Source organism: Symsagittifera roscoffensis, chromosome 4, assembly GCF_963678635.1.
Source record: "Symsagittifera roscoffensis chromosome 4, txSymRosc1.1, whole genome shotgun sequence".
NCBI classification, from domain to species: Eukaryota; Metazoa; Xenacoelomorpha; order Acoela; family Convolutidae; genus Symsagittifera; species Symsagittifera roscoffensis.
In genome coordinates, this window is record NC_087065.1 from 41,593,722 (window position 1) to 41,665,810 (window position 72,089).

General features: G+C 34.5%; 3 protein-coding genes and 1 long non-coding RNA gene across 4 annotated transcripts in view; all 4 read right to left on the reverse strand.

Moving 5' to 3' along the window:
• Window positions 1-2,217: 2,217 nt before the first annotated feature.
• On the reverse strand, window positions 2,218-15,473 carry LOC134844563 (phosphatidylserine synthase 1-like). Its single transcript, XM_063861299.1, has 3 exons — window positions 14,599-15,473; window positions 5,220-5,476; window positions 2,218-2,694 (listed from the first exon to the last, which is right to left on the reverse strand). Exons 1-3 carry the CDS (start codon window positions 15,356-15,358, stop codon window positions 2,278-2,280), a joined length of 1,434 nt encoding a protein of 477 aa, XP_063717369.1. The 5' UTR covers window positions 15,359-15,473; the 3' UTR covers window positions 2,218-2,277.
• An 823-nt stretch (window positions 15,474-16,296) lies between these two features.
• Window positions 16,297-25,396, reverse strand: LOC134845057 (uncharacterized). Its single transcript, XR_010162707.1, has 2 exons — window positions 25,280-25,396; window positions 16,297-17,995 (listed from the first exon to the last, which is right to left on the reverse strand). It is a non-coding gene; the product is annotated as an uncharacterized LOC134845057 (long non-coding RNA).
• A 993-nt stretch (window positions 25,397-26,389) lies between these two features.
• LOC134844653 (serine--tRNA ligase-like) lies at window positions 26,390-40,238 on the reverse strand. Its single transcript, XM_063861451.1, has 6 exons — window positions 39,708-40,238; window positions 39,071-39,166; window positions 38,408-38,629; window positions 36,029-36,186; window positions 35,387-35,522; window positions 26,390-26,816 (listed from the first exon to the last, which is right to left on the reverse strand). Exons 1-6 carry the CDS (start codon window positions 40,234-40,236, stop codon window positions 26,437-26,439), a joined length of 1,521 nt encoding a protein of 506 aa, XP_063717521.1. The 5' UTR covers window positions 40,237-40,238; the 3' UTR covers window positions 26,390-26,436.
• Window positions 40,239-50,578: 10,340 nt separating this feature from the next.
• Window positions 50,579-72,089, reverse strand: part of LOC134843909 (vesicle-associated membrane protein 7-like) — a 29,517-nt gene continuing 8,006 nt past the window's right edge. The window contains exons 2-5 of the mRNA XM_063860249.1: window positions 64,463-64,559; window positions 60,608-60,709; window positions 56,706-56,855; window positions 50,579-50,820 (exon numbers count right to left, since the gene is read on the reverse strand). Coding sequence (XP_063716319.1) covers window positions 50,665-50,820; window positions 56,706-56,855; window positions 60,608-60,709; window positions 64,463-64,559 — 505 coding nt within the window. The 3' untranslated portion in view covers window positions 50,579-50,664. The remainder of the gene's footprint in view (window positions 50,821-56,705; window positions 56,856-60,607; window positions 60,710-64,462; window positions 64,560-72,089) is intronic.

Below are 72,089 nucleotides of genomic sequence, written 5' to 3' on the forward strand. Positions count from 1 at the left end.
AAGTAAACTAATTTTAGCCGAGTAAAACTAACTTTTTACGTTTTAAATTAAGCTATTAAAAGCTTTTAAGCCATAGTAAAACTGCTCGCTCGCTTTATTCGCTCGAAATAAGACGAAAAATCAAAAACTTCAAACCGGTTTTTCTCGACACAGGGAAAACTTAATCAAAAATTTTAAAAGTTGTTCGAGTCACAATGTAAGGGCTTTAATATGATATAAAACTCAACCCAGTCCGATTATTATTTGTGGTACCTGATTTTGCGTGCAAAACAGAACGAAAAATAAAAAAACTAAAACACACCTGAATACAAAGTTCCTCTCCATTTTTCAATGGTCGGAACAAAAAGATACTCGAATTTTGAACAGTGTTGCACACCCTGGGAGCCAATATTGCATGGAAACTTATTTCACATCCAATTCAGAAAATTCAAACAAGCTTCAAGGAAGTAAAATCGGTTTCGATATATAATCACAAAACAGCAGGCAAAACACCTGTATAAATTAGCAATTGGAAATTAAATGCGATGCACCGAGCTTTTTTCAAATCTTAGCTTTGATATAGGTAGAGGGCTCTGAAACTTATAATAAGTAATGCCAGCATTACTTATAATAAGTTATGCTGAAATCAATAAAAATTCTGAAAAAAAAACAACTATATTATTAATGATTAATTCATACTTTCAAGGGGAAGATAAGGTCTTTTAAGTCGGTGAGTTTTCAAATTTTGTTCACTATTTTCAGAGATCGAACTAATAGATTTTCTCTGCTGTGCCAGGGTGCATTATATTTTGCATTAATTATATTTTGCATTAAAATCTGCGCAGCAGCAAATTGAAGAAAAATAGCTTCAGTAAAAAAAATGCCATAGTTTGCGCTATTTTCATATTGTTGCTCATATCTTGAACTCTTTTTTGAAAAGATATCGGTAGTCCACATGTTCTGAGTTACTTGCGAAGCAACCGGCAATGCCTACGCGAAAATCATAAATTCTTTTTGAACAAAAGGTCTATTGTGTAATATTATCAACTGAAATATTGACGTTATTATCAACTGAAGTATTGAAGTAAAGTAACTGAAGTATTGACGTTACTTTACGTAACTTAGATTTGTAAAATTGTACCTGCCTCTGCAAGAATTCTGAAGACAGAGGAACTACTCCACAAACAAAACCGAAGTATCAAATAAATTTAAAGCAATCATTATGGAAACACCGGTACTCGAATAATGCCTTCCGCTTAGCTACAAGTTTTAGCGTCTATGCCAATTTGCTTTTCATATGTTCAGAACTAGCTGCATTAACAATCGCGCATCGTTGGCTTAGCTTTTTTGAAAAGTCGCTTCGTATTATAACATGCTCCGCTAGTGTGATCACTGTTAGAAGCTCTATTTACTTTTTTATTTTACCAACTTCTTTTCAAAAAGGCAAGAGAATGAAGCCTACGGTTGGTTTCTTTTTACTTTTTTTACTCAATTTCAGGAATCATAAAAAAAAACTAGCACATTGGTTAGTCTGTATTCATTCTAAAGCCTTCCGACATCATATCAAACCAGTCTTTCATTATTTTCGTTATTCATATCTATTTACGACGTGAACGGGGGAATCTAGTTTTTCAAATGATTAACCTTATTCAGGCAGTTTCTGCCTATATTTGAACCATAATTTCAATCCGTCTTAGATTCAGAAAATAACAAAAAAAGAAAATTCAAAGCGATAACACTGAACTTCTGATGCAACTAAATCGCAAGTAAAATATCATTTTAAAACTTACAAGTATTAGATAATAAAGACGGCTTGGGCATGTCTTGCCGCCTCCTTTCCGTGCTCACCAGAAACTCCGAGTGCCTAAGTGCTACACATTTATGTTAGTCTTAATCCCGATGTCAAGTCAATAGGGGATGCTTCTTTTTTACATAAGCTCCTCGAAATTACAAATGAGACTCAAACTAACATTTACATGTAATCATGGCTGCGAAAATGAACTCTAAATTAACAGCGCATAAAGACTTCGTAAAAAAGCAAATATAATTTAAATGGTGTAAACAATAGAAAAAAAAGGATTCATTCCGATCACATTGACAAGGAATTGATGGGATAAGATTCGAGGTTAATTTTTATCTGCCAAAAAACCATTAGTCTAAGACGAATAAATAGCCAATCTACTATGATTGACATTCTTTTCACTGAAGATGTCACAGTAGTCCTAGACAAAAAAAAAGTTCATTGCAAAAATCAATTAATTTCCCATTTCAGCTGACAGCATTCCATGCGAAGTGATGTTAGAGTTTTTTAAGTTTATTGTCTTTAACCTTCGCTGAAGTAGTAAGAAGCGAGTCAATGCATGATGCCAGGCAAGAGTAGATGACAGACCCTATACACAGCATAGAGATCCACACAAACATGCTCGGCAAAATCGCAACGCTGAAAATGTCCCCATGTTTTACAGCAGTGGCAAACTCTACAAGCACAACAGCCAGATACGCCCAGAATTGCATTGGTAGGAGTTTTGCCGACGCTAAAGTTCCTCTGAGATACATTCTGTAGTTAGTGATGACTCCGTATGACATGAAGGCGTGAATGAGTAGTCTGATCACGTTCAGAGGGTGGTTTTTGTGCACGCCGAATACTCTTTTCAGCGTGAAAGAGTTGAGCTCTGCAGAGTTGCAGAAGAACAAGAGAACGAACACCCAGAGACCCTATGAAGCAAAGGGGCTTAGGAAATTAGACGAAAAGCAAATTATACGTGGCAAAAAAATAAGACGTCGATGTTAAACTACAAATATGGGAAAATAGACGTAATTGTTTTGTTAACGTGCGTGAAAGTTTGGGGGGCTATTCTCATGCGCGAAGGACCGAATGCGCGAAAAAACTTGCGTGCGAAAAACCGAAAACAAAATTGGCCGGAAGTCAATTTTTAAAAAGAAGCAGTTGCCTTTCAATTAAAAAGAAGTAAACGATGAAACAGTTTGCTTCTTTCATAACGAAACCCTTGAAATGTAAAACTTGTCCCAATTTTGCAGCGGTCAATGACAATATTAAAGTTTTGCATATTTCTGCCGTTCTTATATTCGGCCAATCTCAATACCCCAGTCCCTGGAAATGTTTACTTTCTTTCCAAGTTTTAGATTACTGAAATCTGATTGGCTGATTCATATTTTCGCGCACTCTGACCTTCGCGCATGAGGGATTCCACCGAAATTTTAATTACTAACTGTAATTAACTTCCGCTGACAACTACACTTAACTTTATTTCGAGCTTTCTAAAATGCAAATAATTTGGGGTTTAGGAGCTTAGACGATCAGAAAATAATGGAATTTAGACAATAACTTGCCTGCAAATTGCGTGAATTTTGTTTACAGACTTAACTTTTGACTGAGTAAATACTAGTTATCCGTAAATTCTGTTTCTTAACGGTCGTGTTATTCGCTTGTCGTCTAATTTCCTAGGCCCCGTATAATTCATTTATTTCGAAAATGTTTTATAATATTCGGATCAACATTTTATAAACCATTTATAATATTTTGACATGCATTGGGATTATATACTCTTTTTCTCAATGTGAACAGCAATACTTTTAGTTAGTTAGCCCTTTGCTTTTTGTGCAAAATGGTAGTTTTGCAAAAAAATCTTCTTAATTCCGTTCTTATCAAAGACGTCTAATTTGCTTTCCGTCTACCAGGAAGCAACATTGGAGTCACTTTTTAAACCATTTGTTAATAGAAAATAATCAGAAACCAATTATTACCTCGAGTAAATTGCTGTAAACTAGCACAGAAAATCTAGATAACAGTTACCAGGGGCGGACCTAGGGAGAGGGATATATTTTCAAAGATCCTCAGAGAATTTATTCAACTTTTTCAAATATAAACCGTATATTAAGTCAACTGTATTGATTTTCCTAGCTTTCCAGGCACATTATTGAACTTTTGTCATAAACTTGAAAATTAGCAAAAAATAATCTGCCACTTATAATTACATATTATCACATTTAAGTACAAGGCTGATTTAAATAATCCGAATAAGACGAACAAAATTTGAAACTTCAAACGTGTTGTTCTCGAATTGGGTTAAAATTAGACAAAAAGTGAAGAGAAAAAAGTTGCTCAGACATCTAACAGAACTAATTTGGCGTTTTTGTTTTACGAAACTCGGAACCAAAATTTTACCCCAAAAATGGGCCATTTTAGCTTTTTAGTTAATCAAAAATTACGCTGAAACTCCCAAGTTATTTTATTCAAAAACTATATCAAAAAAAGTCTCTTACATAGCCCAACTATGTTCTAGAAAGGCAAGATTTCCATAAAATTGCGTAAAAGGTTAACAATTTGATTTTTAAAATAGATTTTCACTTTTATGAAAAAAAAATGACAATTTTTGGCAATCAGTGAAAAATATATTCTTTTATACAGATTTTTGGAGAGTAAATCCTTTTAAAAAAAAGTGTTGGGTTGCGCAAGTGGATTCTTCTGATATAATTTTTTCAAAAAAATTCATTTGGCAGTTTCAGCATTATTTTTTATTAATTAAAAAAGCCAAAATGACCCCCATTTTGGGGCAAAATTTTGGTTCCGAATTTTAGCAAAATAAAAAGCACCAACTTAGAAATTGTAAGTTTTGTTCGTTTTGTCCGAATGATTTATATCAGCACAGTATGAATGTACTCTTTTGTCATTAGAGCACTTTAAGACTTCCTTAAAAAAATCATTACGATCTATAAAAGAGTCTGAACTCCTTTTATCAGAAGAAAGATTACAAACTATTCATTACTGCTACTCTGATTAGAAACTACTGATTTTTCCGCTTTTTTGGTTCGAACATTATCAAAGACTGTTAGGGAATTATGTCCAAGGGTGGTTTCATATTCAAACCTCGTGGCATACATTCAAATCGGTGTTACAAAAATTGTACATATAAATCAAGAAGTTGGTTTAATGTTTACGAATTTAGAATTTATTTATTTATAAGCACTTAATTAATGTGTGCGAATTTAATATTTAGTTTCAATAAGCGCTTTAATTCGGACTCCAAAAATATGTTTCTCTAAGTTCTCTCAATATCGAGAAACTTTGCCAACAGCCAGTTGGAAAAGTATCAATGAACACTCCAGATGTTTCCAGGTTAACAATGAACTCCAGATAAATTAATTAAATGAATGGATAAAAATCTGTATGTCTATCAAAATCAAACCAAATCTATCAATTTTTAGGACGAACACTTTACCTGAGAGATAGCTTTCCTCCATTGAAATTCGACTAGCTTTGGCTTCTGTTGCTGATGGTGATTATTACCTCGTGGTAACTCCACTGTCCTTTCCTCTCCTTGCCAGTACTGGTACCACTGGAGTGTGGGTATTTTGAATGAGGCAAGTATACCCATTCCCAGAAAGATTCCCGAAGCATTGCAAGCGAGAACGTCGAAAATGAGAATGTCCCACCAGCACTCCACGAAATTAGGCAGCACTCCGCAGTACAACAACTCTATTCACAAAAACAAGGAACAAAATTAGTAAAAGACGTTATTATCAATTAACATTTATTCAGAGGAAAAGGAACAAAATAAGTGCTGATCAGCTGAACTGTTTTTTTAGCTGGGCTCAGAATTGTTGCCTGACCCACAGGCAACAAACAAGGATCATAATGCCCCGAAATATAGCTCCATACAATATAGCCTATTCCCTTCTATGTTGCATTTTGTACTCATAAGACCTTATCCTATCATGTATCACTCATCATTGGATTTCAAATAAACTCTGCGGTTTCCCCTATGTTAAATAAACTAGCTTTTTCTTGGCTATAGGAAGTTTGATGTATCAGTAATAAAAAGTCAAAAAACAAACCGCCAACACTTAAGCGTAAAAAAACAACAACTCAAAATAATTCTTAACTCATTTCGTTCATTAAGATTTAACTAAGTATATAATTACATCAAGAACTGAAGTGGATAACAACAATCAGCATAAACTCGTCTCATATCATTAGCAGCCCATTCTTTAAGCCGGGTATTTTAAAATTTATAAAGCTCACAATAAAAAAAAACAATGATCTACCTTTAGACCAAAAGAGTTTCTTCAGCTCCAATAATTTAACTAGGACTTTTGAGTTCCTGAAAATTTCATTCGAGACAGAACCATTAAAATATACAGGAAGGTATTTGAGATTTGCTTTCGTTTGAATTAGCAACCTAATTGACCGCAATCATGGACTATTTTGATTTTTAATTTGCAAAAGGCAGCCCATGAGCACCGCAGAAAATAGAAGGATCCTAAATAAGATGGAAAAGGATGAATGAATGGCATTTTTTAGATAAAACTAGCCCAGTTTGAGAAAACTGGATCAATAGACAAATTTTGTATTCAGCAAAAACATATCATCACAGCCAACAGAAATGTATTTTTGAGCATTTTTCATCTTTCGGAGAAAAAACATTGAAGCCGCATCCCTTTGATTCCATAATGAAGGGGGGAATAGGGCTTCCCGATTCGGGACGAGACTTTTTATGTAGTTAGATCCAAAATAAAGGCAAAGCTCGTCAACTTTCGCTATTTTTTCCGACTCTTTTATGGTGCGATCGCAAACTATTTGAATTTCCTCCACTATTTTCAGGTCTACTATCAGGGACTAGTATTTTTAGGGCTTCTAAGAAACGGTGGTAAATTTTTTCTGTTTTATTTGGCAGGAACGCATATATGCAAGCAGGGGCTATTCCTGAAAGACTAACGTGTATGGAGTAAAGTTGATAAAACATTTTCGGGGTGACTTTAAAAGTTCCATCAGCCAACCAAAAGTTGGATGTTTCAAGCACACGTAGCATTTCAGGGTCACCGAATAAAATAATCCTCTCGTGATCATTTTGCCCACTGTCAAATCTTATAAAATTTTTGAAAAGTTCGGGTATTTCGAAACTTCTGTTTGCTGGGGAGACTGGTAAGACTTCTTCTCGTTGCTTGCGCGCTCGTTGTGCGGTGCGAACTAAATTTTCTTTGGATGGTAGGGCTAGTTGAGTGGCAATGTTGTCTGTAATTGGCTGAATGGCGGTTGCGACGGTTGGGGTGTTACTATCGCTTAGCTCCTTGATGTTTTTCAAAACTAGTCGAGCATCAGGTTTGCCCGTGGAAATATCGTGATTATGTTGACCCCTCGTTTCAATAAAATTTTCTCCTTCCGTAATTGCTGTTGCGCGGCATTTATGGGTTTGGTACTTTGAGCAGTTCCAATTTGTTGTTGTTTTGTTTTTTCGTTTAAGGTAATACTCGTGGCCTGATACCACTAGCATTTGTTTATCTTTCGAAGATAAAGTAAAATGGAATGACGCTTCAAACATTATATCTGATCTGATAGAGTGGTATAACAATGGTTAAAGAAATAGGCAGTATGATTTTTTATAAAACTCACAAACGTCTTTTGTTGCCTTCAATTAGCACCATGTAGGTTATCTCTGTTTTAAACGCGTGAGTGAGGGATTATTTCTCTAACTAATCGAAATGCAATTACTTTTGAGATGCTAGAGGCATCAAGTGAATTAAGACTAGCTTTTCAGGCCTCAATTAGTAAGCTTAATTGGACTACTCCTGTACTTATAAAAAGGACTTAATTTGGAACAAATTATCGTCATTAAAAGGGGGTTAAATTGTTGTGGGGTTATCATGTTACGGGGTTATGATATAGGGGGTGTAAACAGAGGGGGTTAAATATCGTAGGGTTAAAGAGTGGGACACCGTAATTTTTACAAGCCGCTGGTAACTCAACACACTTCAAAACTAAAAACTCGCGTTTTTTGCTATATTTGCTCTTTCGTTATTGGAGAGCGCAGTTTACCTAGTTTTCGGCAAACGAATTTTAAAATAATATCAAAATTCAAACCACATTAAATGTCAAACCTCAAAAGCTATGCGACTCAGCTAACATTTGTCTTCTTTACGCCACAGCGCTTAGTTTAAGTTTTCATCGCTCATTAACAAAGCCCGGGACCAATATTTCAATCATTATTTTTTCAAACCAATATGAGCTTCATTTTGCGGGGAAAGTGCTCATTTTCATTATTTGCGGTTTGTATGGTAGACTAGTGAAGAGAGGAATCATGAAAACTTTCAAGGCTCATTAATTTGGGCGAAATCATTCGCCACCTGATATAAGAGATTTGGACCCAGGTTCAATTTGCGTTTCTGAGTAGCATTAACTTTGCTCAGTATGGATTTAAAATTTCAGCTAAAAATTCGGAAAAAGACTTGCACTTCAAGATGAAAATCTTGCTCAAAATTGATACACTAGGGGGAAATGGCCTTGGGATAGAAGACACTACAATTTCAGTTCAAGTTAATTGAACGGCAAAAAAATGCAGCAATTCTTTTTTCATGCTGTCCGTTGCATGATTGCCCTTCACTATATGCGAAACAAATTTAATTACCGGAACTGATAGCGACACTACTAGTTTAGTAATGCATCATTCAGTGTTTTCAATCGGCAAACACAAAAAGAATCCGAGCTGAAAAAAATCATCACATGGAAATGTAAGCATAGGGGTAAAGCAGACCTCCGCGCCATTTGCGATACCGCATAAATATATTATCGCAAGGCAGCGGACAAAAAATGAAATGAAAGCCATTAAATCGAAAAAACTTTTTTTTATATGTAAGTGCTTTGAAAAATTCTAAAAGACAAAAGAAACTTCACATCTGGCAAACTAAAAGAAATTGAGCAGTCTTATTTGGACGCAAGATTTGCAACTCCTGAGAGTACTAGGACAGCTTCCAATTAGAGAGTTAGGAAATCAAATTTCAAAAAATAAAATTAAACTTTCACATACGGATAACTGCAAAGATTGGAGCATCCATATTTGGAGGAAAAATTCGCAACCGCTGCGAATACTCGGACAGCCCCCAATGACAGAGTTTGGAATTTCAAATTTTTGAAAAAAAAATCAAACTTGAAATTTTTTGAAAAAATCACTTAAAACTTCGTATCTTGAAAATTACTAGGATTTAAGCAAACATATTTGGAGGTGAAATATAAAACCCCTGAAAGTACCCTGACAGAGCCTCACTATGGAGATAGAAACCTCAAAACTTGTGAAATTTTTTTTATCTAAGTTCTTCGTACAATTTAAAAAAAAGTCGTAACAAACGTCACGTCTCGGAAACTAAGCGAATTTGAGCAGCCGCAAAATTTGCAACTTGAAACTCCTGAGAGTACCTCACAGTACACAACTACAAGGTCGGGAGTTTCAAATCTAAATTTTTTAAATCTAGTTTTTCTGAAAAATTAGAAATAAATCATAAATTAAAAGGATTTGGGCATTCATAATAGGAACTCCTGAAGAAATCCTGACAGCATCCCACTATTGGGTTCCGTTTTTCAAACTTGGTAAAAGAAACAACTGAATTCAAACTGGAAAATCGACAAAAGCTTCTTAACCATGCAAAATACGATATAGCTTAAACGTGAAAAAGTTCTCTCGAAAACCTGCAATAATAATAGGTTGAAAATGCTTAAATACGGCGAGATAGCTTCATTAAACGCGATAACCTTCAAAGATTCAACAAGAATAATATACGTGAAAACAGTTTATTTAGAAAACAAATGGAAAAAAAAACAACGAAAAGAATGCAACAGTAAAAATAGACAGGCGCATCCAACGCTTTTCATTTCAAAAATTGAACAATAAAAATTGTATTGTTTCTTATTTAAAATTAGGAAAATCACTATAAATACTCAGTTTCAGATCTTGGTAATTTGAACTCAGAAAAAAACTCTAATATGATTGAGAGCATACAACTAAACTTTCCATATTTAAATTTCTTTGGTAAAACAACAGACTTTTTTCTTAGTTTAACTGTTAGCTTAATGAAAAAATATCAATATCATTAGAAAAGTCAATTTCAAAAATTTGAACAAAATGAGCAATGAAATTGGGGTGTAGGTTAGATCTGCAACTGCTGGTAGTAACCTGAATTCACACCATCAATGCGTCGACAAATTCAAATTTTGGAATAAAAATTAAGTTTAAAAGTGAAAAAAATTAAGTTTTTTTTTTGAAAAATCATGAAAAATGAAACATAAGTCATATCTAGAAAAATGAAATGGATTGAGCAGTCAAATTCAAAATCCATATATCAACTTTCTGAGAGTACCGCGACAGCACCTCATCATACCGTTAAGAAGATCAAACTTTCTTAAGTCTTCTTCAGATCAAAATATTTTAAAAATTTTTTGAGCATTATTGAAAAAACATCATGTCTCGGAAAATAAATTTCAGTAGGACTTTTGAAAGGGAAAATTGCAACCCCTGAGACTACCCAGGCAGTCCCCAGCTATCGTCTTCTGAATTCCATTTTTTGCAAAATTTTTTTATCTGTTTTGAAAACTTTTGAGCAAGTCATAAAAAAACATCATATTTCGGAAACTAGAAGCAATAGAGTAGTCACATCTAAACGCAAGATCTAAAATCCCTAAGAATACCCTACCGGTATCCAAAAATAGGGTTGGAAAAACAAAAAATTTTGAAAACTTTTTCATAAATCCAATTTTCCTGAAAATAAAAACAAAATCATCAAAATGTCGTCTCGAAAACTAAAAGGATTCGAGCAGTCTTAGTTGAAGGCAAGATTCGCAATCCCTGAGAAAACCCTGATTGTGCCTCACTATAGAGGTAGAAAATTAAAATTTCAAGTTTATACTTAAGTTCTTTAAAAAAAATTTGAAAACATTATTGAAAAACATCACATCTCGGAAATTAAAAGCCCGATTGACAACGCCCGATATTAGCCTGTCAGCACCCAAAATCAGTTTTGAGAATTTCAAATTTCGTGAATTTATTAATATCTAAGCTCTTGGAAAAATTTTAAAATTACAAGAAAAATTGACATCTCAGAAACTAAAAGCCATTGAGCAGTTGCAAGTGGACGCAAAATTTGCAGCTCTTGAGAGTTATCTCACAGTAACTAATAACAGCGTTGGAAATTTCGTTATACCTTATACTTCTAAAACTAAAAGGATTTCAGCAGTCAAATTCGGAGGCAAAATTCGCATCCCCTGGAAGTACCCTGACAGAGCCTCACTGTACAGACGAGAACTTCAAATTTGGTGAAACTATTTCTGTCTAAGTTCTTTGAACATTTTTTAAAAATGACCTAACAAGCGTCACATCCCGGAAACTAAGAGCATCTGAGAAGTCGCATCTGGACGCAAAATTGCAACTTAGAAGTCCTGCGAGTACCCTGACAGAAACCACCTAGAAAGTTGAGAATTTCAAATCTTTTCAATTTTTAAAAAAAAACAAGTTTTCTGAAAAGTTAAAAAAGAAATCATAAAATACGTCAAATCTCAAAAAACTACAACAAATTGAGCAGTCAAACTTGAAAGCAAAAATCGTAATACTCAGCAATGACAGCACCTAACTACAGGGTTGGGAATTACAAATTTTGTGAATTAATTTTAAATTTGATTTTTCTGAAAAAATTCTGAAAAATCACAAAAAGCGTTGCATCTCGTTAACTAAAACGACTTGGGCGTTCATAATTGACAGCATCCCACTATTTAGTTGCTTATTTAAAACTTGAAGAGCCAAACACTCAATTCAAAATGGAAAATCAATTAAAAATCTTCACCATTGCAATATACAATATAGCTCAAACGTGCAAGAATTCTTTAGTTGAACATGCAAAAAATAGTTTGATAAAACTTGAACAAGGCGAAATAGTGATGCCCGCATTTAAATTTATAATAGATATTAGATAGATGGATATATACCGAGCTATCAAATGATTCATGTAATTTTGTTAACTACTTGTTAACCAGGAAAAAGTCGTGTTCCGATCTGATAACGCATGCTTATCGCAAGCGTAAGCACGGAGGCGAAGCTGCAAGTTGCAAACATAAGCGAGCAAACGGCAAAAAGCTCTAAAACAGCATAAACAGTGAATTAAAGGGAAAGGAAAAAAAGAAAATAAGCCTTGAAAAATTATCCTCTTGCAATGTGTCGAAATTAAACCTCAGACATGGGAATTAGGAGTCTCTGCATCTGCACCACGGCCCAGCTTAAGCTGGAGATACCTGATCGCTATTTTTAATGATATGAAGATAAAGCGTAATGAGTGATCATGAGAGAGCGACGAAATATGATGAAAGTATTACGGATAGCTTGTAACAAGACCTCATAACTCCCCAGAAACAAAAAAGATGGCCAAAAGGAAAAGATAGCGAAACTCGAAGGCAAAACCCGAAACATTAACTTGGGAGCACATACGACCTGTCCTTAAGCTATGAAAGCTACCAAATATGGCGAAAGGTACAGTTTTACGTGAAGTAAATTTTAAAATGACGTTAACTTCTATGAGTAGCAAATTTACCACAGAAAAGAAGCAGAGCTTCGCTCCATTTGCGATACAACAATAGCGTAGCTATGCAAACTACCAATTAGACTGAGATTGCAAAAAATACAGTTCGAAAAAAATGCAAAATCAACTTTTGAAAATACGAAAAGTCCAATCTCAGAAAAGCAAATGAGAAACACAACCACTAGGTTTAAAAAAGGCTTTATTTTGTTCCGAGCGTTCAATAAGCCAAAAACACGTGATTAGACGCCAACTGATCCGAATACAAAAATGCCAAAAATCGTTGTCATAAAAAATCAACAATTTTTTGGAAATAGAAAAAATCGATCATCGAAAAAAAAACCGACGAGAAACACAACCATTATCATTTAAAACTTTTTAAGTATTTTTTCGAGCGTTCAGTAAGCCAACAACACGTGGTTAGGCGCCAATTGATCAGAAAAAAAGTGCCAAAGGAAATTCTTGTCTACAAAATTCAACAAATTTGTTGCAAATACGAAAATTTCAATCTCAAAATATCATGCATGAAACACATCCACTGGCACTAAACAAGCTTTTATTAAGCATATAACACATAGTCAGGCAAAAACTACTCCAAAAACACAAAACGCCAAAGGAAATTATCATGAAAATATTTAAGTGATTAATTTGTTTGAATTTGGAACTTTCATAGCAAAACCGTCTGAAATTGTTCAAAACAAGAGTTTTTGATTTTTATCGTCAAAGCGAAGCAAAGTAAGATCAACAAACCGACAAAACATACCAAAATTTCTTAGGTCAAATCAATTTTCTAAGCGAAAAACAAATATGAAAAAATGGCAAATATACCAGTCAGAGATAGTAAAATCAATAAACTAAAAGAGTTCATCAACGACACTTGAGACTGCAATAGAAACTCCGGACTGCACAACTGAGCTGAATGCGTTGTGTGGCAACTAAGCCGACAAACTATAGTCCGACTCTTTCAATGTTTTCCTGGAAAAAGTCAATTTCAGACGCTGAAAAAAACAAGCTCCGACAGGGACACGGAACCCAGACCATGGTATGCAAAGGCAACCGCATTACTTCCAGGCCAAGAGAGAAGGGACAAGGGAGCTTGAGAAAGAATGCTAAGATTCGCTAATAAAGCAACATATATTTCAATAATGATTGTGTCGTAAAAGTTGTTTACGGAGCAAACGTCTTGTTCCCGATTGGAAGTCAAAAAAATCTTGCATTTTATCTACGAGGAAACTTTTACCTACGTGGCTCATTTCAAAACAAGGACCTGAAAAATCCTGATGTAATATAGTTTATCTACACTCGCACACACTGCTTCACAAAGTTTGATCATGAAAAAAGAGTAAAATTTCATTTCAAAACGTTAAAACTTTCAAATGTGATTGTACGACGCTAACGGCCCAGAAAAAAAACATCTTTTTGAACAAAAAAAAACTTGAAAAAAAACACAAACTTTTGAAATGTTCTCATTTTAATATTTTCACTATCATTTTTGACGGTTTCATTTAACATATAAAATTAAGCAAAGGGTTTTCGGATTAAACCCGCAACCCCAGTGTGATTTTGAAAAAACGCAAACAAATTTCACAACGGTGAAAAATCGAAAATTTATGACATTTTCCAAGGCCATTATTTTGATAAAAATAAGGACGCACCCGCTGAAGCGAGACAGATTTCCGCAAACTGTTCTTTCGATTAAACGCTCAGTCCTAGATTTGGGAAGATATTTTTTTCGGCGCGCGCTCCCCCCTCAAAACTAGTATATATTGGCGCCAACGGCGCCTTTAGAAAATTTTTAGGGTCCGTCACCAAAAATGGATATCTCAAAATAGTACAAAGAAGCTTAAATTCCGTCTGGAAGGAAACATTATATTCTGACTTGAAACCCCAACTATTGTGAATGATCTTGACGAAGAATCTAATGAGAAGTATCTTGAAAAATAAGAGAGCCGACAGCGAAAACCGTAGCGACAATCTTCGAAAAAATGGAGGAGATCAAGTTAACATCTTTCCCAGGACCAAAGTTATATTAGAGATTTTATCATGCGTTTTAAATGTTAAAAACTCAGCCTGAAACCACTCCGAATTGAAATAATGTCGGATCCATCGAGTGATATAGTATTTTATGCCCTGTTTTTGTATGCTCAATTCCGATCTTCATTGGTTTTAGTATGCGACAAGGTAACAGTAAAATGACCAAAATTTCAATACCTTTTGATATAAAATACAATATATGTACCCGTTATAACAATGCGAAAAAGTAAAAACTACCTGTAAGCTCCCAGCTGACGCTTATGAGCCAGGCGAAGCCAAAATCTCGGAATAAAACAGCCTTTCCAGCGTAGCCTATAATGTGACCAATCAGAAAAATGTCTGATTTTTTGAGTAGATTTTCCACAGTGAAGTCGCAACTGCCAACTTCGTCGTCCTCCGAGAGTTCTTGCAAAGGATCTAAGTTCAACTTCACTATAGAGCCAAGAGTATGGGTCAGTGCAGCGGGATTTCTAGTCTGTGATAGCAAGTATATGAAAAACAGAAGATAGAAACCTGTCACAGCGTTCACAGCAAACGTCGGCAGGTATCTTAAATAATGAAGAGCGTTACTTCTTGTTGTTGCTACTTCTATCGTTGTTTCAGCCTGGATAACTTTAAAAGTATTTAGAATGTTTGGCTGCAATGAGTCGACTGCACTGGTCTTGCATGATTCGCAGTTAGCTTTGAGCATATTATCTAAACATGGTAACCTCGATCTGGTATATTCTATGCATTCTCCATTATCACATCTACATTGAACCGCAGGTTTAGGATCCAACGAGTTCAGATTGCAGTCGAGCATTTGGAAGGCAGTGACACTACTCCTCTTTGAGCTTAAATCTCTACTCTGTTGACTCATGAGGGTTGTTTTTGAAGGAGCTCCAGGAACAAAGAGGGATGTTGCAATGACAGAGGGAACTCTGAGAAATAGATCCAGGAAATGACTCCCAAACCAAGCGTACTTTGGCTGTTCGATTGCCACAAGATCAGACGTCATGTCCTTCAGAATTGAAGTTATCACATGGAGATCAAACAGGGTCTGATGAGGAGGTCGTGGTCTTTCAAAGTCCAGTGCTAATAACTGGGTCACAGCCCCATTTCAACCAAGCACAAAACCTGAAAGCAAAAAATTTCTTTTTAAATTTTCCATCACCATATTTTGACCCATTAACCTTTCTCTTATTGGACGTTTGGGGTAAGTACCCAGATTTTTAGTAATTGTTCCGACCACTCTCGAGGAGAGGATAACAAAGGAACCATAGCTTCGAGTCCATTTTTAAATGGTTTTCTGGCCCATTTTGACAAACTCAAAGAAAGCTTGTACAGAGTAGAGTAGGGTACCATACCGCTCTTTCTTGCACTTTTCATTTAATTCAATCACAACTTCCAGAAAAAAAATTAGAAAAAATTTCTGGTTTCTATATTATTTTTTTGACTATCTTTTCATAAACCAACGGAACATTCTGTGCTACTTGCGCATCGGAACATTATGTGCTACCTGCAAATCCGCTATCCTAGTTAATGTTTACAGTCATTTACACAACGGTAAAGACAAACAAACAAGCTGTCGACAATATTTCTTTTTGCTGGGCTGCGATTAGATAGATATCTCCACCTCAGTTAATAAGTAAGGATGGTGGTAGACCTCAAAACCCTGCCCTTTGATTAACAATTAGAGTCATCAGCAATACATTTGCGACCGCTTCCGTTTACATTTTTCATTCAGCAAACAAGATTTTCGGAGTTGAACTTCCGAGACAGGAAAATTATGGCATAAAAACTCTTTGGAATAACTCTTTTTCCACTAAATTCTTACTCTCTATAGCAAATTTTAAGGCTAATCTGCCTATTTTTCTGTTTGACCTTTGAAAACAGACGAGAATACATTTCTTGCTTTGATCAAACCCCAGATTTTATTCTAAACACGTAGAAAACTGAACTTAAATGTTTAATTCCAACTCTAGCTCAGATGTTACATCAAAAAAGGCTAGATTTAACATCAACCAAAATTCTAGTCTTGATTATTCCACCTTCAAACTTTTCCAATTATCCATCCGCGAGTTTTGATTCCTCGTGGGAATTTAGTTCATCAAGCTTAGGCTTTTTTATAATCGGACACATTTCCTCTCCGATTGATTTATAAGAGCATAAATCGTCAACTTTCGTGCCTGGTGACATTTTGCGTGCTAAAGACAGCCCAAAATACGCGACGTCATCACTGTCTTCTTGTCCGCTCTTATCTTTAGATAATTGATTATCGAAGGGATTGGAAGACACGGTTTCAAAATCTAACATAAAAGTCAAGTTGCAACTGAAAAATTCGGTCGAAAAATTTTTCATGCCCAAAAGTGAAGAAACTGAATCCAATTGTGTATTCCGGTTCAGTGCCCAAACAGGTTGCGATTGGATTGAAAATAATCCAATGCACTCTTCATTTGGCTTTAAATCTTTTGACTGAGGATGCCTTAACCCCACGGCAACCAGGTTAAATTTATGCATAACGGAAACGCATGTAATTTCAACTTGATTGAAATCTACTTTGGAACTATATTTAAGTTTAATTTGTCTGCCACATGCCGAACCCAATTCACAATCAATCAGAAGCAAAAGCGACGGATTCCTGGTAGCCACTACCGCCATGCTTTCCGTTATACTGTCTATCAAAATGGGATAAGCGCCAGTTAAATGTGAAAATCCATTAGTCGCACGGTCCTCAAAAAAATGAGAAGATTTTAGATTTAATGAAGCAACACATGTGCCCCGGTGGACATCCCACAGTTTTAAGGACCCATCGTAACTACCTGACAGTAACCGGTTATCTTCAGATCCCAGAAAACAGCAACTCGTGACGTAATCACGATGACCCATTAGTATTCTCTCGACTAAAAATAAGTCAGGGTAGTTGTATATTTTGATTTTCATGTCTCGATCGCATAACGCCACCAGCTTTTTCTGATTAGGTTGCATTTTTATTTGCACCAAGAGTGAAGTTACACATCCTGCACAGATAGTATGTGAAACATGAACACCACCAACAATAATGTTTCTCCTTACACTTTTGTTGTCGCATTTTTCTTCGGAAGCGTTTCTCATCAACAAAAAAGGAAGCGAGAAACCTGCGATTTTCTTCACCTCTTCCAGTTTTGAGTTAAACTCAATTTTCGAAATGAATCCTGCTTTCTCTCCAACCAGGACAATATCCTGAGTTACTATAGACAATGAAACCGGTCTTTTTTCCAGCGATATAATTGCCATCAAAACTATTTCTTTGTTTCCGCGTGATAAATCTAAAACCCAAACATGCTTTAAATCAGTTCCGAAAGCGGATCTCGCCTTCTCGGACAAAACTTGACAACAAGTTATGTTTCCGAGCATCTCCAATTTTTCTTGAGAGTCGCCAGTAGAACCATTTTCATTTTCAGATCCTCTTTTAGGTTCCACGTTATGATCATTCTTCGTCAGCGCTTTTGTCGAGGTTGTAGATTGAACTATTAATTCAAAATTAATGCCATCTGTTAATGCTGAATGGTCGTTCTTTTTATGGTGCGACAACACTGCAAAGTGGGTGCCACAACAAATGAGCAACCAGTTTCCATCTGCCGCGAAAAGCGTCATTATTGTTACTCTACTAAATCTGAAACAAACAAAATCGGATGAAAAAAATCACTTTAGCGAATCAAAACAGCAACTATACAACGCTCCCAATACAAGAATTTATAAATGAGACACAAAAAAAACAAGAACCCATTATCTCTTCATTAAGTCTCGACACTTAGCTTGCCAAATCGGGAAAAATAGCAGAAGTGGCATCTTCTAAATACAAACACCTAGCCACTCTCCTTCCGATGCCTGAAGTGTTCAGACCAACAATTTGGTGGGCTTAAGTGGGCTCACCCCTCCCACTCAAGACAACCATGATGATTTTTACACAAGGACGCTCAAAAAAGCGGCAAAAGAATCTTAAGAACGCAATGCAAAAAATAAGCCTAAAACGCCTTGAAAAACAAGAATAGCCAGTTTCCGAACAAATAGCACAAAATTATCCGATCAAATTAATAACGAAAACGCAAAAAAAAAGTTTTTTTTTGCAAATTTGCGTCGTTTTTGTAGTCCATTTGAATTACTTCCCCACATCACAGACTGAGTTATTACAAAGATCAATGACTTGGTGGGCTTAAGTGGGCTCACCCCTCCCAATTGTTGGGCTCACCCCTGCTACTTGAGAAAAACTCGATTAACCTGTGCATTATTTGAGCTAGCGTGGTGGCGCTTAAACCTTAAGATTTCTCTGAAGATTAGCAGTGAAAACTAGTAGCTACCAAAAATGGCGATACCTGTTTAATAATTTTTATGAATATATTCATGAATTTTTATGAAGATTATGTTAAAAAGGTAAAGCGTAAAATGTGATAAAGGGGAGCGGGGCAACAGAATTATTATGGATAGTTTGATAACAACCTCGTTACGTTCCAGATCCAAAGAAGAGGGCTAAAAAAATGACGTCAATCAAAACGGTAATGCAGGAGCTCATACGATTAGCGGTGATACTACAAAAACTGCCAAAATAGCAGTGCGGTTAAAATCCACGTGAATTTATTTCTAAAGGTGCCGTTAATCTAAAAGTGCGAGCAAGGTTGTAACCGCTTGACTTATTTCATAATGGTGTCCTGAAACATCCCACGATGTAATTAAGTTTATATTAACTCGTACACTCTGTCTCGCGAATTTCAACCATGAAAGACTTAGAAGGACAAAGGAGCAAAACTTCATGCCGAAATATAGGAATGCTTCGAAACATGGTTGTATGCTAGAGCTCAAGACAATATAACCCGTCAGAAAATGATAAAACTTTCAAATTTTCACAAAAACCGTTAGCATGTTAAATATTGGACGTTTTTCAAGTCCATAGCGATTACCCTAAAAACTTAGGGATTAAACGCTCGAGAAAAATAAATGAATTTCACCAAAAACGGTCAAAAACCAAAAAGTGAAAAAATGACCTTTCAAAAGGTTGTCACTTTATTCTACGAATGACAGTCGTTTATGCAGGTAAGATTCCCACAACAAATGTTTTCGATTGAACCCTTAAATTCAGATTTGGGAAGGTATTTTCGAGAAACGTCAAAAGGTTTCACAATAACGGTCAAAATCTCAAAAAATGCCTTTTTCCTAATACACTTTTTTGTGCTAAAATTAGGGCCTAGCTGCTTCTACAGGAAAGGTTCCCACGGCTTTCAATTAAAACCTTAATTCCAGATTTGGGAGGTTAGTTTTTGAAAGTTTCAAAAAGCGACCAAAATTCAAACGAATGGGCATTTTTGAGGCCAGACCTGTTTTATTAAGAAAACTAAGGCGTAGCGTCTTATGCAGGGAGGCTTTCCACAACTTATTCTTTCTATGGAACTCAAAATCTCAGTTTTGGGTAGTTTGGCAGGGTCAAACACTCCACCCACAAAATTTTTCAGAAGAAAGTCGAATCAAGAAAAAACAGACTAAAGAAATCTAAGCACACAGGGTAGTGGGCGGTCTTTTTATTGATAAATTTCGCAAAAATCGCGGTAGATTAGCTTATGAGAAAAGTGAAAACACTAAAATAATTGCAAACAATGTAATCACTTGAGACTTAGTTCTTCCTTTTAGCATTACTTACTTTATTAATTGCAGCACAATTACTTAACTTTACGCTCGGACCACATTTACGCTCTGACCACAAAATGTTCTGAGCACATTAATAAAGAAATACTAAACAATTTTTTTGCAAATTTGTGTTGTTTTTGGTAGTCCATTTGTATTGTTTCCTCAAATTGCAGACATTTCTTTTTGCGACTGCTATTGCTGAAAACTATGGATGCTGAAAACCATGGAGCAATTGTGGATGATGAGACTACAAGTGATACTGCAAAACAATGTGGATGAACACTCGGTGGCTACGAATAGGAATCAGGAAAAAAACGAAGAAAAAATAAGGTGAACAACCAGATGAAAAGATGCATCTAACTGTGAAAATTTCCATATTTCTCTTGTGAAACATTACGTCATTCTACCACATTGTATTGAAACTGAGGCTATCCATTTTTCAGCCATGCTTGAGAATACCTTACCAATATGTAAAATTGCTTCCATCAAGGTAGAGGTAACGCGATTCTTCTACAAAGTCACCGAGGGGAGCGTGAGAGTAAAAAATGGACCGTAGTAGCTTATTGCAGCAATAGAAAAGAAACAGAATGAGAAGGCAAAACTATGATCTCTACTTTAGTAGACACTGCTTATATCATCTCGGTGCCCAAAACAGTAATGACATCTACAGCTGCAAAAGAAAACTGTGCAAATCGTATCAGAGGAATACCTGCTTCCACCATTTTCCTAGTTATGATTAACGGCCTGCCTGATATCTGTTTGGTACCTACACGTTTTCCCTGTAACCAATAACTCGAAGCTCTTGGAAGTAACAAAATTCGAAGAACCCGTTAAGACTGACTTGACTTAATGGCAATTTATTGATGGCGCGATAGGAAAAATCTTCGACTAACATAGAAAAATGCCAGTCAATGATTTCGACGGCAATCCGTGACCTGCAGCAACTGATGGAAAGGTTCTAGTATCTGCACACATACACCTTGAATTGGGGCCTAGCATAAGTTCAGATCCTCGACGGACAGCTCAGATAAACGATGAGACGTTTTCCAGACGAATCGGCGTAACTCACATCATCTTACTGTAAATGCAAAACTGAATCTATATTAACTAATGATCTTTCCGGTTCGTTTGAAGTTTTCCGTCCGTCTGCTGGTATGGCTGCGTAATTATGTCTCGCCTTTTGGTGGCAAATCAGAAACGGATGACTAAAATTCTACCATGATTACACCTCAAATCTGTAGCGTCTCAATATACTTTCGTTAAGTCTTAATCTGCAATGACTAGATCTAACTACGCTTTCAAAAAATTATCTTTAATGGCTACAATTTTTCCGGGCTTGAATGGCGTTGCTTAATGTGTCACCTACTGATACACGTCAGAAAATATAATATTTCTACATATGCAACCAAGGAAAAAACAAGCCAGTCGAACTTTTGGCTCCGCGCCAGGATATTAATGAAATTGTTGCCTTTAAGTATTGGGTTTGACAACAAATTGGCCTGAACAATCGACTGCTGAGGTTATTCCGGGATTATTTTGCAAACTGCTATTCTCCTCACATCTCACGCACGTGGAAGATTCATTGCAACTCGGCAGCCTCTCGTAAGTTTTATCAACCGAATTCGGGGCATCCCCTTGGCGGCAACGCCTGTATTTGTAAAAATTATCATTAGACAGAGGCGAAGTTGCACTTCGCAAACAAAGTAAAAATAAGACCGATAACGCTACTGGGAAAAACGTTTAGTCTACAAAATTTCTTAAGTAACGCAAGCCAATTATGAGTCAACATAATTGCTAAGTGACACAAAGCCAATTATCACGCATTAGCAGTACCAATAAATTTGAAAAAAAAAAGATATTTTCCAACTAACATGCCTCAATTTATAGAGCGGACGCATTTTAGCTAGTATACGAAAAAGTTCATTAAAAACATCCGACCCTGCCCAAGTTCGAACCCTATTATTTTGTTGGTGGTCTCCTTCCCTACCTCTATATGATACCTTGAAGCTTGAGTGCTATTTGTAATATAATAGTCAGTGGTAACATCCTCAGCATTGGCTGTACTTGATATCTGGTTATTGATCAAAACGAACACATTTTACCGCAAAAAAATTTGTGTCGCAACAATATTTGCGACTTAGATTGGAAGAAAAGAGATTTCATACTATAACACAAGCTTTGCTTGTGTTAAAATGTGTGGCGGTACCTGTTTGATATTATCAAAAATATGTACTTATGCGTATGAAAAGCGTAACATTCAAAACTTCAAAAATCGGACTTAAGCCAAAATCTTAGTGGTTTTTCTAGCAAAACAAAGAATGAACAGCTTATATAGGGGAGATTCCTACCACCAATCTTTCTTTTAAATAAACTAAATGTCAAATTTGGCAAGGGTATTTTTCATGAAAATGGAAAAACTTCAAACTATTTAAAAGTTTTTCCAAAAACTATACATACAGGCTTGTCTACAAAAAATTGAATGTGAACGTTTATGCAGAGATCATTGCAGAAAAATGATTCAATTCAACCAGTTAACTCAGAATTGGCGAAGCAGTTTTTGAGAAAAGAAAGAAGTTTCAAACTTTCATTTTTACTCAAATTCATAGCTTCAAAAACTTCAATTTTCTTCCAAAACGTCCTGCAACCTGTTCTTTCGACTGAATCCATATCAGCGTTTCCACTTATGATGGTAAGATTCTCATAACCTGTTATTTCGGCTGAACTCTAAATCTGGCTCTAAATGATTGGCAGGGTAGTTTTCGAGAATCGCAAAAAATTGAATAACGGCGAAAATTTCAAAATTGGACTTTTCCAAAAAACAGTTTCGGCACAGCCGCTTTTGCACAGAACAAATGCTCGCAACCTTTTCCTCCGATCGAACCCTCAATCTCAAGTTAAGCACAGTAGTCTTTGAGGCAAATTTCCAAAAAACTATTTTACAAAAAAAAACTATTTAACAAAAAAAATAACAAATTTGACTTTTTCAAAGGCCATAACTTTTTTCTACAAAAATTAGCGCAGATCCGGTTATGCATGGAAAACACCCACAATAAGTTTTTTCAATTTATTTTTATACCTAAATTTTGGAGGGCAGTTTCCGAGAAAAAAAATGCTACCTGTTCTTTCGATTGAACCCTGTGTCTCAGATTAGGCAGGGTAGTTTACGAGAAAATCCAAAAAATCAAAAAGGGTCAAATATTCCCCCATTCGAAGTTTCGAAGGCCATAGAAAAAGGATCAGGGTAAAAAAACTAGTATAATACGAACACAAAATAGTAACCGATCTTTCCATCTCTGGATTCGGAGTTACGTGCACCTAACACACATACCATCAGTCTAGAAAATCGATCGATTAAACGGAAAAATCTCTAGCTATTGGAACTTCTCAAATAAAAATCAAGCAGACTTGCGAAACAAAACATAGCCAATCGAAGATTGGGAAAGAGTAATGAACTTGAGTGAACATAAAAAAAACACTGACTTTCTTGAAAAAATCTTGAATTTCAAAGAAAAAACAGATGCCCTTTAAGCTCTGTGAATTTCAAGAACAATTTGTGTGGCGCTTTTTTGATAACATGAACCCAACTTGAAAAACTGGACCAATAGGTAAAGTTTTTATTCCGCTGGGATATCTTAAGAATAAATTCCACTTTCGAAACTAATAATCGTTCACGTTTTTTGAGCCATTTCAACGTTCGTATTTGAGGAGTGCTAATTCCGTCACTTTCAGCAGATGAATTTCAATTGAACTCAAAAAGTGCATTATACTTAAGTGCATCAATATTTTAAGACTTTTTCCTGAAAAATCAAACAAAAAACATTAAGACCTATATATAAGAGTCTTCACTACGTTCATTACTCTTAAAAATTAACAGAAAAGCTGAAAATTACGGTTTTAAAGTACAAAATCAGCGTGTAACACACCTCTTTCCTCGCAGAAATTATAAAAAAGCAATGCAATCTGTCAACCATTGTTATGATTAACCTAACCTGGATGAAAGATTTCTACTAAATATGTTGTTTTTGTCCAAAAATAATTGTATTTGCTCAAACTCTACACTGCCTGTAAGCTTTGATGAATTATTTTTTTTTTACTATATATCGAATTACAGGAAATTAAGTGTTATTTTTCATGAAAAAAAAACAATTCTCTGGCCTCTGCTTAGACAAGCATACCTTAAGCTATCAGCCCTTAGCAATGTCAGCAAAAACTTTGGTAAGCGAGTCTAAAGTTTGTTTTAGTTATGTTAGACATTAAGATAAATATGGAAGTTACCCAACTCGAGGCTCGACATTACCGAAGGTAGTATAAAGCAAAAGAGGCGGAGGGGGCAAAAAAGGCTCAACACAGTCCTTACTCTTTGATTTCGATTGAAGCAAACTACAATCGAAGTTTTTATTCAATCTTTACCAAGTGACGGTGGGGTTATCAGTTCATAAAAAGATTTAACTCAAAAATAATACGGATTGATGCTAAAGCGAAGAAAAATAGAGCAAACAGACAGTTGGAAAAAGTGTCAATGAGCGCAATGAAACCACAAAAAAAAGATTTGATTATTTTTAAACGTTTTCGACAACAAAATGAGTGCCTTGAAGAAAATTTGCACCTTGAGCAAATGAAATTGAATTTAACTTAAGAATAGCAAAAATAAGTAAGTGCATTTTTAAAAGAATTATGTATGAATGCAATTCTAGTACTTGAGATTTAAGACTTTCCTTTAAAAAAATCATCGGGTCTTCACTAAGTTCATTAAACACATTCTTGTCAAAAGACTTCTATTGAATAACTTTGAAAGCAAAACCATTTTCAATTTATTCAGATTTAGAAACCACGCTTCTTATTGAAATACGGTTTTAAATGACTTATCTATCACTAGCGGCGGAACTAGACAATTAACGTTACAGCTCAGTCAAAATTAACAGGACAAATGGCTTCCTTCAAAAAGGCAAATTAATTTCCCGTGTTGTCAAAAATATTCAAAAATTTTCCTCTGTTGATTTCATGCAGTTCTTGCACACCAAGTTCGTAGGCAATATTCTCTAGTTCATCTAATTTGGACAATATGCCCTGTGTGCTCAAAGTGCTGTACTCGGAGAGAATTGTGATATCCCCCTTTTCAAAATTAACCTTCCCACTGACGCCCCCTGTAGCGACGGTGGCGGGAACACGGATAGAAGCTCGATTCTTGGAGTAAAATTTGCTCAAATTTAGTACTGTTTCAGGCCAAATTTCAGGCGATGATCTGCCATTGATAGTTTCATTTGAGAGCAAAGCAGTGTGCCTTTCGTTTGGCACAGTTGGAGTATTCGGAAAATGTTGGTTTTCAGGAAAAGGTTCTTGAGAAGAAGAATTGGCTTTTGTCATGGGGAAAAGAGACTGCGACGAGGTTATTGAATGGTCCAAAGTTCCAAACCGTCGATCCGTTGCAAAGTTATCGGAAAATGACTTAGCATTAGAACCATTGGCAGACATACGAGATTCTGAAAATGTATGACTGTTAAATATAAAGTAGTCCACAGACAATGAGCAAAAAATTGTAACTAAAACAAAACAAGACTGCTCATATATCAGGGCAAAACCCTGAATGTTTTGACTGTCCCTTAATCCATATCGAATAATTTTTAGGGAAACAAACGCTTTCAGGATTATGTATACAATCTACAACGCGCGCATAAATTAGTCCAGAGCATGGTTAAATTGGCAATTCCCAAAAGGTTGCAAAATTTTCAAAAAAAATAGGTGGCCTCAAAGAAAGCTCTTTGAAACTTAACATTTTTTCTAATGGTCGCTTATTTGAAAGAAATGACCACACAGAGGAAACGAATTTGAATTTCAATTCGCGGGCAAATCTAAAAATGAACGTCCACTTTCAGAAACTGAAACATTGCCAATCGAAGATTGGAAAAGAGTAATGAAAGAAAGTAAAAATAAAAAAAAAATCAACTTTCGAAGTTCAAAGAAGAAAGATATGCCCTTAAAACTCTTTGAATTTCTAGAACAATTTATGATTGGCGCTTTTTTGTTAACATGAACCCAACTTGAAAAAACTGGATCAATAGGTAAAGTTTTTATTCCGCTGGGAAATCTTAAAAAAAAATTCCACTTTCGAAACTAGAACTCGTTCACGTTTTTCTGGGCAATTTCCACGTTCGTATTTGAAGAATGCTTACTACGTCACTTTCAGCAGATGAATTTCAATTGAACTCAAAAAGGGCATTATACCTAAGTGCATCAATATTTCAAGACTTTTTCCTGGAAAAAAAAAACAAAAAAAAAACAGCAAGACCTATATAAGAGTCTTCACTACGTTCATTACTCTTAATCAGTCTTCAAATATCGAAGAAAAAATATCCACCATATTCCTGCTTTTTGCTCACTTTCTACTTCAACATTGAGAAAGAAACAATCTTTTCAAAACATAAATAAAAGCAACTTATTTCAATCAAAACCATGCTTCCTTATGTAATGAGGTTTCTTCTTGAAAGACAACTTTGAGAACTTCAATCCTTGTAATTTATCAATTTTTCCAGGCTGCTCAGCAGAAATTTGGTCGCGGCAGAACTCAGGCATATACTGTTGCAGCACTCGGGGAATTTGAATTGATTTATCTTTTCTTTGATAGTTCTCCAAAATGGCAATTATCATTCTCGGAGTTGCACATGCAGTGCCATTGACAGTGTGAACGAACTCTGATTGGCTAGTAATATGGAGTCTCTGAGACTGAAAGTTCGTACAGTTTGAGCAAGATGAGATTTCGCCCCACTCTTTTCTTCCGGGCAAGTATGCCTCAATGTCGATTTTGCGATAAGCAGGAGCACCTGGGAAAACACATAAGGCTCTTTTAAGAAATAGACTAAAAACTAGTACTTTACATTGAGAACTTGCGCCATTAAAATTTAGAAAAAAATCTAGACAAAATGGAGAAACTTAGCATTTTTGTGATTAAGAAAAAGGATATTGTAGCTTTTCAATCACCATGAAAATTTTAGGGTCAGAATATAATGCTGAAATTTTAATGCTGAAATATAATGTGTAAGCTGCAATTAAGTAATAAATCTAATCCCCCAGTGACACTATAAAAGCAGACTCTGCCTGCCTTCCAGCAGCCCCGTGCTGATTGCCTCAATGACGAGGAAGGATTTGTATAAACTTTTAAATAATTTGCATAAAACAGCTCACAGATAACCCTATTTTCTCTGAAAAACACACATGAAATTTGCAAAAACAAGTCTAAAACTTCGGACTTTTTTTAAAAGTTTTTTGGGATTAAGTTGTTTTTCTGTGGAGATTTAAACAGTTTTGAGTCGCACGTCCAACTGAGTTGCACGTTCAACTGAGTTGCACGTTCAACTGAGCAACTCTAGCAAGCCCGTTTAATTTTTCAATCTTAAGTTGATTAGGAAAATAAGCATGCTTAGTGTCGCTTCAAAATACTTACATAGACTTGAATAACTTGCATAGTTTGACTGACAAAGAGATAAAATTTTCTATGCAAGATTTTTATTTGATAAATTGAAGAGAAAAATAAACTGAACTTTGATAGCTTCAATCCTTATTTTCATCCCCATATGTCAAAAAAGGTAGTTAAATTAGATAGCAATAATTTTTTTTGCTTAATATTTGGAAGAAATTCTCCGCGAAATCAGATTTGCAAGCAAGCTATTCAAGAGATGAAAATTTTGAAATAATTTGAGAAGTTTCTATAGCTTTAATTGTTTCACATGAAGTTAGTGCTTTGCAGCAAATCATTCAAACAATGAAAATTTAAAAAATTCATTTATTTTAACCGCTGAAATTTTTCTGAAGGAAATACAGTTAAGCGCTTGCCAGTTTTAAAAAAAATGTTGTTTTGATAGTTTTAAAGACTGTGTGAACATTTGACTTAGTCAAAACAAGCTATTGAAATGATTAAAATTTTGAATGGATCAGTTTTTCATAGCTTGAATTGGTTGACGAAAACATATACTTATTTCGAAGCAAGCTATTCAAGCGACCAAACTTTTAAACATCTCAAGTTCCATTGATGAGATGATTGGTTGGCTAAACGTTTAAATAAATTTTTTAATGCAAGATATGGAGCAAAAAAAAACTTCGAAATAATTGAGAAAAAACGTTGCAATGCTTTGAGTATTTTTTCGCAGTTTTGGCGTTCAAACTCTCTGTGACATAGCGAGAAAAAGACCATCAAAAAAAAACTTTATTTCAAAGTAAAATATTGAATTTAGAAATAAATATCTTTCAATTAACATCACAGCCGATCATATTTTTGACCCTTAGATTCTTCGAAGTTTGTCAAGTTTTTTGGTGGGAACATCGGGTTAAAAAACACTTGTTGTGCTCAATTGTATTTGTTTCTCCCTCCCTTACATCCCCGAAAAAGAGTTCTTCAATTAGGACGACAATGTCTTCGAAAGACTACTACCTAACCATAGGAAACACACGTGCGCCAACGAAGATGAGCTTAACAGACAGCTGGGCGAACAGCTAAACGCAGGTTTGCAAAGCGCACTCTGAGAAACGCTGGGACAATGGAGGGCCTCTGAAACGCAAAAGAAGCATTCACAACATCAGTTCTCATCAGTCAATCAAAGCATGAAGGACTTGAAGTCTTCGGTGACCAGCATCAAAAACGAAGAAAAATGACAAAATCATCAACGCAGTTGCTTCGGTCAAAAATGAGTTGACTGTTCTGATGCATAAGTTAGTACTGCTGGTAAAGTGATATTGAAGGTTCTCTTCAAGAGAAGTCAGATCATCTTTTTGAAATCAGGTTGACAGAGTAGCGGAAAATGGGTCCGCAGTTTTCTCTCATCTATCGCAAAACCAACCAACAATTGAAGTTAAACAGCTAGTGAAACCTAATTCAGGAAAAGAACGCTCTCGAATTATGCCTGTCATACTCCACAACGCATGGAACGTTGGTGCTCTTCTGGGAATTGACAAACAAAAACCTCATTGAAATCTTCATCAAAACTATTGACGATTACATTTTTTATCGTTTAAGGCTAGTTGGCCTGAGTTACCTTATCTTTAGTTTTTATAAACCAACTAAAAACAGCGCTTTTCGATAGAGCTTGGAAAAATGCAGAACCATACTATCTAGTGAGCTCTGTACTGAACTGATGATAACGAGAATTTCTTGGAGAGTTTCATAAGCCCAACTTCGATCAAGATATTGATTTCCCTACAGCCCGCAAATCCACCTTAGATATTGTAATTCATCCAAGTCAAAAATAATCGTATCGTCTCCAGTAGACAACTATATCCTTACTTTGATCATTACCCAAGAACAAATTGCTTGAAAGGTTCGACAAAAGCTGCGCAAAATTCTCCAGAACAAACTTGGAGGTGAAAAATGTTCCGCTTCTCCCAAAATGCAGATCAAAAACCAATGCCTCGTTGAATGGTACGTCTGGCTGAATTCTCACTTGAAAGAGTGTATCACCTTTGCAGCAGTTCATCGAAGCAGTTTACCTCCATGAAAACACAGAGCAGTCCTGACCAAGAGTGGATAAGACGCGCGGCCTTTAACACAAAGGTGGTGGGTTCGAATGCCGCTTCGGTCATGGTTGGAAAGTCCAAGTGTCATCCGCCTCCTCAAAGTTCCTTAAGGAGTAAAAGGTCCAAGGTTGAAAGGTAGCTAAAATGTCCAAATTTACGTCGGGTGTCAAAGCAGCGAGCTTATAAAAACAGATTACTTCAAGGATCTTCAGGCTCAGAATCACAAATCCAACCTATTGTGCAATAATGCTCGGCAAGATTCACTGCTGATACAATAGAAGGTCATGTTTAGGAAATAGATGCTTGTTCTGTCTTTGCTCCGGTGATCGGGCAAACAAACTGAAAAAAAAGGAAGTTGGTCCAGTGTCACCGCTCCTTAAAAGGGCTTGGAAAGCCAATTTAACACAGAAGCCAAGCCAAGCTCGCAAATCGTAGTGAGATTGAAATTAAAAAAATCGAAAACTGGGAAAATGAAAATACCTGTCAAATGAAAATGACAGAAAAATAGTCGAAAAGCCCGACAACCAGTATTAAATAAGCTTTTAAAAATTACCGAGCAGTCACTAAGCCTACAACAAGTGGTAAGACGACCATTGGTTCGAAAAAAAGCTAGCAGAAGTTTTTGTTATACAAAACTGCGAACAATTAAGTTTTTCAACTTTAAAATCTTGCAACACAAAATTAGAAGACAAATCCGATAAACCCAAACCATTTTTGCCGAACAAACAACGTCACCGCCATTAACTTTACAACTTACAGGAGCTCCAACGATAAAAACTGCTGATAAAACAATAATCTCCGCAGTGTGCCAACTAAGCGAACAAACGATGAGCAGACAAATAAAGTCTGACAGTTCAACTTTTTACGAAAAATAATTGAAAATTTTATACATAAAAAAAATTAGTTCCTACCGTGACTCGCACCCGAGACCTTAGGGTACTAAGGCAACCGCTTTATCTATAGGCAAGCGTTAACAGTTCCGAAAATGCTGAAATTCACTACTAAAGCAATTTTACAATGTGTAAGAAACGTTGTTTACGGGATAAAAAGTCTAGTTCCCGATTACAAGACACTTGCTCTTACTAGTGCTATAATAACCGGACTGCGAAAACTGCTACTTTTGAATCTCAAACTTTCGAAAAACGATTGCATGATCCGCTCTATCAGCACATAATTGATTTTATTTTACCTTGTCAGTACGGCTTCCAGAAAAGACATTGGAACACTCTCCAACTTCTCTATTGTGTGGAAAACATTCGAAAAGAAATTAAAGTTTTTGATCATCTCGTTGAAATCATTAACTTGGATTTCTCAAAAACCTTCAAACATAGTAGCAAACTGACAGTTGAAAAAGAGTAATGAACGCAAAAAAAAAAGAAAACAAAACTCACTTGATTTTCGACAAAATTTCCACTTTTAAATTATGAAGAAACAAGAAGATGGATTCAAACCTTTTTGAATTTGTAAAACAATTTATGATTGAAACTTTTCTCAGTAAAACTAACCCAATTTGAGCAAACTAGATCGATAGGAGAAACTTTTATTTCGCTGGGAAATCTGGTATCTAATTTCATCTTTGAAATAAGAAGCCGATCACTTTATTCGTGACCTTTAATTTCTTGCTGTTCGATTAACAAAAGAAATGAAGTGAACTCAAAAATAAATCAAAAGTCAAACCGCGAAAAATTAAAATTGAGCGTAGATTTAATCATTCGATAGTGATTAAGAAGTTTAAACAAATCGGTATCGGAGCAAGTTTGATCAAACTTCTTCGAGCCTATCAACCGAAAAAAAATTCAATTGATAAAAACTGACACAGAGTAGAGTCAGAAATTTGAGCAGGCACAAGTTGAGCCAAAAAATGCATTAACTCTTTCGCTCGTCAATCGACTCATAATGAGACTGTTAATCCGATGTAAAATAAACCGAAACCTTTTAAACCGAAAAAATATGAAAAAGGAAAACCGAAAAAAACTGCAAATGGCGTTGGTAAATTTACAACCAACAGAAAAAAACCGTTTTCGAAAGAAAGCGGGCATTTGAAACACACATATGCTCAAAACATGTCGGTTATTTGACAAAACTAAAGAATTGGAATTGAATGCCAGTTAGAGTCATTCTGTGAACAAACTTACTAACGGGATGAAAAAAAGTCTTATACTCGAGTGCTATACTCTTACTTATTGCAAAGGTAAAGATGGTCTAAACGGTCTAAAAGCAATGGTCTAAAAACAGAAAAAATTTGACTTAAGTTGGCTTATACGGGCTAATTGATAAAACAATTATTAGAATCGTCAAAAAATACCCAGAAAATGAATAAATTATGATCGTCAAAAAATACCAAGAAAATGAATAAATTATGCATGAATTGAATAATTGCATTAAATTTTTTGATTGAATTTTTTTTTAAATCTTGATGAATTTACTCAAATTATGCATAAAATGTTCGTTGTTCTGGTATTACTGACATTTCTGATAATTAATTTACCGATTAGCTTGAAAAAATTGATATTTTTCAGTTTTTCTGCTCTTGGACTCTTTCTGCTCTTAGACCATTCTGTGCTCTTAGACCATTCTGCTTATTGACTGGCCATCGGGCGTTCAACAGTGCCGAAAAAGGCGGGGAAATTTCAGAATAATTTAAACGCATTTTCTAAAGAGCGAGAAATTACTGACGCTAATTATCAAAGAAAATCAATCCAATTTCGGCGCCAAAATGTCTGGAACTGCAAATTGAACAATTATTTTGGCGCCAAAACGTCTAAATTGCAAATTTTCTCTCCCAAAATCTGTAAGTGCCACTTAAGATTGTAAACGTTCGCCGTTTAATTTTTGGTTGCCGCACTTAATATGTGGAAATTTGTTGATATTTTCGGCACTGTTGAACAAAGTTTTCATTTTCGGCACTGTTGAACTAAAAAAAAATTTCGGCACTGTTGTACTTCGGCACTGTTATACTGCCCCCAACAAATTGGTGGTTATTCAACTAACATTAATTTGCCATAACAATAAAGCTCAACTTAAATCAATTAATTGCTTGTCAAAAACTGATAGAAACAAGGGTCAATATATTGCACTTGAATGATTGCAACTAATTGCTCATCAATTTACAATTCCTAAGCCCTAAATATATTAACTTCAAGCTCAATAAATCTCAAAAAAAAAACATTTTGACACTTCTTTTGAAAAAACTGGATCAAAATATTAAATTGGTATTCCACTGCTGATTACAAACAGATCCAATTTTTGAAAAAGAAACTCAATCGCCACTAAAGAGCGTTATTTGCATTCTCTAAAGACTTTGAATTAGATCAGATGTGAAATCACAAAAGTTCATTAATGAGCGTGGACAATTTTTAACAAACGCGCGAAAACAAACACACCCACGACCTAAATAAGCAAAAATAGCAAAAAGTCTTGAAAAAAAATATATGGTCGGCCACGGAATTCGACCCACTGACCTCCAGGTACAATTAACTCGCCTGCGCCGCAGCGTCATCAAACCTTGCTGTCTAATGAAGTTATAAGGCCTATTATAAAGCTACTATTATAAATCCAACTGAAAATTGGAAAAGTGTCAACGAACGCAAGAAAAAAGTACGGTTCAATAAAATCGATCCTTAGCTAAATTTTTATGCTGGTTGCAAATCTTAAAAAAATCCACTTTCGAACCTTAAATTTATTCACATATTTTAAAAAATATTTCCGCTTTCTGATTCGGAGACCGTTATTGTGATTAGCAAATAAAATTGAACTGGACTTTGAAGAACTACAAACGATCAAAAAATTGGTATGAGACTTCTCCTTCGATTGGAAACATACTTCAATTGAAGAAAATTTTCTTCTGCTTTAATTGGACGCAATTTTTTTCGATTGAAAAGAGGGTTTTATTGGATAAAAGGGCAAGTATATTTTGCTTATAGTCGAAAAAAGTGATATCAATGTTAATACTGAGTAAAATCCGCTCGCAAAAAAAATCACTGGAAAGCAGCTAAAGACTAAAGCTATTTAATTTTAAAGCCTTCAATTTAAAAAAGATCTAAAATGTTTGTAGAAGCTCTAGACAGAATTGACTGAAATTTCAGCAATTGATTAAGTAAAATGCCAAAATCTGACGTAGTTTTTACTTTTTAGCAGAGTAAATTTTTGTAATCCTCGTCAGTTAAAGAGAAACTTATATGAGGGCCTGGCCTAGATCTTAAGCTTTTCAACAAACATTAAAATTCTAATCAAAACTGCAAACTCCTTTGGTTGTTTAAGGGAAACTTTTGGCGCTAAGAACGTTTCTCAGGCTCCTTCGTTTCATTGAATGAATAAACGAGGCCTTGAGAACAACTTTCTATGGATTGTTTTATCATGCTATATTCCAATAAACGGTTCATGCCAAATTTTCAACGCGGTAGCGAAGTTGCACTTCGCATACACAAGCAAAAATATGACCGATAACGCTACTGGAAAAACCTGACTGAGTACAACTTTGAGTCTACAAAATTTCTTAAGTGACGCATGCCATATATGAGTCTACATAATTTTAAAGTGACACAAGCCAATTATGACGCATTAGCAGTACCAGTCAATTTGAAAAAAAAGACATTTACCAACTAACATGCCTCAATTTATAGAGCAGACGAATTTTAATTAGTATACGAAAAAAAATCATTAAAAACATCCGACCCTGCCCAGGTTTGAACCCTCTTATTTTGTTGTGGGTCTCCTTCGCTACCTCTACGCTACAGATCCATGATACTTTGAAGCTAAAGTTCTAATTGTAAAACAATAGTCTGTGTTAAAACCCTTAGCATTGTCTGTACTTAATGGCTGGTTATTGATCAAAAAGAACACTTTCAAAATGAACACATTTTGTCGCAACATTTACGCGGCAACCATATTTGCGACTTAGGTTGGAAAAAGAAGATAGTTCATACTATAACACAAGCTTTGCTAGTGTAATCATGCAAAAATTTCAAAAGTGAATCGCAAATAGTTGCAGAGAAAAAGGCAAAAAGAAAATTGAAATTAAAGTTGAAACTTTTCACGTGACGGTACTATGCTTTATAAAACTGAGTCATTTTTAAAACAACTCCTGTTTTGCTTTGACCGGTTTATGTACTAAGGGGACTCTCAGCAGAATAAGCCTCTCGTCCCACCCCTTTTTACAATAATGGCCAAATACATACAGCCGCCATTAGGGCCCATGTGACATTTCAACCCAGCGACCAAATAGCTGCAACTGATTTACATTGACTACTGGCACTTCTTAACCATCATAATTGTTCCCTTGGAAAATAGGCCGAGTAGCAAATAAGAAACGTGCGCTTTGTTGCACCGACACTAGGGTAGAATTTTTAAGAAGATCCTTAACACTTTCAAGACATTATGCTTTTTGGAAAATTGAATGAAGATAAAACCCAATCCACTAATTGCAGGTAGTACGTGGATTGCAACGAAAAGAATAATACTAGGAAAAGGATAGTGTGAAGTGATCTCTTCTGCAACACAACGATCAGAGAGCATTTTTGCTTTATGATAATAACCAATATTGATGGTAATTAAGACCAAAACTGAAAAATAATTATAACCAAGCTTGCGATCATACTGAAAACTCATACCCAATTACAAAAACTAAAATTGTGGATTTTCGGAGAAATTTGCGGAGAAATTTTCAAAGAACTTAAATCTTATTCTCCCATATTATTGAAATTTTGAACCCGCTAAAATGCTTTGTAGATGCATTCAACAAATTAAAGTCAAAGCTTAAACTTAACAACATCATTTACGATACAGTATGCAGTCATGTTTCAAATATAACCAGTACCATTTCTCAAGGAATATTAATTCAACTCCATACTGAAGAGAAAACTGTGAAAACATTGCTGAAAAAACTCACCTAGATCATCGGCAGGTACTTCTATGACCCTGTACGGAATTTGAATGGCATCGAACAGCTCTTTCTGAATGGAGACAAACTCATCGAATAAAAGCTCCCCTGTGATTGAATCCTTTGCAACACCCACCATCTCTACCTGTGAAACAAATGTTGAGAGTTCTACCTTTAAAAGCAAATTTTGAGAATCTGGGACACAATTCGTCCCAGATTCATTTCGGAAGTTTGTGAGAGTTGTTTGGGAAGATTCGTGCCAATTAATTTAGGCGGGGCGAAATGTGTGAGGTAAAAATATGTATCGACCTTAAGAACCCTATGATAAAACGAGTGAGACACGACAATTTAAAGAATTCAATGAATCAAACCATTCTGAACTTTCTCGAGCAATATCTACTACAACAAGGCTGATTCGAGAAATCAAGTCAATTCTTTATTAAAATACACTTTTCACTGCACTTTAAATACTTTAATTTGGAGTGCAATTGTCCTGATTTAACTATTAGAGTCAAGCAGTAATCTTTAAGAGATAAGCTCAAAAAATTGCTCAATTTCAAAGTCTTAATTGAGTCAGCGACACTTAAAAGTTGAACTAAAGCTCTTGGTTATCAATGACCTCGCCTAGTTCCAACAATTTCATTTACAAACCTTGTTGAACTGTGGGACCCTGAAGATGCCTCTAGAGTGCCTGCCCATCGTCAGTTCCGCCCGGAAGCAGGGCGAAGTGGCCGTCAATCTCAGAGGAAGAGAGGCAGGTTGTATACTTGCCCGCATCAAATATCCCACCAGAGAGTGTTCCGAGGTTCCTGGTCAGTGATGAGCACATTAATATCACTTACTCAACAAAGGTGAAAGAAATAATTTGGAAGCGTTTGCGAAAGCAAAATACCAAAACCATGTATTTTATGAGCAACAAGAAAAAAATAGCATCGCTTTACCTCTAAAATGAGGGTATACAACAGATCTCTCCACTCGCGCCATATCAAGCGAGGGTGGTAAACTCGGAATTTAATGAGCAAAAAAGCGGCTAAAAATGATTACAATTTAACCCTGAAAAAAAAGTCAAACGGTCTGAAAAATTAACAACGATAGCCGGTTACTGAGCAAGTAGCACCGAATGTTTTAGTGTAGTTTTTCTGCTTGGTGTGATAAAAGGATCTGAACGAAAAACTAAAACTTAGGCATATTTGAGTGATATTAAAACAGGCCAATTGAAAAAAAAAACAGTTTTTGTAGAAAAATATTTAGAAAAACCAGAAAAAAAAATTGTTAAAAAAATTTTTAAATAATTTAAAATTATTTTTTCGAAATTTTTCAAACTTTGTGATACATAATAGGGCGCTAAATTTTCAAGGCTTAAATTAAGCATAAATAAGCTAATGTAAGCCTGCTCACTCGCACGAAAATAGACGAAAAATCAAAAAATCAAACCGGTTTTTCTCAACACTAGGAATCTTTTAGAATATTTTTTGGGTCGTTCAAATCACTACTGAAAGGGCTTTCATATGATATATCATTCAACCCAGTCTGAATCTGATAGAAACTGATTAGTGGAATCTGACTATGCGTGGAAAACAAAAAAACATAAAAAAACTAAAACACACCTGCATACAAAGTTCCTCCCCATTTTCAATGGTCGGAACAATAATTTTGCATTATCTATCCGTTGGCCAAATATAAGCGTTTTCTACCCATCCACACATATCCACTACCCGAACCATTAAAATTCGGCCTAAAAACAATTTATTTGATAGAAGCTCATCCAAGAAAATTACAAAAAAAAGCCGGAAACTTTGCGCAAAAAAAAGCAAAACAACGTATCATAACTCCGTTTTTTCATAAAACTGTTTAATGAACATGACAAGAACTTTGCAATCCGGTCTTTTTTAAAAAAATTCTTCTACGCAAAATAAGATGTGCTCGAGTAAAAAAAATCTGAAATAGGCTCTTTCGTTCATAATTTTTAACGACAATTCAGACGGTGGTTAACTTATGGCTTGAATTTCAAGTCATTCACCAGCTACAGGCAAAATTACAAACCCATAACGACTTTAAGGGTCACTGAACAGGATTTGAGCCCAACGATCCTGAGTGATCCAAAGAGAGCAAAAACTATGAGGAAATTAGTATGCTAAATACAAATTGAAAAAAATTATTGCGTAGGTACATTTGTGAGAAACGTTTTATTAGAAAAAAAATATGAAGCTCTTATCACTCATTTCTAGCAAACCATCTCGACATAAATTATTTGAAATTTACCGATTATAAGCTATAATCAGCTGAAGTTTCCTTGATTTTCATTTTTCGAAATTCTGAAGGCAAATTTTTGCGATGAATTTGACGTGTTATGAGGTTGTTCTAATTTAAGAACCTTAATTTGAGAGCAACCTCGAAGCTCTTTAAACTGTACTTTAAACAGTTCGCACAAAAAAAACACGGTTCACATTTAATGTTTTTGTATAAAACTGATACGAGCGTCTGAGCGCCATTTAAAAAGATTGCTCTTATGATTCTTGTCTTTAATTTTCAAAAATTCATTCAAATACGACTTAGATATATCAAATCAAAACAACAATATTCCAAAATTTAATAAACTGGCAAAATGCATTATACAATTTATGTTGATTAAAGAAGAGTTAAGCAAATATTTTTAGAAAAATGGTTAAGCTATCTGCAAAATGCGCTATATTTTTATCAATGTAATAAAAAGCAGATGGTCCAGCAGTGGACCTTATGTACAACATGCTCAATTGTTGAAGACTTTATGCAATGCGCAATGAGCTATAATAGGAGGCCAACCGAAAATATTGGTAACATTGATAGCGTCCAAAAAATTACACGTTGCATCTTCTTTGATTTCGCTGAGTAAATTTTAAAAATCAACTAGGACAAACTGTTCACTTTTTAGAAGCTGATACAAAAACGGATATCAAAACCTGAAATTGTTGATTTTAAAACTGGAAAACTTGATTTGCATGGCAATTCAATTTAATCAGTAAAGCTGCTTTTAAATGATCATCACTGTGCCTGCCAGACAAATCGGGTCATTCATATAGTTGAAATCGTCGCTCAAAGTGTACACAGGACTTCTCTCGCCGCTGACAATTTGACCACATCCCTCAATAATTTTTGGTGTCAACAATAAAGGTACAGTCATGGGAATGAAGGATCCTTTGTTAGTCAGGAAGTCTTCTGTGAATCGTATCAAGGCTCGCTCCAGGTAGCATCCCGCGCCTGTCAGAAAGAAACCTAAACAAGGCACTTAAGGAAATTTTTAAAACTTCGCCTGCGGAGCAGAAAGTTTTAGCATATCGTTTTTCTAAGTCCCCCCCAACCATCACCGAGAAATTCCTATATCCGCTCTGATTATAACTATGCTTCTAGGGTTTAAATTCGTCACATCCATTTGAGCCATGCAGTTAATTAGCCTGGCAGCACACTTTATTTCAAAATATCACTAGTCATGATCGGCGTTAGACTTCTGGCGGACATATGGTACCAAGAAACAAAGTGAAGTGCCACCCCTATACAGGAATAATTCAATGGTTAAGCATACCATATTCAATTGCTAAGTGAATTTTGTACTTAGTGACGAATCTCTTCCCCCTTTGCAAAGGTGGGAGTAGTTAAAGTGATCCCTCCTGGCTACTCAACTATATAGTCTCAAAGTTCAATAAAAAAGCCACTAACCTTTGCTATTAGTGACATATCCACTCGTGGGTTGTCTCAGAATATTCAGATATCCCGCCAGATTATCATGCTCCTTCAATTTTTGTACATTTTCAACTGCAAACAGGTGATATGATACTGTACAGCGGAGGAACAGTTAGTCACTACTTTCGAGAAAAAAAACTGTATAGCTAGCTATAGTAACTTCCCGCCATGCAATGGAATGAGCGTCTAATTCGGTCGTTTTTCGCAGCAAAACTCAGTAAAAACATCAAAAAAGCCGAACAGTCTTGAGTGAAATAACATTAACGCCCAGTCAGTCATGCGTAATTCGATCTGCAATAAAATAATCCAAAAAAATGTGATCTATAGAAAAAACAAAACGGTCTTGACCATTTTTCTTTTCACACATTTCTCGGCTTAATGGCGACTGATCAGCCCTATTTCTCTTGATTATTTAAGTACAAAAACGACAATAAAAACACTTTTGCCTTCTTTGTGCATTGGCAATTTCCTGAGTTTAACATAGCAGTGGATGATTTAAGCAATCTAGCGCTGTAATTTAACTGCTGGTAGATACATATCAAAAAATAGGAAATTTTTAATATGCAGTCGACTTCTAAATCTTAAACCTAATCCAGCTCTTGTATGATATCACCAGGAAGTCCTTCAACTTTTCGAGTCTCCAACACTTTCAATCCCGAATCCTGAGTTGTATCGTGGTCTAGTAAGTTTGGCACAGAAGCCACAATTTCATGAATCTCCTTTTCTAGACTCACAACCTTATCTTTATAAATCCTAGCCAGAAGCTTCAATTTTTCCAATTCATCATCAGCGACCGATAATCTTTTTCTATCTATATCGTCTAGTTTCAAAATGACTTCAGTTTCTTTCGAGTTCCATAGTCGCAAATCGTTATAGAGTAACTTCAGTTGATCAATGTCAATATTGTCAATTTTTCGGGCTTTGATGCTTCGTTTAAACAGGTCTAAATTTTCAACTATGAACCTAACATCAATAGCCGTTTTATACAGTGGTTTATTTTGTTCATGCGTAAAAAGATAAGTCTCTCCTGAAATTTTTCGTTGAAATGATAAACTTCTCAAGGTTGTGACGCAATTGCTGCAATTCAATAGTGGCCTTGTTCGACTAATACCAATAAGGCAGATTGCACACACATTGATCATTTAATCTAAAAGCAGACCAACATAACCTGCTGACCCAAAAAAAAAATTTCAATTACTTTTTTCCGCTGAGGGAAAAAACCAGACCGACATTTCCAATCATGTTAATTAAGAGTAAATTGTATCACGCATAGACACACTCGATCGACTAATCAATGCTGAAAGTTACAGGACATATTAGTATCATCTAATTAACTGCCAAAATTAAATGCCAAATTAACTTTCCTGCCTTTCCTGACATTTGAGTCTGTAAAGAATATTTCTGGCGAGCGCAGTTTTGCTAACTATAATGTTAATTCAAGGACACCTTGATATGTCTTTTATCACGCTAAATTATATTTACAAAAATAAACCAAAAATTTCAAAAAAAACACCAACAGTGCCGAAGCGGAATATCATAACAAAAAAATACTAAAACGATAAATTTGCAAGCTGAACTTTTCCGTTTTCAATTTAGTATTAAGCTTATAAATTCAACAATTCATCAAATTATTTCAACCGGCTGATTAAAAAAAAACATTCGAAAGTGGCAAAAAAACCTGAACAATGCTAAAATCCAAAGTCAATTAGCAAAATCAATCTTTCAGTGCTGGAAAAGTCACAGACGCGAAGCAGAGCTTCGCACCACTTGCCATACTACACGAACAAAAAAAAACGTAAGTCGAAAAAATTTAAACAGAGGCCAAACGTAGTGAGTCGAAAAAAAAACATGTTGAAAAAAAACCTAATGAATCAAAAGGATCACATACTCAATACAAAAAACTAGGGGCCCAGTAAAACTTGGGCGTAGCTGCTTGACAAATTGGGAATTTGTTATGATTATGCTGGATGAAATGGGTAATTTCAACAATTTGACTTTGCCCGAAACCTTAGTTGCTTCTCTACTAAAATAAGTGAGAAGAGTGAAAACTTAACAGAAATTGCTATCTTCCCAAATACATAAAATTTTCCTCACAAAAAAATAAGGAGTCGCCGCTTCTGTAGTAAAATTTCTCGCAACTGGTTCTTTCGATTGAACCCTTCATCAAGTTTGATAGGATAGTTTCTATGAAAATCAAAAAGATTCTAGAAAAAAATGATAAGTTCAAAAACTTGACTTTCCGAAATCTGTCACGTTTTCTAGAATGAAAAGGTCGAGGCTGCTTAAACATTAAATATAACCAAAACTGGGTTATCCGATTGAACCTGAGAACTTAACCTGATAATTGGCAGGGTAGTTTTCAAGAAATCAAAAAATTTCCAAAAAATGATCAAAAAATTTCCAAAAAATGGTCAAAAAATCAGAAACTTGACTGTTCTGCGAATCAAACCTTTTTGTGTAAAAATATTTGAGCGTAGCCGCTCGAGCGACAAAGGTTTACACAACCTGTTAGTTGAGTTGGACGCAAAAACTAAGATTTGAGTTTCGTTTTGAAAAAGTCAAATAGTTTCAAAACACGGTACAAAAACCAATTATGACTTTTCCGAGAGCCATAAATTTTAGTAGAAAAAACTTGGATGAGCTGCTATACAGGTGAGCTTCCAATAACCCGTTCTATCCTTTGAAACCAAAATCTCAGATTTGAGGAAGCAATTTTTGAGAAAACGAAAAAAATCAAAAAAATATGGGTCAAACATTCTCCCACAGACTTTTTCGAAGGCTGTAGACAGCAGGGTAAAGCACAATATATGCAGCCACACAGGGGAGTATGCGCTTTTTTATTACAATGCTTTTTTAAAATTTCGTTAGAAAAGTTTTCATGTGAACTAAAATTTATGTTGAAATGTGAAAAAACTTCGAAAGCGTCTCAAAAAAATAAAACCCAATTCCATACACTTTCATAATAACTGATTTTGCCAAACAAGAACTTTTCGCCGTCAAAATTACAAAACTTAAGTTGACTAAGCCGATGCAACATCAGCCGAAACCATTTAGTCGAAAAAAATGGACAAATTACAGAACTTTCAATTATACTAAAAAAATCCAATCAAAACAAAATCCATGCTTTACAAGTTAGGTTGATGAAAATCAGAACCAGATAATTAAGAAAATATTTTAAAAAGAACGGAAAATGAACCGACGGAAACTTGGCCGAAAACCACAAATCCGAAAAAATCAATTCAGTGAAAAAGTGCAGTACCAGGTAGCAATACCCTTGTTTATCGCAAGGGTAAAAATGTTGACAAAAATTTAATTAAACAAAACTTTCCTAAGTCTCGATAAAAATGAACTAAAGTCCGAGCTAAAGCTGGAGGTACGTGCTTGATAATTTATGATTTTGTTATACTGGTGCGAGATGAAATGGGTAATTTCGAAAATTGGAAAAAAAATAAAAAAATGAACGTTTTTAAGCTATTGGAACTTTCCCAAGAAAAAACATTTTTCTTGAAGAAAAAATTTAGGAGTCTCCGCTTCGATTAAACCCTTCATAGCAGATTTGATAGGGTAGTTTTTAAGAAAAATCAAAAAGTTTCTTAAAAAAAACAGCCAAAAATTCAAAAACTTGCCTCTCCGAATTCCGCAACTTGTTTCTGCAAAAATAAGGTCGAGGTCGCTCAAGCAGAGAAGATATCATAACTGAATTTCTCGATTGAACACTTTATCTGAGAACTGGCACTGCAGTTATCAAGAAAAATCAAACAGTTTCCAAACAACTGTCACAGTTTCGAAACTTTGACTTTTATGAAGGCCACAAATTCTTTCTTATAGAACGTTAAAAAATTGGGCGCAGTCAATTACAAAGTTGGGTTTTGAACAGTCAGTAGTCTCGATTAAACCATTGGTATCAGATTGAGCAGGGTAATTATTGAGAAAAGTCAAAAATGTCCAAAACATGGTCAACAAATCAAAAAGTGACTTTTCCGAGAATCAAAGCTTTTGAACAAAAAATTTGGACGTAGCCGCTAATTCAGAGCAGCTTCTCATTATCTGTTTTCTTCATTGACCCTAACTCTCAGCAAGGGGAGGGTAGGTCGCCGATGCACGGAAAATTTACACCACCCGATTATCCATTGAACCCAATTTCAAGTTTTGGAGGGCAGTTTTGGAAAAAAAAGAAGAGAAAAATAGTTGAAAACAACATTTGACTATTCCGAGGGCCATAAGTTTTTGTGTGAAAAAAAAATTACGCGTAGCCGCCTATGCGAGAGAACTTTTCACAACCCATTCTATTGATTAAAACCAAATTTGTGAGAATAATTTTTGAGAAAACGAAAAAAAAATTCAAACAATGGCAAAATATCACTCCAGAGACTTTTTCGAAGGTTGTAGACAGTGTGAAAAGAGAGTAAAAGATTAAGCAGGCACTTAGGGGATAAGGCGGCCTTTCTATCGATAGCCTTTTTTTGAAAATCGGGAGAGCAGTCTCTAAGAAAAAATATAACTTTTGTTAAGAAAAAAGAAAACATTTCTTAAGCGTCTCAAAAAACTCATCTCATCCCGTACGATTTCATAATACCTGTTTTTATCGAAAGCAAGATTTTAGAAACTTAAATAAGCAACGGAGCAAAACTTAAAACTTGAAAAGTGGAAATAAAGCAAATAATAGCAGATACTAGTTGAGACGGAAAACAAATTACTTTACATTTTTTAAATTTAAAGTCCCCTATGAAACTAAAAAAAACCAACACTTACATTTACCATGAAAATTGCTTACAGTACAAGAAAAATCCGTCATGTGGCACCTCAGTCGACAAAACTTAAGCAGACAAACGAAAGTTCAACCATTCAAGTTTTACGGGAGTAGCGAATATTTGCCGGGACTCGAACCCTAGAACTTAGGGTTCAAAAGCGACCGCGTTACCTTCAGGCCCAGTGGAAAGGAAACAATAAAATGTTAAGATTCAATAAAAAAAGGAACAGTAGGAACAATTGTTAACGGGAGAAATGTCTAGTTCCTAAATTACAAGACACTTGCTCTCGTAAGTGTAGAAAAACCAATGAAATAATTCACACGGATACAAATGTTTCACAGTGGCGTGCGCAGAAAACTTTCTAAGAGAACAATTTTTCGAACAATTTTGGCGGTTTTTCTAAAAACTTTGAAAGTTTTGCCGACCTTTTTGTTTTTTTTTTAGGTCGACCACTTCATTTTCGGAGTTCTCCAAAAATAATATATGGACCCTATAAAATTTGTGTACTGCAGGCAAACTTTTCAAAAAACAGGCCAAAAAAGGCGTTTTTAGGCACTTATTGGAAAATTTGACCGAACCCATATTGAAAATAAGCCCATGACCTTTTCCCGTGATGTATATATTTTTTTCTGATTTCATTTCTTAGGATTAGCTATATGCATCATTAAAAACACTGATTTTTTGACTCCATAAATTAATTGATCGGCTAAGAACAATAAGTAGAAGGATAATGACTGGGATTGGGCACACTGTATGTACATGGGTAAGTTTCTTGGGGTAGGATAGTTTGAAAGCGAAAGATTTTTAGAGTTAGAGGACCCTTTAAATAACAGTAGCATACAAAAGCAAATCAGTCACCGATATATTGCAAACGAACTCCATACATTGTCGCTTTTTCTTTTCCGACAAAACTGAGCGCTTGAAAAAGCGGGTCGCATCCGCACCTGGGTTTTTCTATGTTGTTTAACGAAAAAATACTCCTTCAAAGGATTTTCCTTAAAGGATTTAGTGTTTGAATGTTTAAAAATTCCAGAATACTTCAAGGATTATTGACCACTGATTATTAAAAAAAGGTCACCACTGCGTCGAACGGTTAAAGGCAGAACAAATTTCCAACTGATCTGTTTCAAAACTCAATTCATTTGTAAAGTGGTATTGTTGAGACTTTAGGATTAATCAGATTTATGAAGCCTAAAAACACTACCGAACACTAGAACACCTGCAACTAAAAAACTTGATAAACACCTAATAAATACTCATAACCAATTAAGAAAAACTAGGATGCAGAACATGAAAACGGGGCCTACGAAACTAGACCAAAAGCAAATTAGACGACCGTCAAAGAACTGAATTTAGACGATAAGCACTTTAGACGACAAAAAGAGTATACTATTACAGAACTTACCCAAATTATTATTGTAAATTAATTAGAAAACATTAAATCCAAAAAGTACAGTACATTTTTGAAATGCAATAATTAAACAAATGTAACATTAATAACCTGATTTGTGTTTGGAGAACCAGTGTTAACTCAGCCAAATCTTAATTTAAGTCTGTAAACAAAGTTCACGCAAGTTGCACGCAAGTTATCGTCTAAACTCCGTTACTGTCTGATAGTCTAATTTGCTTGTCGTCTCATTTCCTAAACCCCATGAATATATCGAGAAAATTGAATTACAAAAGAAAACAAGAGTGGCTTTTAAGCTCTCTGAAGTTTGAGAACAATTTAATACAAATAAGGACAATTTAATAATAATAATGAGGACATTTAAAACAAAACTGACCCAATTTGAGAAACTGGATCAAAAGGTAAGTTTTTTATTCCGCTGAGCAACAAAAAACATTAACGCCTCTTTCGAAACTAGAAGTCGCTCACATTGTTTCGCGCCATTTCCGCTATTGTAATTGAAAAGCGCAATTTACCCTCTTTTGAGCTAAATCATTGAATTGAAATTGAAAAGAAATCTCAATTCAAAAATCTAATTCGATGGAGAACAAAAAAAGTTTTGATGAAGATCAAAAAAAAACTTTTTTTTTGAAAAAAAAAACAAATAAAATCATCACGACGTAAAGAAGTGTCTTCAGTACATTCATTGACAATTAATCAGTGTAGCTACAACAAGAACAAAACACATCAGTTTAAGCAAAATGAGTGAACTCGAACTAAGAAAGTACCGAATTGTCTTCAAAAAAAGGAAACAAAAATCAGACAGCAACCAATAAGCTGTGAAATAGCGAATTCAGCTTATGCTGAACAAGAGCCAAAGAAAAACTAACCTACATGAAAAAAAAAAAATAGCTCACGCGAGAATTGCTTGCAGGGGCGAATTTACGGCGGAGGGGCGGGACGCCCTTCCCAACCCCCTCAGGGATTTAACCTACTCACCAACCAAATTGCGTCAAAATATAACTTTTTAAGGGAACGCCCATCGAAAAAAATTTGGTCAAAATGTTTCAAAAAGTGCCTAAAGCCGTCTTTTTTGGCCAATTTTTTTTTCAGAAACTCGTCTGCGGCGCTGAAATTCTGGAAAAAACCTATTTGACATGTTTTGAATTTGTTTAACTGATGCGGGATGAAAAGGGTAATTTCAAAACTTTGAAAATACGACATCGGATTATTGTAGTGTTCTAGGGTTTTAATGTAGGTTTTTTTTAGAGAATAGGGTTTTAATAGCGTTCTAAGAACGCTCGGAAAACCAGTTTGGTCGACCTAAATTTGGTCGCCTCCCTCGAGAAAATCCCAGATTTTCCCCCTGCTGATTGCTCTTATAATTTTTCCATAAAAATTTCAAATAGTCTTTCTTGTGACTTTGTCATTGGACAGCGATCTTCTCAGCATTTGTGATACAACACATACATTAAACAACACATAAAAGTCTCAAAAAGATGAAGATAATGGAAAAAAACTAGGCGAACCAAAATTTTCGTATGTCTCAATAAAAAAACTAGGGACTTAGCTAAAGCTGTAAAACCTATTTGACTTTATTGAAATTTTTAAACTGATGCGGGATGAAATGTAGTTTCAAAATTAAAAAATGGATTTCGCCCATGGCCTTTATTGTTTCCGTACTAAAACAACTTTCGAATTTTTCAAATAACATAACCTTTTTCGGTAAAAAATAACTTTTCTATCAGCGCCGCTGCTTCTTCAGGAAGGAAAAATTCTCGCAGCGGTCCCTTCGATTGAAATCTTTATTTCAGTTTTGATAAGATAGAAAAATTTCAAAAAAAACGGTATAAACTTCATAAACATGATTGTTGAAACCCATAATTAGCACGGTAGTTTGCGAGAGAAGTCAAAAAAATCCAAAAAACTGTCTAAGTAACAAAATTTGGAAGATGAAGGCCATATCTTTTTTCAAAATGGGAGCGGCCGCTTATGCACTGAGGCATCGAACAATCTGTTAGTTCGATTAAACCCTTGATACCAGAATTGGCAGGGTAGTTAGATACCCATAGACTTATACACGGGAGTTTCTACACAGCCATTTCCTTTGATTGAACCGAAAATCTCCAATTTGAGAGGGTAGTTTCCGACGATGCAATTTCAGAAAAAGGTCAAAAAGCGAAAATTTGATTTTTCCCAGAATCATAGCTTTCTGTGTAAACAAACGGGCGTAGTCACTTTTGCAGAGGAGATTCACACAACCTGTTATTTCGATTGAACCCAGAAACTCAGATTTATTAGGTAATTTTCGATGAAGCTCGAATAATTTCAATACAAAAAATAAAACCATAAATAACTTAGCCAAGTAGCAAAACTTTTCGAGTAAAAAATTGGGCCTGGTCAATTATGCAGAGGAGCTTTCCATAACCGCTACTTTGATTCAACCCAAAACCTCAGATGTGGGAAGGTAATTCTCGAGAAAAGTCAAACTTTAAACAATCGAACTAGAAAACAGAACTTTGATACAAAACAGAGCACGCTTGAGTTTCTAAAGTAATAATGGTAATCCAATCCATCTAAACTATACAAGATGTAAAAACTTATCAAATCTAACTGATGAATCAACCTTATAATCCCTGGTTCCATGACATTCGCACCATTTAGGCCAATCATTAGCAAATTGCAACCATTCCAAGCACTAATAATGACCTCAATTTCAAAATGTTAAATGAACCTGATGTGAACTTCAATTTGATTTTAGTTTTTTGAGCCGCTTGAAAACGGATGTACTATTTCAGATACTGGCCCATAACTTCAATAATAAAACCTAACATTCAAATCAAAGCATGACTGCTAATAACCTACAAAGCCACAATTGATCAATAAGAAAAGTTTGATAGCCAACAGCTTTAAACATACTTCAAATTTTCAACTGAAGAGCAGTGATCGATTAAGAATGCATAAATAATCAAGTTGGGTAGGTATGTATTCATATGGTTCGGATCAGCTAAACCAGGGAGATGCTATTCTCAGAACAGAATGTTTGAACAGATGAAACTTTTTAGTCAACCAATATCCTTTAAGCTAAGCAAACTATAGCTTGAATTTCACAATTTTGAAATCTCCCTAATTACGTCATATATTGGTCATATAGTGTCCTAGAAATGAAAATTTTTGCATAAATTTTGTTATATTGTTTTTATTAAAGAGAATTTCAAGAAAAATATGCCGAGCAAGATCTTTGAAATTGAAATTAGCAACGGAGCAAAAACAAAGCGGAACAAAGCCTACAATCTATGAGCAAACACAAGTTGAGCCGGAAAAAAAGATAATATAAAAACCCCCGGAACTACAGAGAACAAGAGTCTCAACTACCATGATACTATCTAACAGTACAAGACCCGTTCGCTAAAGTACACCTAAACCGCGGTGAAAAAACTACACCTACAAAAACTTCATATTTGTATCGGATAATGACTGAATCCAATCATGTTATAACAGCCTTAAAAAGCATTGGGAACTAAGGCGTCAAATTATGGGTTGAACCCCGTTAACAAAGAAGTTATCATTAAAAATTACCAGTTTCTACGACTCATAGGTACTGGCAACATAACAGATTGAGGATATAAATTGCCCTCGAATTCGCAATATAACATATATAAACCCGATATAACAGAAACCGAAACTGTTTCATCGAAATAAAAAACAAATCAAATTAATCCGAATCAGACTTGGTAAACTTACAAATTGATGAACGATAAAAACCGAACCAGATATTATAAATTGTAATTGAAAAATGGGATTTGAGCCAACATAAGCTTGAATGAACACCATGAATCCAAAAAAAATCAAAATATTTCAGGTAATTTTCAAAAATAACTACTACATGAAAAGAAATTCACCTAGTTACCAACTATATGAGCATGTCAGTAGTAAAATTTAAAATTCCTTCTAAACTCACCATTTTGCGATGAACATTTTTTTGGTTTAAAACTAGTACCCGATTGCAACACCCTTGCTGATCACTAGTGCCGTAATGATTGATAGTAAAAACACATAAAAACATCATTGCAAGCTAGTAGACAAAAATGGAGAACCACCAAGTCCAAAATAAATGAAAAGTTTGAAGAAACCAAAACTAAAAACTTTCAATTTCATATGTACTGAAAAAAGAACAAGGCCCTGCCGGGACTCAAATCCGAAATCTTAGGGTGCAAAAGCAACCGCGTTACCTCCATGCCAAGTGAGAAGAAACCGGTAAGTTGTTTAGGTTCAATATTAAAGCAAGTGCAAAGCTGTTTACGGGAAAAAATCGTCTAGTTCCCGATTAAAAGACACTTGCTTTCTGAAACTTTAAATAAACAGTGCTTGGAGTTAGGGCAAAGAAAGCAGTCCTTGTAAAATCAAAACAAAATTACATCAAAGTATATTTTCAAATTTAAATTTTTGCAATTATTAAATAAACTTTTACAAACAAGAAAGAGTCAATCAAATTTACAAACAAATTAATACTCTTTAATACTCGGTGTATTGCAGATAAAACGGGTATTTAACTTGAACTACCCAAGAATTTCATCTAGAAACACAAAAATAAAATGCAGCGCCAGGTCAAAGATTTTAGCTTGAATAAAGTCTTCGACTTCTAATACAGTCAATTAGGTACATTTTTCTATACCTGTCTAATTCTCCTAAATGCAATATCCAGAAAAATTGTGCCTGAAGTCAACCAATAAAAGGTTTTGGGTAGGTTAAGTAAAAAGACACCAAAAAAGTTACAAAATAGAACTTTGATACAAAACAGAGCACGCTTGAGTTTCTAAAGTATTAATGGTAATCCAATCCATCTAAACTATTCAAGATATGTAAACTTATCAAATCTGAACTAATGAATTGAACTTATAATCCCTGGTTCCATGACATTCGCACCATTTAGGCCAATCATTAGCAAATTGCAATCATTCCAAGCACTAATAATCGCCTCAACTTCAAAATGTTAAATGAACCTGATGTGAACTTAAATTTGATTTTATTTTTTTGAGCCGCTTGAAAATGGATGTACTATTTCAGATACTGGCCCATAACTTCAATAATAAAACCTAACATTCAACTCAAAGCATGACTGCTAATAACCTACAAAGCCACAATTGATCAATACGAAAATTTTGATAGCCAACAGCTTTAAACATACTTCTAACAATTTTCAACTTAAGAGCAGTGATCGATTAAGAATGCATAATTAATCAATTTGGATAGGTATGTAAGCATATGGTTCGGATCAGCTAAACCAGGGAGATGCTATTCTCAGAACAGAATGTTTGAACAGATGAAACTTTTTAGTCAACTAATATCCTTTAAACTAAGCAAACTATTGCTGGAATGTCACGATTTTCAAATTTTGAAACCCCCCTAATTACGTGCCAGACCGAACCATACTAGCAGTTGGGTCCTATTTTGATAACACACGTGAAAAATAGGGTGGTAAGTGTGACAACTGTCACGATGACGAATGCCAGCACAATCCACATCTTGACATTCTCCCACCAGAACCTGTTCTTCACTCGTCTCGTTTTCGTCCGAAACGCATTACCCTGAAAAAAAAATTCCAATCACACAAACGTGTTTTTAACACTTTGCACAGATATGAAACAGTATGAAAAAGTCACTGACATACGGAGATTATGTATGAAGCTAGTCAATAACTAGAAAAAAAATCAAAAATTTTGTGACAATTTTTCAACTTCCGTGTTTCAGAAAAAATGGACTAAAATCTCTCGTTTCATAAAGTTTCAAGAATCTTTAAAACGTTTCAAGAATATTTAAAACATGACACTCGTTTCATAAAAATTATCCAGAAAAAATTGGATCAATCGATAAAACGTTTATTCGTAAACATAGGAGGTTAATCTAAACATAGCCAACAAAGTTGTTAATGAGTTGTAAAACAAACTACTGATTTAAAACTCGAAAAAATCTCAATTTTCGAATTTCCAAGAAAAAACAATAGGGCAAAGTACTCATTGAATTTCTAGATCAAATTTTGATTGTCACTTTTTAAATAAAATTCGCCCAAATCGAGATACCTGGATCAATGAACGCAAGGAAACCGAATAAAAATGATTCAAGGAAAAATTAAATGGCCTTAAAGTTTCTTTAAATTTCAAGATCAATTAATCATTGAGATTTTCTTTATATTAAATCAACTCAAAACTGGATCGATAGGTGAAAGTTTTATTTCGCTGGGAAATCTGAAAAAGAAATTCCACTTTCGAAGTTTTTCGTGACTTTTAATTTTTTTTCTGTCCGAGAGTGGCGTTTGCCTTCCTTTAAACAAAAGAAATGAACTTATAAAATAAAAATCAAAAGTCAAACTGTGAAATAGTAAAATTGAGCCTGAACAAATTTTGGGCCTTTTCTTGAAAAAATTGTAGCCAACAGACAGTTGGAAAAGATTCAATGAACGCAATTAAACAAAATATACTGGCTTGTTTTTTTTTGCAAAAATCTCAACTTTCGAAATTCGACGAAAAAAATAGATACCCTCGAAGCTCTTTGAATTTCTAGAACAAAGTATGACCGGCTCTCTTTCAATAAAACGGACCCAATTTGAGAAAACTGAATCGATAGGTAATTTTTTTATTTCGCTGTGACACTTGAAAGTTAATTTCTACTTTCGAAATTAGAAGTCGATCAAGTTTCTTGTGCACTTTTACACTTCGGCTCTTTCAATAGTGGAGTTTGCCTTTTTTTAACAAAGGAAATGAACTGAAATGAAAGAAAAAATCAAACCGCAAAAAAGTGAATTTGAGCCTGAACACATTTTACGACTTCTAAAAAAACACAAAAGAATCCCCGCGACCTAAATAAGAGTCTGAAATACGATCATCGACTTTAAATGACCACGAGCAATATAAGAGTCTGCACTACGTTCATCGACTCTTAAAACAAATCCACTTTCGTAACTGGAAGTCACTCATATTTTTGTGCCTTTTCCAATCTCGTAGTTACAGAATGTAAATTGCCGTCCTTTCACCAAATGAAATTGAAAAGTGCATATATGACTAGTAGCACTAAAAAGGAAAAAGTTTGAGTTCACTTCGGTACTTATCAGAGCATTTCAAGATTTTTTACTGAAAAAAAAAAATTCCAAACGACCTATGTAAGTGTCTTCACTGTGTTCATCGATGCTTAAACTTGTCAATTAATCATAAATCTGCAGCGCATAAGTCAGCATACAAAAATGAACCAAACTGTAGAAAAATAACAATCAGTCGAGAGAAAATTTCAAACAGACAACGTTCAGAAACGGATCGCATCCTGCATGTGGTCGCAAGAGTAACGCTGGCAAAACGAAAATTCGCACGACTTGCAATAAACATCTCTAACCCTTTACTACTAAAACTCAGGGGCCGAAAATGAAAAACTAACTTAAAGGTATATGACCTTTTGAAAAAAAAATGAACAACGCTATGAGCATTAGACTGCTGTTATTTGAAGAAAAACCAATTAATGAACCAATCTAATCGTACAGACAATATGGAGCTTTCCAAAAAATGCAACTCACTAAAACGATATTGAAAAACAACAAGGGTAGCCATTTACTGTACAAATAGCACAGCAACCATTTTTTTTCCAATTTGTGATTTTTGAGCGTGACGTGATTAGCAGAACTAGACAAAAAGTTAGAACACTAGCGATAATCAATTCCAGTTGACTTAAAAATTATTAACAAAACAAAAAAAATATGTCGTATACTTTTCACTGAGTATTTTTATGATTCTTGTTTAAACAATTTTTGAAACCAAGAAAGCGCTAAATGAAGCTTCAATACCCAGTTTTCCGGGATTAAAACTTAACGTTTACCGCTCAAATGAAAGCTTCTTTTTTATAAAAAAAACTCGAAGCTGAGAAACCTTCTGAGAACGTTCAAACTACGGCTGAAAGGGCTTGAAAACGATATATCTTTTGACCATTTGCCCGTGACACTTTTGATACTTTTTCGTAGTACAAAAACCTGCGCAGAAAAAAAAACAAAAAACACCCGAAGACAAAGTTCCTCCCCACTTTCACTGGTCGGAACAAAACAAAACCTTACACGTAGGACATGCAGAGCTTATCACCACTTGGGATAAAACACAAAGATAGCATGACAAAATAGCAGACAAATTGAGACAAAAGTCGCTAAATTGCCAGAAAAAATTGATCTAGCAAAAATTGCACACAAAGGTAAAGCTTCTCCTCGAGGCGAAGCTTCTCTTAGCAAAGAAAAAGTAAAAATAAGCCTCGAATTAGCAAAAAATTCTGCGACGTGTCAGACTCGAGTCTACGCCCTACTGCAATCTACAAATTACGAGTCTCATGCACTAACCACTTAGCCACGGACGTTCAGTCCATCACAAACACTAGCCACAAATAAAGCCGAGAACAGATGCTTTGAAATTTCCAATGCTACAGATCGTGATTTTAGCAAAAAGGCACACAAATGAGCACCTTCAATGCGCACTTATTTGCGGGTTAGGTTAGAAAAAAATAATGTTCGCTCTAAAACACTAGCTGCTCGTCAGCGTAATTACTTTGTCCCATTAATTGCTCGCTAGCGTAATAACTTTGTCCCATCAAAATGAATAAGGCTAGTTTTAAAAAAAGAAAGATGCACAGACAGTAGAATGTGCAATAAGCATCGAAAGAAAACTTACAAGCACTTACAAGCCAAAAATACCTCAGCAGAAACCACTTGTTTGGTCTGTTTTTTCGAAAATTTGCCTGTTTTTGGCCTCTTTTTCCACCTGTTTTTTCAAAATGTCACTTTTTTGGTTTGTTTTTTCAAAATTTGGCCTGCGGCGAAGAAAATTTGACCAAAATAGCCTTTTTAGTGCTTTGGGCGAGCTCGGAAACCCAATTTAGTCAACCTATAAAAAATCGACAAAAAAGTTTCAAATCTTTCAGAAAATCCTAGATCAACCCCTGCTTACAGCACAAAAAAAAATCCGTGATCTGCCACCTAAGCCGACAACAATTAAGCAGAAAAACAAAAATCTGGCCATTCAATTTTTCCCGCAATCAATATTAATTCATTCATACTGAAAAAAAATATATGAGAAAATACATATAACAAGCAACACACTGGCAAATTAAATTAGCAACGGAAAAAAACTTACGAAGCGGATACAAAACCAAAAATCGACAGCAGTTGAGCCAAAAAAATATCGTTGAGCCAGATCCACCCCTGCTTACAGCACAAGAAAAATCCGTGATGCGCCACCTAAGGCGACAACATTTGAGCGTACAAACGAAATTCCGACCGTGAACTGGCTGCTGTTATGATTCAGTGAATGAGCAAGTTTAATTTCTGGCAGACTTGTCAGAATGATTGCCGTAACAAGTCTAGTTCCCGATTACAAGACACTTGCTCTCGCAATTGTAGAAACAAATAATTGGTCTGAATACCTCAATCTCATGTGAGCACCAACTGAATAAGTAATGCATAATACTGGAGAGCGCAAATTGATTCCCATTAAGCAAATGAACTTTTAAAAGCGTATTAAGAAAATCAAGAGTCAAACTGAAGACCCAAATCAGTAAGAAGTCATTTCATCCATTATCGCATTTAAAACAGTACTTGAAACGGGCAAAAACCATCGAAATCGTGATTGAAACAACCAGTTACCAGCTGATTGAGAGCATCTTGCCTTAAAACTAGTATATGGAGCCAACTCTGCCATAAATACACGGATAATTGCAAGCGGTAACTAAGCGGCTGTATCTAATGCTATTTTGAATCACCAAAAAGAAACGGAGTGCAAAAAATCAGCGCGGAAATTTTTAAAAACTGTTCGAATTTGGTTCCAAAAGTGGATTCGTATGATAACAAACAATATTTATGAGCTCCCTTTGTAACAATTATAACACAGAGGCGAAGCTGAGCTCCGCATCACTTGCGATACAAACGAAGAAAGCCGCTAAGTCGGAAAAACTAGATCGATCAAAAGGAATAGGGCTGATTTTGAAAAAGAAAAATGCCCAGACAGTAAAATATGAAATTAGCATCGAAAGAAAACAGCTTAAAAGCGGTTACAAAGCCGAAAATACCTCAGCAGAAACCATTTAAGACGAAAATAGTCAACTAGATTTAAGATTATAAAAAGTCCCCTACCTCCTCAAAACTTATAAGCCCCCTACTCCCCAAAAACACACAAAAAAACTTTATTACACTGTCAAATGAAACAATAAAAAGCCACTAAGACGATATCATTCAGGCTATTCAGCCGGAAAAAAAAACGAAAAAAGCCGAAAACAAACTTAAACAATTGAAGACTAATAAAAAGTCCCCCCAACTCTCAAAATATACATACGCATACACATACTTTCTTTGCTCGTCGAAAGACGCAATATAATGCCATTAAGCCGATATGACGCTTTGTGCAATCCAGAAGAGAGCATAAAATTATGTTTCTCTGAAAAGAACTCAAAATTAGCTCACTACGCCGATAAAAGTTTTATTCTGTCTCAAACTATTTCCGTTTATGTTTTATCGGCTTAGTGAGTTCGATTCCTGAGTTCAAACCTGACAGGATCTGAAATATTCCGTTTCAAAAAAAGTTGTCGGCTGATTATTTGTCTGCTTATGTTTTGTCGGCTTATTAAGATTTTCTTGCTGCTCGCAATTAAAATTGTAATTTCTTTAAATTTTCTGTTTTATTTCTTCTGTTAGTATTTTTACTAACGTCGACTTCGTATATATATTTTCTTTTGCTTTAAAACATTATTCTGTCTCAAACGATTTTGACTTATGTTTTAAGCAAAATATATATATATATATATATATATATATATATATATATATATATATACGAAGTCGACGTTAGTAAAAATACTAACAGAAGAAATAAAACAGAACATTTAAAGCAATTACAATTTTAATTGCGAACAGCAAGAAAATTTTATTAGGCCGACAAAATATAATCAGACAAATAATCAGCCGACAACTTTTTTTGAAACGCAATATTTCCTGTTTAAAAAACACAAGTCCTGTCAGATTCGAATTCAGAACCTTTGCCGTCCCAGGCGTATTTGCAACCTCCAGGCTGTGTGCCGGGAGCGCTACAAAATTTGAAACATTATGAACTGAACTCAAATTTACCATTTCTAATTTGACCTTTCTGTGAACAAAGTTATTTACGGGAAAAAAGTCTTGTACCCGATTGCAATACTCTTGCTTATCTTAAGGGTAAAAAAATAAAATACGAGAACTAAGAAAACCCGACAAAGATTTCATTAGATTTCACGTGAGTCTGACGATGATCTAACTGGGAAGACGATAAAAATCATTTGAGAAACTTCATACAATACAAACGATTCAAAATCTATGTTCTGGCAGAATTTACTGCAAAGCCTAGCGCATACTTCCCTCACATCACTGCAAATCGTCATGTCTCATCAATTATATGCTTTTGTGGAGCTGTCATCTACTACTTGCCTCAATTTCGAGATTCTGTGTGTTCCTCAAAAGGTCGTCCAGCGTTTCCCCTCTCTGCAGCAGCTTCTCGATGTTCTCATTCATGACATTCTTCACGTCGTCCACTTGTGAGTTCAGATCGGCAAACACGTTTCCAGAGGAGGCTTCCATCTGAACAGTGATATTATTTCAAAATCAAACGTTTTTAAAGCAGAAGATGCTTTAGCCCAGATAAGCGTAGTTACTTTTCGTTTTCAGAAGCTATCCTAATTGACATTCAAAATCATCTGGCATATCCTTCTTATGCGAATCTGTGAAAACCCTGCACATGCTTCGAACGTTTTTGCGCATCGACGATAGGCTTAGTAAAGAGCCATGCAGCATAAATGAAAGCACCAAAAATTTCGCGCGTAATACTACCTGGTTAGATGTCCGGCTAACTATTTTCAAATTTTTGATACAATTTTAGCTAAAATTCAACCTGGCACTGCAACTCTTCTATTACCATCCTACTGCTTTTACTGTACACAAATTTCCGTATAATGACTGACCGTATACCGTATAACGTATAACAATTATTCCTTAAAAGCGGGTGGATATTCGTTGCTAGGTACCAAGGAAAAAATATAGTTAAAGAGATGATATTATTTGCAACTTAGGTTGGGAAAAAAGGGTCATACTATCACGCAACTTTGCTTGGGTAAACAAGACTATGCGTATCAGGCCTTTGAACGACTGAACAGTTTTACGCAAAATCAAGCACATCAAAGATATATTTCGCGTCTAGTAATACATTATTAGGACCAACTTGCTTGATTTATTGTTCCGACCATTGAAAATGGAGAGGAACTTTGTATTCGGATGTTTCAGTTCTTTCTTATTTTTTCCACGCACAATCAGGTACAACCATCGGAACGGGTCGCGTCGTATATCATATGAAAGCCCTTTCAGTCGTGACCCGAACGACATTAAAAATTTTTCAAAAAATAGGGGCCGAGCTAAAGGTGCACCTGTTTGATTAATTTTGAATTTGTTGTACTGATGCCGGATGAAATCGTTAAAATCAAATGTTCGAAAATTGAGCTTCACCCAAAACAATCTTTTCTTTGGAATTCAAAATCTCAGAATAGGGAGGGTAGTTTTTCCGGGGATCAAAACTTTCGAAAGAAACAATTTCGGCGTAGCCGCTTATAGAGGTTAGCTTCGCACAACCTATGTTTTCTTATGAATTCAAAATCTCAGAATTGGGAGTGTAGTTTTTGAGAAAAGCCAGGTTTAAAAAAATGTCAAAATCTAGAGATTGACATTTTTGAGGTCCATAACTTTTTGTGTAAAAAAAATTGTGTGTAACTGCTTATGCAGGGAAGCGTCCACGAACACGCTCTTTATATTGAACCCCAAAACCTCAGATTTCGGAGGGTCGTGTTCAAGAAAACAAAAAAAAATTCCAACAGTTTGGTTAAAATATTCCCCGCATAGACTTTTCTGAAGACTGTAGAGAAGGGGTAAGCTAAAAGTGACAACATAATGCAAGCCCATAAGTGAGTGGTCAACTTTTCCATTTATATCACTTTGTTTGAAAATCGGTGGAGTAATTTTTGAGAAAACGATTTTTTTGAGAGAAATGAGAAAATTTTGAAAAGCGTTTAAAAAAATAAATGAAAAAAACCCGATCCGAATATTTATTCAAAAAACTGCTTTTATCAAACAGCAACTAGTTACCGAGCATTCATTTAGCGCCTTCAAGGCAATAAAAAATTTAGAACGAATCAACAAAAAGTTCTACAAAAAATTTTATACTTTATATTTTTTTTATGTAAAAAACCGTTGTCAAAAGTCCGTAACTTTCTCTAATATTGAAATTTTACGTCTTCAATTAGACTCTATCATCACATCAAACACAAAACACAAAGTTATTTGAAAAACTTTTTTTCTATTGATTTTTTAAAAAAAATATGGTCGGAACAAAATGTGCTACTTGCACAGCAACTCGTTATCGATGGTACAATTTGGAATGCTTTCAATTTGGAGTCTGGAGCCGGATTAACTCGCTGCATAAGCAACGATTCACATAGAGGCGAAGCTGCACTTCGGAAACACTTGCGATAACACGGCCAAAAAGCAGCTCTAGAAAAATGTACAATACGAAAAAATAGAAATAAGCCTCGAATAAGCAAAAACTCGGCTAGGTCTAGGATTTGATCTGCAAACTACTGCAATCAAGTGATTTTGAGTCTCATGCACTATCCACTCAAACTTAACAACCGACAAACACTAGTCACGAATTAAGCAGCTACATATGCTAACAAATTGCCAATGCAATTCAGCAAAAGTGGCACCAAATACAAATAAACTCAACTTTGCAAGTAATAAATTAGATCAAAACAAACTGAAGGCATCCACAATAACTTTGCATGTAACAAATTGCAAAGCATAAACCCACATTATGTATAAACTATGCATTTCCAAAAATTGCGAGATATATTGAGTTCGAGATTTCTGAAATCGATCGAGATTTCATTATTGTTATGCTGTTTGATACAAATCACTTTTTTCGGTTCAATTGATGAATTAAAAAGCATCAACTGTGTTGATTTATTTCTATTCGAATGCCAAAGCCCATGCTATGAAAAAGCTTGAAAGCAGCCCCAAAAGTGGCACCAATAATTGCGACTTAGGTGGAAAAAAAAAGAAGTTTCGTATTAATACACCCGCTTCGCAGTGCTTAACACAAAATTTAGAAATACAGCTCTCATTAATTTTCTCTAACTGGAAAAGATCTATAAGGAAAAGATCTATAAAGATCTTTTCTATTATAGATAGAAAAGATCTATAAGGAAAATGGGTCTTTTCGTTTGTTAGCATTTTATCATGCACGTGATGTCCTGGTGCACACTTTCCGACAGACAATATTTTTCCAAATCAATCAATCAATAATTAAATGGCAACTGAGTCTAAAATTGATTACCTCTTCATTAGTCTACTCTACTGTTTGATAGCTACGATCGATCAATTTTTATTAAGTTCGAGAAAATATTACTACATTAATCAGTTAATCAGTTGCTTGTGTGGAAAAATCGTTCAGATATTTCGATGATGTCTGAGAAATAGCAATAAATTCGCGACTCTATTTTGTAAGTTGGTCGCCTTGTAGAATTATTGACACATTTAAGGTCGAAAAAATGGAGGCAAAAACTTTGAATAAATTGAAAATATTTTGTCCATTTTATTTGTGTGCCGGGTAACAAAAAACAGGATCAATGTTAAAACATTGCCAATAGACAGTTGGAAAATAGTCAATGAACGTGAACGCAAGTAAACAGGAAAAAAACTGAATTGTTTTTTGAAAGATATATACGCCCTTAAAGCTTTTTGAGTTTCAAGAACAATTTTTGATGCTTTTTTGATAAAACTAAACCAATTTTAGAAAACTGGATCCATAGGTATTTAACTCGGCTTGGAAATCTGAAAATTACAATCACTTTTGAAATTAGAAGACGACCACGTTTTTTGCGATCTTTGCACTTTTGCTGTTCGATAGTGGACTTTGCCTTCCTATCAACAAAGAAAACGAAGTGAACTTCAAAAGAAATCAAAACTCAAACCCCAAAAAAAATCAAACGAAAAAATTTTTAGGACTTTTTGCAAAAACGTGATTTTTCCTGAAAACAAAAAAAATATCATTCAAAAAAAAAACTACATTCATCGACTTTTAAAAACGAATTCGTCAAAACTGACATCATCAGATATCTAGAAACAAAAAACTATCGTAAACAATGTACAAATACGAGAAAAAAAGCACTGGTGTAAATCGGAACTTAGTGACAAAACCATAAATAGAGATCAAAATATTATTTGTTTGCTTCCAATTTGTTTTCAAATGGGATGAGCGGGCTAAATAAACAAATTTCCAGGTCATTTACCATCAACTGATGTAGAACCGGCTGGAACTCTCGAGTAAAAGCAAAGGGGCCGGCTGAACTGGCACGCACAATCAAACTGGTGGAGCAAAACCGCCTCTTCACCTGAAACAAAAGCGTATTTTTCCGCGCAAGTGGGCTTCTTATTAAATTAAAACTGTATTGTCTGCTTCAGCTAATATTACCATATCAGAATCCATTATATTAGCCCTACTTGAATACATGACATTTAAATAATATTACTGGAGACTCTTAACATTCAAATACGCACTGATTCCCCCCGATAAAATCAATATTTACGAATTTTCATGTTTTGAAGGGCTGTTTGCAATTCAAGAATATTATTTTTGTATCAATTTGAAATTGGATACTGCAAGATTGTATGAAAAATACCCCAATAATTATGTTATGATGGAAAAAGTCTTGATGGTAAAAAATTGGTGACACAAGATGCTACGGGGAAACAGTACACAAGTACTTCATCTTGACAAAAATTTAATAATCGCACTTAATACTCTCAAGAATCAGTTTTCGTGGTTGAATACTGTTGCGTGCATAAAATATCTCAGAAACTGTATGCAATATAGGATATGCATTTTGGTACCCTTAAAATTTTTTTAGTAGAGTTCCTTAAATTTTTTAGATAACCAGAACACCATTTCATTACCTGGCAATAACATAAAGGCTTATCACAATGTTTAAATTAAACTTTGAACAAACAGTACAGAAACATTCAACGATGCTAAAACTATCTCCATAGGTTAACACAAGAGCCCATGCAGTTAAAAAAAACAGATCCTCTTTCATTGCATTTCCTCTTTCATTGATCCGACATTCGAAAAAGTGACGCAAAAAATTGTGATAGATGCGGTTTTTCTTCAGAAAAATTATTCTTTCTGACGAACAGTAGTTCGCAGAGTTTACTGTACGATAGAATGAAACAACGAGGACGATAGAATGAAACATAGAGACGATAGAATGGAACATAGCTGACAAACAGTTGCACTTTTTCATGACCTTCAGAAGCAAATTTTCTTTCTAAAAAATTTGAACGGCCGATTTTAAACTTAAGTTACGTTGTTTGAATTAACAAAAAGAGAAAATCATTGGATTCAATTATAATAAGTTATTGTATTAAAAAGGTTTTTCTTTACATCATGGATATTCCACAGCAGATGAATGATAGCATCAATCAGGTTACGGATAAGAATGTGAGAGAGGCGTTGCTGCTGATGGCATACAAATTGGTATCCGGTAACAGTGAACTTGAAGAAAAAGTGAGCGACTTGCAAACTATTTGTAATAATTTGAATGAACGGTTGAGGGTACAGGAGCATTATACCATTAAGGATTCCATCCCAATCAAAAACCCTCCATTTTACCTGAAAAAATATTCGGGTGATTTTTAAGAAATGAAAAAAAAATTCTTGGGATACACTAAAGCTACATAGTTTAAATTAGAAAACGATCTTGTGGCAATAAAAACTTTATTAATACATAAGTTAACAGGAGATAACAGATACTATCAAAACAGGCAAAACGAGAAAAAAAATTAGCAGCCGAAATAAGCTTACTACAAGAAAAAAGGAAAATAGGATTTTGTATAATAAGTTCTTACAGTTAGATAAAAATATTCTTCTTGCAGCGTTAACAACTACCAATGAATCTTTGGACTCGTTTTTTCATAAAAGAAGAGACATATATATTTGTGCCAACGAACATTTTCTAAGTATGTTATGATAATTTCCAATCCCTTGTTATAGTATTTTTGCTAATTTTATTTTGATTGTTAGACAACACAAAAACAAACATATTTTTTTTCTATTTTAGTTTTTTTTGTGATATTTGAAGCAATTCTGCGGTCCTTTTGTCGTTATGATCTTAGTTTAAAACGTTGACGAATAGTATTTGCTCATGGAGATGCCACCCGACAGGACCCAACTATAGGATTGGGAATTTCAGATTTTACGAAAAAAAACTAATATAAGTTTTCTGAAAATTTTTTGAAAAAACGTCATATCTCGAAAACTACAAAGAATTGAGCAGTCATATTTGGAGGCAAGATTCACAATCTTTGAGAATACTCTGACAGCACCCAACTACAGGGTTGCGAATTTCAGAATTTAAAAACTAATCATAATTTAAGTTTTCTGAAAATTTTTGAAAAAATCACAAAAATATCATATCTCGAAAACTGCAACGAATTGAGCAGTCAAGGCAAGATTCACAATCTTTGAGAATACTCTGACAGGACCCAACTACAGGGTTGGGAATTTCAGATTTTGCGAAAAAAAATTTAATATAAGTTTTCTGAAAATTGTTTGAAAAAAATCACAAAAAACGTCATATCTCGAAAACTACAATGATTTGAACAGTCATATTTGGAGGCAAGATTTATAACTCCTTAGAGTAATCTGACAGCACCCAACTACAGAGTTGGGAACCTCACAATTTTAAAATTTTTTTGTTATTTGAAATTTCTGAAAAAAATCTCAAAAATCGTCTTATCTCGTTAACTAAGATGATTCGGGCATTCAAAATTGGAGGCCAAATTCGGAACTCCTAATTCGATATTGGGCTGCTTAATTTAAACTCAATAAAATAACCAATAAAATCAAATTGGAAAATCGAAAAAAAAAATCTTAACCATTGCAATATACGATACAGCTTAAGCATGCAAAAATAATACGCTGAAAAAGCTTAAACATGGCGAGATAGTGAAGCCCGCATTTAAATATATAAAAGATTATTTTGTTATTTGAAATTTCTGAAAAAATCTCAAAAATCGTCTTATCTCGTTAACTAAAATGATTCGGGCTTTCAAAATTGGAGGCCAAATTCGCAACCCCTAATTCGATATTGGGCCGCTTAATTTAAACAGATCAAATATTGGTTTAAGCAGACAAGGACCTCTCACTATTTACAACCGATGGGAACTTCCATAGATTGGCACTGAGATCTGGATGCAAACATATGCAGAAACATCTATTCCCTTTCTAGGTGAATTGCAATTCCTCGAGATAAATGAGCGGGGATACTAACCACAATGTCGCAGTGGTATAGGTCCAACCATCCAGAGTACGCGAACACGCATTTGAGATCTGTCGGAATGATTCCCCCTTTTGACAAATCCTTTACTATAATTACTACTTATTACTATGTATCAACGCACTTCTGTAGTAATAAGATTATTTCAACTTTTCCGAAAAAAATCACGACCTCTATGAGAGTCTGTCATACGTTCATCGACTCTTAACAAGGAAAAGCGCCGACCAACTATTTGCTTCCAAGCATCGACAGCAAGCAAGTTGTTATACTGCGGATTGATATGATTTGTATTCATTAACTGTATATGGTATCATTATAGCAGGCGTCAAGAATGCTGAGAACACAGCGTGATTAACGGCAACAAAGCCGGGAGCTTCATATAAAATGGCAGTTCGCAATTTGAGAAATCTTAAACCAACTTAGCAATTTTGCATAATAGCTACGGTTTTTTGTTCTGAATTCTGTCTGGCAGTTCTGAAATTTGTTTTTGGTGGAAGAAGTTCCCGGTAAGTCCTTGTTTTTAGTTGTCCGAATGTACCGAATACAAAAAAAAATGAAAATTGAATTCTACAAACATTATGGCTCTTTTCCAGTTCCACCCTTCATTTTATGGCAAAATACGATTTGGAAGATTCCGGTTATATTGTATTCTGTTGATATAAATCACATTAAAACAGGCCAGCGTGAACAAGTGGACAAATCAGAACAACGCTTTCCGCGCAAACTTTGGTTTGACCAAGTTTAGGCAACTTCGTTATAGCCTTACGAAGGGGATTTAAAACTCGAAATGAGCCACTACAATAAACTTGCCTCGGTTAAGAAGTTGTACGGTGTGACGTAGCCTGACTCCAGATCAGATATTACGAGGTAGAGCACATCGTCGTGCAGAATTGTGTGGAACAGGACACTAAAACACACAAATTATGAAGACAACCACATTTCAAATTCTTTTTAAACCCAAGATCATTTAAAAGAATACATTTTCAAAACATTGAAATACTGTTTTCTCACATCACAAAAATTTCCGTTTGGTATTTAAATACAAACAAGTAAAAAAAAATGGATGAAATGCACGTAGTCTCAGATAATTAGCTTATGAAACAAAAAGCTAAATCAGTCTGTTCCGACATTGAAAACGGGAAGAAACTTAGTATTCGGGTGTGTTTTAGTTTTTTCGTTTTCCACGCAAAATCAGGCAGCACAAATGATCATCGGAATGGGTCGAGTGATATACCAGATTGAAGCCCTTTCAGTCGTAATTCAAACGACATTAAAAAAAGTTTCAATAAGTATTCCCAGCATTGAGAAAAACTGGTTTAAATTTTCGAGTTTTGCTTCAATTTCGAGCAACTGAAGCGAGCAAAGAGGCTTACAATAGCTTATTAATGCTTAACTTCAGCCTTAAAACACTGAGTTATACGCAGGTAGAGTTAACTTTTGGAGTTATTAACGCCATTTTGAAAATCAGAAACTTTTTAGAAAAATTTTTTTTTAGTCATTTATCTACAAAACATTTTGTCCAATTTGCTATTTTTACTATGACTGTCTCTTTTATATTTTTTAAAAATATGGTCGGAAAATTATGTGCTACTTGCAAATTAACCGGCTATCCTTGTTGTTCCGACCATTGAAAATGGAGAGGAACTTTGTATTCGGGTGTGTTTTAGTTTTTTTCTACTTATTGTTTTACACGCAAAATCAGGTACCACAAATAATCATCCGACTGGGTTGAGTGATATATCATATTAAAGCACTTACAGTTGTAATTCGAACCACATAAATAAACTTACAAAAAATTTTGCCAATGTCGAGAAAAACTGGTTTGAAATTTTTCGTTTTATTTCGAGCGAATAAAGCGAGTGGGCAGTCTTATTATGGCTTAAAAGCTTATAATAGCCCAATTCAAAACGTAAAAACATAATTTTACTTGGGTAACGTTAGTTTACTTTTTTGTATGTTAACGCCTTTTTGCAATCATAAGTTTCAAAAATTCAAAAAATTGCAAAAAACTTGAAAAATTTTTGAAAAATAATTTTTAATTTTTCATCGTTTTTCTAGTAATTTTTCGACAAAAATTGTACTTCATTTTGCTTATTTTAGTATGGCTGTCGAAAATACATAATCCTTCGTTTTTTGTATCTAATATACCTAATCCACCACGCCGAAAAAAAAACGATACTAATTTAAAAAAACTGTTGTATTTTTTTTACGACTATGGTCGGAACATTCTGTGCCACTTCCATAGTAACCGACTACCCTTGTATTCATTTGCAATTAAAATGCTAATGATGTATCCTTCGCATTCGGCGATTTGAGAAGACAACAAATTGGGTGCCCTTAGAGCAGCGATTGTTCCGCAAAATGGTTGAAATTTGGTTGTAAATTAACTGAATATAGACGATTACTTTTTGCAAATTTAGACAAGAACTGGGCCAATAAAATGAACTGACACAATAAAACTATACTCAGATACAATACAAAAAAAAAACGAAAATGTCGACAAAAAACTACATCTATCATAATGAATAAGGCTACTTTTGAAAGAAAACCATACCGATAAAAAAGAATATCTTCCAATGCTAATTTCACATTCTTTTTTATCGGTATGGTTTTCTTTCAAAAGTAGCCTTATTCATTATGATAGATGTAGTTTTTTGTCGACATTTTATATTATTACATTATACATAATATCGGCTTATATTACATCTTAACTTCTTATTAGTCTTAACTTTTTCAATTTTTTTTATTTTCGTTTTTGGGGGTCTTACTTTTCGGGCTATATCATATCGGTTGAGTGTCTCACTGTTTTGTTTGAAGAGCAAATAATGTTTTTTGAGTGTTTTGAGGGCGACTTAACTCTTAATTCTTGTTGTTTCATCGGCTCAAAAAGTGTTTCGCCAAAAAATTTGTTGCCGCTTGGTAAATTATCTTCCAATGCTAATTTCACAATTTACCAAGCGGCAACAAATTTTTTGGCGAAACACTTTTTGAGCCAAAGAAACAACAAGAATTAAGAGTTAAGTCGCCCTCAAAACACTCAAAAAACATTATTTGCTCTTCAAAAAAAAACAGTGAGACACTCAACCGATATGATATAGCCCGAAAAGTAAGACGCCCAAAAACGAAAATAAAAAAAATTGAAAAAGTTAAGACTAATAAGAAGTTAAGATGTAATATAAGCCGAAACCTATCAAGCAGAAAAAAAAACAAATGCGATGAATAAGGGACACGTTTAGCATTTTGTTCAATCAACAGATGAGCAAAAAAATATGTTTCCATTGAAACAACTCAAAAGTAGGTCACAAGGACGATTAAATATAGGCAAAAATCATATGGGCAGAAAAAAAGTTTTCAATTAAAAAAAGAAATATACGATGTACGATGTCAAGGTATAAAAAACTTACAAGGAAACAGCACAGGTAAATCAGAACACTAAAAGCAACTATATTGTTTAAAAAAAAATAAAATTCAAATAAGCGATTTAGTCGGATGATACAAACAAAGCGGAAACTAAGCCGACAAAAAGTAAACCGAAAGCAACGAAGGCGAAAATTCAAACAAATACCAAAGAAATATCATGTAAAAATTTTCAGCTGCAAATTTATTTGAGTGACACTAAGAAGGATGCACAAAGAGAGTAATAGACCAATGAGCGCAAATATAAGACGCACATACTGCATGTATGTCGTGTACTGCAAGCATTGCATGCTGAAATTTTTGGACAAAGTTGTTTACGGGAAAAAAGTCTAACCCGATTGCAAAAACCTTGCTATTGCAAGGGTAATTACCATAATACCGATCAAAAATATTTGTAAATTAATTATAAACCATTTTATCGAAAAACAGTACAGTACATTCTTGAAATACATAAATTATACACTTCTGACATTAATAATCTGATTTGTGGTTCGAACTCAAAAATTTGGTGTTTACTCAACCAAAAGTTAATTTAAGCCTGTAAGCAATTTTCACGCAACTTGCATAAATTCAGTTACTTTCTGATCGTCTAATTTGCTTTTCGTCTTATTTTCTAAACCCCATTCAACAATTATTAAACACAGAGGCGCAGTTGCACTTCGCATACACAAGCAAAAATATGACCGATAACGCTACTGGGAAAAACTGAATGAGTAAGACTTTAAGTCTACAAAATTTCTTAAGTGACGCACGCCAATTATGACGCATTAGCAGTACCAGTCAATTTGAGAAAAAAATTTACCAACTAACATGCCTCAATTTATAGAGCGTACGCATTTTAACTTGTATACGAAAAAATTCATTAAAAACATCCGACCCTGTCCAGGTTTGAACCCTCTTACTTTGTTGAGGGTCTCCTTCACTACCTCTACGCTACATACATGATACCTTGAAGCTAAAGTGGTACTTGTAATATAATATTCTGTGTTAGCATCCTTCGCATTGGCTGTACTTGATAGCTGGTTATTGATTAAAATGAACACTTTCAGTATGAACACTAATATTTGCGACTTAGGTTGCAAAAAAAAAGAGAGTTCATACTATCACATAAGCTTTGCTTGTGTGAACAATAAGATGCTAAGCAATAATAGTCTGGTCTATTTACTACGCATCACCAAACAAAAATCATCAGAAGAAAGAAAAGAACAAAATCCATTAAGCAAAAAACACGCCGATTAGTATTTTTAACAACAGAAAACGTTATTGAAATTTTCCATTGCAGCTGGAATCACGATTAAAGGCGCTTCAATAAGATATATCACAAAAATCTATACAGCATTTCTCCGAGGGGCCTGTATTTTCATAAAATCAGCCAACCCCAAAGTTAAATATTACCTTAATTCATCCTACATCCTAGTTAAATTTAGACACACTTAATAATAAGTTTAGAATTTCCGTAAAAACTACCATCGAAACTCAGATGCAAGTTCAACTTTTTAAAATTTTGCCAAACTAACTAAAAACTAATACCAGACGGTCCCTGTTCAAACTAAAAACTCTATCTTACTTTTTACGGCGTCTCGAAAACTGGTCAAAGAACACTGATCATTTTAGAGACATGTATCAATCAAAATAGACCGTGTACTTTTTTGGTTGTTTTTTAATCACATCGATTGAAAAAAATAGCACGAAGTTCCGACGCGTGGTGTAATGTCATTTTTGTGCGTGGGTGTAATGAAAGGAAATAGACAAAAACGTTGAAATATAGGCATAATCGACAACATTTGCCTTCGAAATATCAACAAAAAAAAATAAAAAACTTCATTTCGGATTATGTTTTGAATAAATAAAAAATTTGGATCAACAGTACAATCGCCTCCCCTAAGTGACCTACCATAGAAATAATTCAGCATAAAATATTCATTTCGAACAAGCGCGCTGATTATACTGCTGGAGAAAATTTTTGAAACTGAATAGATATTTAACTCAGTTAATAGCGCAGAATATTAATCATAATTGTTATCGATTGATTTTTTTTTACTAATTACACCATTTTTTTGCCCTCGTCAAGTCAATTTCTGAAAAATTGGTGTTTTATCTCCCCCTAAATCGATTGAAGGGGGATTGTACGATTGATCCAAAAGTTTTAACCTATAAAAACGCCTACTCGCTTGTTTTATTCGCTTGGAAATAGTCTTCCAAGTCTCATTTCATGTAAACAAAAGGGCTATTTTGTAATCTAGTATTGTGAATCAAGTAATTGATAAATTCTTATGTATTTTAGTTCATTTTTTTCCTCGCGCAATTAGTTCATAAGATTTTATGTAGACACCTCTTCAGAATTCAGTTCAACGACACAGGATAACTGTAGTGCCATACAGTCTTTAAGTTTAACCTTATAAAACACAAATTATCTCTCATAAAATGCGAAATATAATCAATGGAATTCGCGTTTTGGTCCCCAGACATTGGTTCTTACTTTAATCACATTTTTGGCGTGGTCTAATTACAGATTTAAATGATATATGGTAAGATTTATTAGCGAATTCCAAATATAGAGCGTTCTCACTTAGTCTAGGAAAAGTATTCAATAAATCGTGCAATTTGCAATCTGCTCACGAAGGAAAAGAAAAGACGAATACAAACATAGCCAACAGACAGTTGGAGTCATGAACGCAAGGAAACAGAAAAAAAACACTGACTTCACATTTAGTGACTTGTTTTATGCAAGCAAAACTTCAGATTTCAAAAAAACATAGTCTTAAAGCTTTTGGGAACGTCTAAACAAGTTGTGATGGACACTTTTCTGATAAAATTAACCCAAATTGAGAAAATTGGATCAATACGTAAATTTTTTATTTCGCTGAGAAATCTGGGAATTAAATTCCACTATCGAAACTAGAAGTTGATCATGTTTGTCGTGACTCTTACACTTTGAATGCCCGATAGTGCGATCGTGGATTTTGCCTTCCTTTTAAAAAGGAAATGAACTGAGCTTAAAAAGAAATCGAAAGTCAAACCGCGAAAAATTCAATTTCACCCTGAACAAATTTAAAGACTTTCTGAAAAAAATCACCAAGACCTATATAAGAGTATTCACTACATTCATGACTCGTAAAAAGGCACTACAAGAGTGCAGAAGTGCAGCATACACCTGGTTGCTGTCAGTCAAAATATCAAAGATTGGTCCTACCTAAGTATTGGACAAAAACCTATCAAACTTGCAAACCAAAAAATTGGAGTAAATATTTTTTAAGACAGAGGGGGTAGCGGAGTTTCCCATTATTTAGGATGCAAAATTATACGGCAATACTCTAATAAAAATTACTCAAAAAAATAAGTCATAAATTAATTGAAGGGGAAATATTAAAGAACTTCTTTGGATTTCATTCGATAAGTTTATAAATAAAACTTTTAGTTCAATAATAATGAAAGTCTTCATTCATCTATTTACCAGAGAAAATGATAAAAGATTGAAAAATTCTTCTTCTCAAAAATTCTAAAACATCTTCACAATTCTTATGAAAATCGATTACCTAAGCCAATCAAAAACAATCGGGCTACAATAAAACTCCCTTAATTACTTTCTGACTAAGATAGGGAAATTGGAAAGGGAGGTGGTTCGAAAATTCGTGGTGGTAAATCATTGTGAAGCGATGATTTCAATCGAATTACATCATTTATAATATTCATGAAACTTACAAGCAAGGTTGAGAAAAATAAATTTTAACATACAGACGCAAAAAACGACTCGGTTATTTAAAAACCTAGCATGCACATTTTAAACCGAAAAAATGTTAGAAAAAGAAAAGATAAAAAAAGACTAGATAGAAAAAAAAGAAAAGATAGAAAAAGAAAGATAAAAAAGATAGAAAAAAAAGATTAAAACAGATAGGTCGAAAAAGAAACATTGAATAAGAAAGATCGGAAAAAAGATCGAATAAGAAAGATCGAATAAGAAAAATCGAAAAAGAAAGATCAAAAAAGGAAGATAGAAAAAGAAAGATAAAAAAAGAAAGATAGACAGATGAAAAAAAAGATGAAAAAAAAAGATAAAATTTAGGATCGAAAAGAAAGATCGAAAAAGGAAGATAGAAAAAGAAAATATCAAAAAAGAAAAGATCGAAAAAGAAAGATCAAAAAAGGAAGATAGAAAAAAAATATGCAAAATAAGATAGAAAAAAAAAAAGATAAAAAAGAAAATATCAAAAAAGAAAAGATCGAAAAAGAAAGATGAAAAAGATAGAAAAAAGATGAAAAAGATTTTTAAAAACATAAAAATTAAGATCGAGAAAGATAGATCGAATAAGAAAGATGAAATAAGAAAGATAGACAGATGGAAAAAAAAAGATAAAATTTGGGATCGAAAAGAAAGATTGAAAAACAGAAAAAAAAACGAAAGAAAAAGAAAAGATCGAAACAGAAAAGGTCGACAAAGAAAGATGGAGAAAGAAAGATAGAAGAAAAAAGAAAAGATAAAAAAAAGATAACATTAAGGATTGAAAAAAAAGATCGAAAAACACAGACAAAAAAATGAAAAGATAGAAAAAGAACGATGGAAAAAGATAGAAAAAAAAGATAAAATTGAGGATTGAAAAGAAAGATCGAAAAACAGTGACAAAAAAAGAAAAGATATAAAAAAAGATCGAAAAAGAAAAGATGGAGAAAGAAAGATGGCAAAAGAAAGACAAAAAAAAATAGAAAAAAGATGAAAAAGATTTGAAAAAGGATAAAAATTAGGATCTAAACAGATATGTCTAAAAAGAAACATCGAATAAGAACGATGGAATAAGAAATATCGAAAAAACAGATTGAAAAGGAAGATCAAAAAAGAAAGATCGAAAAAGAAAGATAGACAGATGAAAAAGATTTAAGAAAATAAAAAAATTAAGATCGACAAAGATAGATCGAAAAATAAAAATCGAAAAAGAAAGATCGAAAAAAAAGATCGAATAAGAAAAATCGAAAAAGAAATATCAAAAAAGGAAGATAGAAAAAGAAGGATAAAAAAGAGAGATAG

Excerpts from the sequence above, each read along its gene's own strand:
- LOC134844563 (XM_063861299.1), bottom strand. The coding sequence starts at position 15,358 with ATGACGTCTGATCTTGTGGCAATCGAACAGCCAAAGTACGCTTGGTTT. Across the intron at positions 5,477-14,598 it reads CGTCAGCTGGGAGCTTACAG|AGTTGTTGTACTGCGGAGTG; the intron begins GTAGTTTTTACT and ends TTTTGTGAATAG. Across the intron at positions 2,695-5,219 it reads GGAGGAAAGCTATCTCTCAG|GGTCTCTGGGTGTTCGTTCT; the intron begins GTAAAGTGTTCG and ends TTTGCTTCATAG.
- LOC134844653 (XM_063861451.1), bottom strand. The coding sequence starts at position 40,236 with ATGATCAATGTGTGTGCAATCTGCCTTATTGGTATTAGTCGAACAAGG. Across the intron at positions 38,630-39,070 it reads ATATGTCACTAATAGCAAAG|GTTTCTTTCTGACAGGCGCG; the intron begins GTTAGTGGCTTT and ends TGCCTTGTTTAG. Across the intron at positions 35,523-36,028 it reads GGGTCCCACAGTTCAACAAG|GTAGAGATGGTGGGTGTTGC; the intron begins GTTTGTAAATGA and ends TTTGTTTCACAG.